A 72,089-nucleotide genomic window follows, 5' to 3' on the forward strand; every position below is an offset into this window, starting at 1 on the left:
GCTCATTCACAAACTCCAGAGAAGCACCATCCTGACTGTGATGAGTCAACAGTGCCTCCTGGTGGTGATTGTGAACTTCCACACAATCGATTCCAGACTCAAATAAATCAGCGTTTTCCTTTGGAGTGTGCCTCATGTACTGCAGAGTTTTGAGTCTCTTTAATATGGAATTTTATTAACAGTTGGTCATAATGTTAAGTTAAAATGTTATCTAAAGTAAAGTATAAATAAAAAGTTGGAAAACTTTGGCAGTTTTATATTTATGTATAATTAAATCTCTAAAACAAAATGTAAACTTTTACTCTTATATATACTATGTAAACATTTGCATCTCTCGCTCACTCTCAGTATATAAATTTATATTACAACTGATTCACTTTTGAAATCAATTCAACTGAAGATGGTTGGCAAAGCTAATTAACACAGAAATAGCTATAACTCAGTGTCTTTAACAGATATTAGCTGAGAGTCATCCTTAATACAAACACTAAGCATGACATCTTGCAATGTTGCATGAGGTTGTGCATAGTGGGTTTATTTTTCTGACACGCAACATTAATGTAGAACTTTGTTTTAGGAGTTTTTGTAAATGCCATTGTCATGCATTGTTTTTTTTTTCTATTTCAAAAAAGTAGCCTAAATCTAAAAATGGCTAATTGCTCTTAAAAAAGCCAATTTTATCACCCATTGCTGAACGAGAAGGCAGCGAGATTTTTATTTATTTTTTTAATTTTTCTATTTTATTTTGGGTTTTTTTGCCTGTTACCAAAATGTGTCATAAGCCAGTGGACAGATTTGAATGAAACTCTCAGAAAGTAATCCTTGGATGAACATTTACAACTGGAATCAATCCAATTCAAGTCAGTTACTTTGGCCAACTGACTTTTGAAACACAAAAAAGCTATAACTCAGCCAGTTTTACAGATATGGATCTAAACTTTGATCTGGTAGTAGCTGAGACTCATCCTCAGCACAGTTAACACGTCTTGAAATAATATTGTTCTGAAAGACAGCAGGCAATGTGGATTCCGTCAAGGAATTCTAGGCCTTTAACTGTTGTTGGTGTTTTAGAGGTTTTCCATAGAAAACAAACCTCAGCAGTATGTTGTTAGTTAGTTTGTTGGTTCACAATGAATGAATGAAGCCAGTGAACTTGATTGACACTGATGGTTCATAGTGATATATTTTCACTTGGCATCAAAGTTTGACAAGTACAACAGACTAGTGTCCATTTGAGTCTGTGTTTACTTATCATTTTTTTCTATTTTTGGACATCAAAAAGCATCAACATTTCATCTTTTTCATCTAAACTTTACTAAACATTTCATTCTAAGTTAGTGCAAAGGAAGTGCTGCGGCCAAAGTGCCACATGACAGAAGTTGTATACTTTGGGAACTATTCAAGTGGTTTTGTGTGGTTTGACAACCCAATTTGCAAAAAAGAATTCAGTATGGTTTTACCTTCCAGCTGGACTGAGGCTGAAGCTTCAGGGAGGTCATGCAGGAGCATTCGCCTACCACAGGATCTTTTCAAATTAAAGGCATAGCATTCTTTGAAGGAATGCATATCGCCCACCACCTTTCATGTCAGAGATTTGAACTAAAATGAACTTATGTTGATAAATGAGTTGAGCTAAAGCCATTTGGGTTAAACTTTGAATATACATTATATGTCTTATTCTGTCAGAACCTGGTGTGTGTGTTGTCAATGACTGTCAGCTACTACCACTCCAGGTTTTAGCTCAGTGTCTGTAAATTTATAGATTATTATAGAGCTATTTTTGGTTACTTTTTTTTATCTTAAATCATAAGATGTTTTGCTAACAAACAAAGATGGTTAACTGCAACAGTTAATATGAAGGTTTTAAGCAAAGGTGTTGCCTAAACTGTTGCACTCAAAGTATGTGGTGAGGATAATATTCTACTTCACTCAGGGATTTTGGAAAACACTCACAAGCCTGCTTCGTATTTTTTACCATCTGTTAACTCTGTCAGATCAGTTTAATAACAAGCCCTGCGCCTCGTTAGTGATGTGGCATCTCAGAACATGGCTGCTGCATCTCAGGCTCTCATTTAAGCTCAGTGACCTGAAACCGTTATCTAAGGGCAGCATGTGGAAGAGCCCAGGCTGTGATGGACTACTCCCATCTGCTGACCAACTAACCAACATGGGTGAGAATTACTGCCAGAGGGACCATCAAAGCTTTGCGGGGACACACAGATTTGCCCACAGAGGCATCCTCATGTTTTGGCGTGCTCATAAAAGTCTAGTTTGGTAAGTTTACAACTTGTCATGAGATAAATAAAAACTCAGAGAACTTTTCCATCTGGAGTATTAAATTTAATCAATACAAGGCCTTTAAATGAGCGCGGAGAAGTAAAGTAGACCGGTTAAAATGGCCAAGGCAAAAATATTATCGTCCCGCTTCATCTTTCAGTAGTGGGTTACAACAACTATTCCACTGCCATAACATCTTTTAAAAGAAACTGCTTAAATAATAAAAAAAAGTTAAATATCTGCTTTTGTACTGCCAACAAAAACTTTTCTCGATGGAAGTCAGCACTTGCTCCTAATTTTAGGAAGCCAAACAGCATAAAAACTCAACCTCAGGTGTCAGCCAATTGTCATACTTTAGATGAAGTCTGTGTGATATATAAATTACATTTTTTACCTTCATCCAGAAAGCACATGATGTCATGGTTTATGAAAGGATGATCTAACAACCCTCATGCAGAGTTTTATACAATAACTGGAGGTGTTTTGGCTTATTTTACAGGCAAACACCCAATGATGATATGTTTTATAGAGAAGTTTTCTGTTTAAAACACTTGAGACCATAAAATTCTAAAGCATCTTTGCAACAATTTCAAGGCAGACGGTTGCTTAATTTCCTCTTCTGCAGCATTTTCCATCTACTGTAACATTCATGATGACTTAAAGGAAATGAGTGGAGACACACTCGCCGTGATTCATAATTCCCAGGATGAAGGCAATAGCTTAATGTAAGTGGTTTTACGCTTAAACAATCTGCCAGAGGGACTAAACAATAAAACAGAATGGGATTCCTGCATTTGACCTGATTTCAGAAAAAACTTCCAGTTGCCTTGAGAAGCTAGTTACAGTACTTTGCAAAAGATTTAGGCACCCCTTTGATTCGGTTGTAACTGAGAGTCATGTTCCAGTCTTTGAACTTCTGTTTTAAAGTAGGGTTTGTGTATGGTACCTAAAGCCCAACCTATTAGTCTATTAGCCATCAAAGCATAAAAATGGACCTAACTCAAGGCATGAGCTAGTGTCTATGCATAGCAGCAAAAGAACAGAGATTTTTTTTTAAATTGGGAGACACTTTGTTTTTAGTAGCAAAACCACTTCATGTAATTTGTCCCTGTGCTTTCAGTTACAAATAGAAAATGTGCCAAACATATCACTATTTGGTATTTATTACAAGGTGATTCTCAAGAAAGTATTTGCCAAAATGTGTTTAAACTATACCATGGTGGACAGTTTGTTTTCAGGAAAACTGGACAACTAAAGATTAAGCAACAGGTCAAAGTCTGGGCTACCAATTTTTTTTGTACTGTGTTAGTATAAAAGTACTACTTTATCCTGCAAAAGTACTACAAGAAATGCAAAGAAAAGCATGCTATCAAACTGTGATTTATTTTGCATTTAGTGTAAAAAGAGCTATAAATTTACAAAATGTCTCTGATGCTTGGTAAAAAGCCTATTAAAGTGCCTAATAACCAGCTTTTTCACCAGTATGTCTACAAACACAGCGCTGGTTCATCCTTTGATTCGTATTAGACACCTTAAGATAGGTGTGCAAAAGAAGATTGTGACGTTAAGCCCATAAATTCTGGGGAAATGATATGACTACAGAAAAAGTTGATTTTACAACATGCATGTCAACAAATTGCTGAAATGTCTTCCTACTTTTTCAAATTAACCTCCTGCACTGTTTTATGTGTACTTGATTTGAGCAGGCTTGCCTAAAACAAGCTCATACAGTGTATAATTACAGTTTGGTCTTGCAGAGTTATGATTAAATTTTCTCCAAAGTTCACATTTTGCAGCATGTTTTTAAAGCCCTGTTATTGACTCTTAGTTTCAGGCCCCTCATCCCGGCCCATCCCAGCACCACAACTAAGAACCAAATCAAAGGATGGTAATGATGTTAACCACAAACTCAAAACCCAGTACTTAGTAAGGAAAAAATTGTCAAGCCCATCAGTCATTTTTAGACTGTGAATAATAATAGTTTTAATAAACCTGCAATCAGTGCTTTTAAATGCCAAAATGAGCACAAACACAGACAGTTTCACTGGTTTCATTTAAATGTCAGAGCAATACAGAGGTGGAGCTTTTTGATTTGATGAGAGATGATTTTTGTATGATTCTAATTTTCTCTGAGAGAAAATTGGAAGGGAAGCGGGGCCTTTTATTTTTCTCAAACACAGTGCAAGCCCTCCTTTAGAATAAAAAGACACAAGGTTAAAATTGCTGCTGCTGATTAAACTGTAGCGACAGGAGGTGTTCCTTAAGAAACAAAGATTAAAGGCCTGGCATTCATTGAAAAGAGGCATATTGCCCACTGTCTTTCATGCCAAAGATTTAAGCTAAAATCATTTTATGTAGAGGCAGTAAGTAGAAGCTGTTTTGGTCCAAACTTATAAATATACAATCTAATGCTATGCTGTGAGATCTTGTGACATGATATGAGTCAGAGAATATGTTTGTGAATGGCTCTCAGCTACTATCACACCAAAATTAGCTCAATTCCTGCAGGATTGACTGAATTATAGCCATTTTTGTCTTGGCTAAGGTTGATTAGCTGTAGTGGCCATCTTGAACAGAGTTGACTTCTAATGTTAATGAGTTGTTGATGTACATTCAGTGATTACTTTCTAAGAGTTTTGCTGAATTCTGTCCTGCAACTCATGAGATATTTTGATAACAGACAGACATGTGTGTTGCCAACAATTAATGCCAAAATTTAAAGCAAAAATATTGCTCAATGTTAGTGCTCAAACTGTGTTTGGGATAATGCTCAGCCAATCTCTTCCACACCAAATTTTAGCTACAGTTATAGCCATTTTTGTTTTGGCTAAGGCTGATTAGCTGGGATGGCAATCATAAAATGGGTTGACTCTAAAGGTTAATCAGTTGTAGATGTACATCTAATGACTACTTTCTGAAATTTTCATTAATAATTGTTCACTGATTCATGAAATAGTTTGCTAACACTGTACACACAGAGACAGACATGGGCAAACACATTTTGCTTTTGGCAGCGGGTGGTAAAAGGTGCTGAATGGGTTTGAATACTTTAAATTCAGTCACAATGTCTAAGTAGGAAAAGTAAATCAACCAAGCATATATATTTTATTTGGCTACCTCCAAAGATATAAAAAAACAAACAAAAAAACACTCCTTTATCCTACTTTAACAACTTGTTGATTTGCAACAGACTGCATACTTGTTGCATACATTACAGCTGATGTTCTAAATGTACCCATCTAAAAACAGCTTCCAGTTTTTTCATAAATGCAGTTAAAATGCTGCAAAACCTTTAACAAGGCTAGTAGCATATGTAGGATATGTACTTGTATGTGTATATGTATTCTGTAATATTTTCAGTGGTGAGAATTTGTTGGTAATTAACTCAGGAAAAAAAAGATACATTGGAGAAATTTTACACAATTTGGCAACTATGAACTTATCTTAAATCTGATTAAAACTACATTTACTACCACAGATCATTCCTACATTACTGACACGTGTAAATTCTACTAAAGGGTTTGAAATCTTATGGCTCATATGTAAGGGTGGTATCCTGTTGTTGGGAGCACACATTTTTGTATGGTATAATACATTAATGAAAGATCACATTGTTCCTCTAACCTGTTAGCCGAGGGATGTCAACCACAAATATCTGAAACACTTCCACTTTTGCAAGAAGCAGTTATTTCCCACAGCACTACCTGGTGGGCTGGTGATGATACTCCAGCTTCTTGGGCTGTGATCAGCTGACATGCAGGGATAGATGGAGCCCTGTAGGTGGTCAGCAAACCGTCTACTAGTGAGAGTCATGTGAAAGCTGTTGTCTCAGTTCGCCAAGCCATCCCCAACTTTCCCTCCCATTAGCAGGTCTGAGATCTCTCTCAAGTTCCTCCAAGAAATGCAGGAGGCAGAGCATGTTGTCGGTCTAATGATGGGCATGAGTGTAATTACAGCGTTCTCAGATATGCAGTGTAAGCGCTTGATTGCTCACATGCTGACATGGCACTTGCTCAGCTCCTTCATTTCTGCCACGTCCCAAGACTTTATCCTAGTTCAGTCCTGCTTCCTAAATATGCAGTTTAGATTGCATTAAAAACAAATCAGTGTTGATACTGGAATTAGAGCTCTACTGCTTAATATAACAAGACTTCTTGATAAAACAAGAACAGAACATGTAAACTAGTTTTACTTATGTGACATAAAAGAACCTTTATCTTTGTTAAAATTACCCTCCATGTGTACGTGAGAACAACTCCACAGAGAAAAGCACCAGCCAGGTAGGCGATCCTGTGACCTTCTCACTGTGAGGCAACAGCTCCAACCACTGCACCACAGTGCTGCCCTGAAATCATCATTTCAAAAAAAAAAAGATTTTCTTTGCTAGAAGTTCATTTTTGTTCCTCAACACTTGTCTTCCTAAGTGAAACTTTTTTTCATTTGTTTTATGCAAGCAGAAAATTTGACTTTTTCTTATCTTGTTCTGTAAGTATTTCAACTTTTCCCAACTGCCTGCTTTACTCTTCTTGATAAATTCATCATCCTCCTTTGATAATGTGCAAATGATTAAGCATTAACATGTACTGACATGTGATTCAAAGTAATACTAAGTTTTGTTCCCATGGCTGTTTTATGTGAAACTGACATTAACAGGTGTGTTAAAAAGAACTGACTTGTCAAAACAAGAGGAAAAAGAGGCACAGCATTAGCAACCTGAATAACAACTAAACCAAACTGCCTTCCCTGGACTGATTTGCACTCAGTCATTAATTTTGAATGGAACTGAAAATTAAATCTGTAATACTTTCAAAGCAGGCAATCTACTAGGTTGCTTTCATACTTCTGAAAAGCTGATGCATCTTATCACCCTGGCCTATAAAAACTTTGCCAGGGTTTTTAAGTTGTTAATTCAAGACAGGCTAATTATTGGTGGCTTATGAATTGTTTTAATATAGATGCAGTGTTATACTTTGTTTTGTGGTATATAGCAATGGTTTTCACAGTTGGGGTCAGAACCCCACTGGGGGGTTATATACTCTTGGAAAGATCTACATTAATCATAATTGATTTAAAAATTATAACCAATACCATATTTATTCATAATGTTACAAAAAGATAAAAACTTCAGTCATAAATAATTAAAAAATATATTATGATGGCTGATGAGACTCTTAATTTATTATTATTATTATTATTATTATTATTATTATTATTATTATTATTATTATTATTATTATTATTATTATTATTATTATTTATTTATCTGTTTTCTTTCTTTGTTTTCACAGGGAAGCTGCTGCCTATCACCAGCATTCATTGTGCGAGAGACGGGGGACACCCTGGACAGGTCGCAAGTCTATCACAGGGTTACATGTACATAGACAAACAACCGTTTGCCCTCTCACTCACACATAGGGACAAATTAGAGTTACCAATGAACCTAACATGCATGTTTTTGACACCCCGAGTACCCAGAGAAAACCCCCACGTGTGCAAAGTTTGCAAATGCCAAAGAGAAAAGCCCCAGGCCAGAGGCAAACCTGCTGCCTTCTTTCTGTGAAGTTCCCAAACTTTTTAGCTTCCTGACCCACAAAATGATTGCAGCTTGTGACCCCGTTGCTTGTTTTAATACACAAAAACTGGTAATAACCCAGATAAACATGAGTTTAATGGCAATGTGAACAGTCTTAACCACCACAATGTTTTTTTTATTATATATTTTTTTAAATCAATGTATGACTGCTGTTTGTGAGGTATTGGGTTTTTTCTTTGTGTCTTTCTTGGGTTTTCTTAGTTATCTTGTTTTCCTTTTTGTACTGCCTGTATCCAGTGTTTTTCCATTCATCCTCAGCCTTCACTCGTTTGCTGCCACGCCCACCTCCACCTGTCAGTAATGAGTTTCACGCACCTGTGCCCACTTACCAATTATCCTCTGTGTTTTATAAGGTCGGTCTTCTCCTCCACTCTCCACTGGTTCATTGCTTTTGGTTCATGCTTGTTGTCCTTTGTCTCTGTTTAATCGCACATGCTTCACCTATTTACCTGTTTTGTACTTAGTTCCAGTTTTTGCTGCCACGTCAGCTTTTTTGTTTTTGTTTGTTTTTATTTAATAAATTAGTTTTCTTTAAAATGAGTCTGCACTCTGGGTTCGCCTCCTTCACCCTGCATCCTGACACTGTTTATATTCGTTGTAACATCATTGTGCCATAATCAATCATCTTCAAATGTAATTTTATATCTGGAAAACATCCAAACACCCAAACTTGGTGTTTCCAGACACCGTCATTGGAAACCACTGGTCTAAGTTGCCTTCAAGTGCTCCTCGTACAGTACAAGGGTAACACGGCAAAACGATGACCGCACTTGAACTTTTCTACTTTTTGGAAGCGTTACCTGTGTTTTTGTTTGAAAACTAACATGTCTTTTTCAATTTAGAACAATTAAAAATTGACATGTACGTAGTGGAAATTGAACGTTTTAGTGCAGTTTCGATGTGTCAGCAGTTTCGAAAACGCATCATTTCCCAGAGAGAGTAAGGGCGCGTGAGAGGGGGTTGAGTGTGACGTCATGTTTGGCGGAGGAGAAGTTTGTGTTTCTTCTTCGACAAACTTCAGACACCATACTGTAGGTGAGGGGGGACAAGGGGGAGCAAAGACCGAGTCGGATCGATGATTCCTCGCTTTTTTGTTGGCTTTGACGCCTCTAGAACCGAACTCGTGTTATTTTACTCTTCGTTTAAAGGTCCTTTACTATTACAGAATCAGTACCGTTGAAAAAAAAAAACGCTGACCGAGATAGTTCGCGGTTCTGGAGTTAAGTTCCGCTCGCGAATATCTGATTGTGGTTTAGCAGGCCGACCGTCGCCACTCCTGGTTGTTTCGTCAGTTTGTGTTTTTTTCCCGAAAAAAATGAATGTATAAGTATCTCATTCGTGGTGTCGTATGAACCGTGGCGAGGCATCGACGAGGGGTCGGGGGCTCCGGTAGCGGAGCGGGACTTCATGATGGGGATGCCCCGAGGAGGACGTCTGTTCCTGGCGACGTGCCTCTGCTCGCTCTTCGTCCTGGTTCTCTACTTCCAGAGCATCACCAAACCAGGCAAGACACCGCTCAAATCTGTCCTCTTCGACAAATGAATCTCACTGACCTTTGCTGTGTAATGTTTTGAAAATCAGTCACTGTTTTAGATAAAGCGAATTCACAAAAAAGAAAGTATAAACGTCCGTAGCGCTGTTTTTCTCTTCTTTTTTTTTCTTTGGCTTTATCATGTCCGTAAATAACACCCTTCACTCATGGGCCTTAATAACTGTAATTTAAACGTTAAATAATGCATTTTATAGAATGACATAGTACAGTATGTTGGTGAACTATTAAGACTTTACATTAGTTTGTTTTGACTTGTTTGGTTTGTAAACATCCATATTGACTCAAACAGCAACACTGAAGCACCTGTATGTGTGGAGGTGTAGAATTGTGCTTCTGTACAGCAGATGGTTTGATGAAATGTGAATGAAACGGTGCATGAATAGGGCCACTGTGTGAAGCCTGGAATGTTTTTAAAGCCCCCCCCCCTCCACTCTGAGACCCCCTGCATTCCTTTGCTGTGTCCCCTCTCCTCTTCTTACCTCTTTCTGTCAGTCCTGGGCTGAGCCCATTTGGCTCAGTGAACGAGAGACCGACCCCGTTGGGCCATGCAGGGTTTTAGGGGGAGCAGACTGAGAAAAGAGGGTGGCTACATGATTGTGGGGGGTCATCCTTTTTTTTGCTTAGGTAAAGGGAGCCGAAGAGCATCTGACCTTAAAAAAACAATGACAAAATGTTGTCAGTGTCAGAGGAAAGAACTGAAATCAGTTCATATGATATGGAAAACAAAAAAAAACATGGTTCTCATTTTAAATAAAACCATGCTGCACACCTGAATTATGGCTCTGACGCACATCATCATGGAAAAGCAATAAACATTTTTTTTTTTTATAGCTGTCAGACTGACAGGCCGACCACATGTTGCTGACCCTACATGCAGCACACTTCCACACTCTGGTTGACCTCCGCCCGCCCGCCCGCTCGCTGCCTGACCTGTTCAGGCCTGTCAGCTTCAGGGCTCCACCAGCTGCAACGAAAGCCACATGTGAAGCTGGTTGGAGCCACATTAGACAGGACTAATTCACAGGATGTCAACAAAGCACAGGTTCTTTGTAATTAGTGCTTATTACTGTTTATGTACTTATATCAGGTTTAAAACCAACAACAAAGTCTTCCTCAGTTCTGTCTTATCCTGGCCTGTTGCATCTTTAATTTCCCCTTTTTGTCTTTTAACTTGATTGTAGGTGATAAAAGTTTGACGAAGGCATCTATTTAACATAATCTGTTGTATATATCACACTGTGATTTATTTTGTGTTTAGTCTGACGGGAGATGTTGTGAGGAATAGAATTTAGGAACGACTTCTCATTTATTTGGAGCTACCTAACTTAGAGTGTGACTTTCAAACCGGACACCAGCGTCTGATCGTCACGATGAACATTCACAAACGTTGTGTTGTCTAAAAATGGAGGATGAGTTTCTCTGAATCAGAAATTTGTTTCAGTTTTGCAATAGCAGCAAAACAAACAAATCAAAACAAAAAAAAACAGAAAAAAAATCAATTCTTTTAGTTTTAACTAACTTTTTTCTTACTGCAAATTTATTTTGAAGTTGTTAATGTCCCGTTAGTGTTTCCTAAGGCACCACTTTAGTCATTGGTTAAATAGTGGCTAGTCAGTTTATTACATTAAAAATCTGTAAAACTATGATTTACTCAGTCCTGAGTCTCAGAGGCTCTATCTTCTGACATTTGTTTTTGAAAAACTGAAGTGTTTCAATTCACTAAATAAGTAAGCAGGTGGATAAATAAAAATGAAGATTAGTAATAAATAGATAAATACATAAACTGATGAAGAAGATTCTATGACATTTGTTGCTCTTGCTGTGACTTTAGATCCTGGACTTTTAATTTTAGCTGCACAGGAAACTGCTGCTTCATCCCATATGATAAAAATGGTGTGGAGACATTTTGAAGCTGCAATATTTACTTTTTTTACCCTATTAAATAAACCATTAAACAGGTTTTTATTATTATTATTAATATTATTATTATTTTGTCTTTTTGGCCCAGCCGCCACTCATCTGTAATGCTTTAGCAATGCCTGACTAATTTAACAAACCAATAATCATTTCATGGCTTTGGTGATTGATAATAGATGGAAACAAGCATTAGTCAGTATAGTCATATGCTGCATAGTCACAATTCCCTAAAACTCTGTAAAACTTTTAAAACCAAACACAGTAACGGAGACTCAGTTCTGCGAACGACCCACATTTATCTGTAACAGATGAGAAATCGTTTCCAGTAATGTTGCCTAATTGCTGAAGGAGATTTGGAAAAAAGTGTGAAAGTCCTGTGGTTGGTGTTACATCACCGTGCTGCAGGGGGATCAATTAATGCAATTTTTTGCCTCTGCATGACTTCCACATTATTCTTGTGTTCTTTGTGCCTGGTTTTGTTCGTGCTTTTAGTCTCTGAATCGTTCTCTTGATTTTACAGAAGTCTCTGTTGAGCTCTGCCTCCTCAGTAGATTAAAACCACTGACTCTATGTTGGTGCAGATGCAAGTAATGGCTTCCAGAACAGGCTTTATAATGAAACCTCAGGAGTTGCAGTTAAAGTTTAACACAAAAATTCAACATATAGACCTTATTTTGAAGCATCGTGGTTTGTAAGAGATTCTTTCTACTAAACAGTGAATAATTCCAAACAACCGTGTGCCAAAAATCACACTTAAGCCTAATACAAACGCACAAAACACACACAGATGCACATAACGATATCAGCCAAATTAGAGAACTTTGTTAGATACTACATACAGGAAGCACAGTGCTTATTATTGTTGTGCTTCCATTGTTTGATATCCTGCTGCAGCGCAGCATGTGATGAGGAACTCACTGCCTAATTTATGCCATATATATTGCTCTATGAACAGCTAGTTTATTTAGGAGTCAAAGTTTGAGTTTAGCTACTTCACCCTGTGCAACATACAGGTTTTGTTTTGCTTTTTGAACTGAAATGGAAATTCAGTAACTTTTTTCACTCTTAGCGCCATTTTTAGTTGCATTTAAATTGTTGTTACTTATAGACACAGAAGCCTTTGGTGTTGGGTTCATATTAAACAAGAAGGCCAGGACTGGTTGTTGCTAACCAGCTGCTGTTTAATGATATGTAGTGGACATGAGAAGATAAGAGCTTGTGACAGCACCAGACTTATAAGAGTCTGTTACAAGTGTTACAACATACACTTGTAATTCCAGGAAGGAAGGATGGTAACTGGACAAACTGAAGCTGTTTTATGTCTCGATTGTAGCGTCTGTTTTTATTTGTGTGATATTTGTCATATTTGGGATGTTATGTTATAGCTGCAAAAGGAAAACATATTTATTTAAGTGACCACAACTGTTAGTATTTGTTAATGTCTCCCCTGGCATGTGTAAATATTTAGCTGTTTTTTATTGTGCAGTTTTGTTGTTTGTTACATTTTAAGCTCATTTGACATTAAGGTATTTCTTACTGATCTGATGTGGACATTTTACATCATCTTATATCACTGTCTTCCGGCTGCAGTAGAAGAATAACTTGTAACATGAATGGATGGTATTAAAATGGGCTACGTTCTTTGCCACATGGATATTGTGCTCACTGATATTGTGATGATGAGAAATCTTTGTGCTGCCCTCCCGTGTCTCAGTTTGCATCGTGAAGCTGCAATGAGAGCATCTGTGTTTAATTGAAGATTTGAGACAATATGCCCATCGAGTCATTTGTAAGCACACATGCCATTTATTTAATTTTGTTCCAGTGGGTTTTGAAAAATTCACACTTTATGATTTTCCCAAGATCTCTTCTATTTAAAGTTAAAAATCCACAATCAAATGATCACAGCTGTTGGGAAAGATGTAGCCAATACTTTCTGCTTTCATTTTCAAAGTTGGGCCTGGAAACATGAGGAAATTATTTTAAATCAACTGAACCAGAAGGTGTATTTTGTTTTATTTGTCATTGATAAACTAATCTCATCAATGACTGACCGGTATGCTTTGGGATTTATTTAAAAAGTAGTCTCACCACTTTGTTATAATTTGATTTCTTCCAAAACATTCTCTTTTTCAGGAAAAGAACAAAAGCAAAACATTTTAAACAAACTCCTGAACTCGTGAATTAGACAAAAATAGAGCTGATCTTCTAGTTTCTTTTTTGACACAGACTTGCTTTTTTATGTGGTTACATTGGCTTCACACTGGTGCAGCATGGCATCCTGTTCATGCACGAGGATGCTACTACGTAGAGCGTCTCAGCTCGGTGTGCAGTAAATGTGCGTAGTGTGGGAATTTGTAAACGGTGAACAGATAAACATTTAAAAGATAAGTGTATTCCATCTGAATCAGCAACATTTCAGCTTGAAACAGAAAACTTGTGTGATGAGTAAGAGTTGTATTATTTTGTCTAATGTGTATACATTTGTTGAAAGGCCATGGCCAAGAAGTCAGTGTGTGTGAGGTTTGCTCTTGGTGAAATCCCAGTTTCTGCACCTTTTCTCTGCTCAGAGCTCTGTTGATGCTGCGTTCAACAGTGCCAGCTTTAGCACTTCATTTACATGACTTCACATACGGAAGGAAAACGCTCCCCTCTCCTTCACAGGTTTTAGGTACAAAAACAAATTTAGCAAACTGGCAACGTAACCAAACAGAAGTTCTTCAGCTTCACTTTTTGAGTCTCTAGTCTTACTTCAAAACTTTTGTAATATTCACAAATCGAATCGGAGCTTATCGAAACGTAAAATGCCGCAAATTGATGACATTTGCTTTTAGGGTTATTTTGCCAGATATTTAGGCTCTAAACTCAAACTCTCAAAATAGGATTCCCTGCTTTGAAACATAATGCTCACACACAACCAGTGAACACTTCACATTATCTCTGTCACCAAAACATCTGTTGGAACAAGTTGTTAAATTAACATATTTATCTCCAAACAGATTCAATAAGTGCCCAATCAAACACCGAGTTAGATGCACATATGTTTTAATTCTCTAAATGCTTGGATCTGCACTGCTACCTCCCTGAAACAGATATCAGATAGCATGTTGTGAAATTCAGAAATGTTATAATGCCATAAGAACCTCCTAAACACCACATGCTACACCTGCTGACTGTCTCACTCTGTTAATAAAGTCTGTTAGTTTTAGAAACACAACCTGTTTATTAAACCATTTAGCTTTCTGTCATTTTGCTTTTGTTTAATCTTTTCTGAATAAACGATAACTGGTTTTCTGTGAAAATCCCACCCGCTTCTAAGGAAACTTTTATTAGTTTGAACCTCTCTGCACAGAAGGAAACAATTCACAGCTTTTTGCAGCCTAAATGTTTCTCATTTATGGTGTATTTATACAGTTGTATATAATAACACTTACTGGTTAGGGCCTCACAAATTGCTGGGAGCCCATCTTCCCGCATGTCTCATCTAAGTGAACTCGTAATCCATCACATTGAAGTCTTTTAATGAGCAGGGAAATTGGAGGGGCTGTTTTAGATGTGTTGCTCTTTCAAGTGAAAAATGAACTGGTTGATGATATGACTTGCTAATGGAATCGGTCCCACAAATGTGGTACATGTTTGACACGCGTTGGGTTTGTGCAATTAAAAGTGTGAGGAAAACATCTGCTTTCAACATGTAAATGGTGTGACACCTTAACAATGAGCCCTTCTCAGAAAACAAAAGGATAAAAAACCAAAAAACAGAACACTCGATAACTTGGTTTCTCTGTTTTCTGTTGTCACAACTGTACCAAACTGCCTCAACTTGTCCTGTTTTCTCTTTCCATCACTGTTTCATTTTGAATCAGGCTGTGAAAGGCCTTAGCTCATGGAGACTTCCATTACGTGGCTCTCGTAAAAGCTGTCCTATTCAAGGGTAATTAAGTTAAATTAAGCTTGTGCTTAGTGTACAGGATATTTACTTTACTGATGGTATGTAATTGTGCTCTGTACTTTTTTGTCAGAGAGAGGAAGAGGGACCTCAAAAAAGAGGAAGTTTATTGAATCAGGGGAGAATAGAGATTAGTTTTTTGCCCCTAGATGGGATTTACAAAGGAGTTACAGGCTGCATTGGCCCTCAAAGTTTGAAAGTATTTACTTTCTAAACTTGGTTATTTTCCTTCTCTGAGCTGATTAATCAAGTGTGATTTGTGTATACTTATCTGGTTTAGTGTAGGGCTTAATGGAACCTTGTTTATTTCTGATGAAAACATCAACTTGATTTAAGATTCTGGACAGGTTGTTAAAGCAGACAACCAGGATTAAAACTGGCCTGTAGGTGTATTTGTAATAAGACTCCTCTTCCACAGTACTAGGCTTCAACTGTCAGTGTTTTGTCACTTCCTCAGTCAGAGAGGAAGTGGTGGTTTTCTGGTGTATGAAATGGAGCACTTGGTGCTGAAAAGGTCTTAGTTATCAGCACTTGTGATGTTGTTTTAGCAATGCGTGGCAGGTTTTGTTACCGTCTGCGTGTATTTTTCCATTAACACAGAAAACACTGATCACATGAGATCCTACACCTACTGACACATGGTCAAAGATAATTCCGAAACATTTCTGAGATAAAGTTTTTAGAAAGTAAACAAAAATTTGCACCACTCATAAAAGTGAATTTCTAGAATGTTGCATTTTGTGAGTGTAAATGCAAAGCATTTTAACTGGATTATTGGACTTATTATAGGATTATTACTGATTTATTTGTAATTACATAACAAATTTAATCATTTGTTAGAGTTTACAAGTTGCCCAGAAAGGGAAGCAAGCCTTCACCAGGCTTTCTTATTCATATCACTGTAGACACTTTTAAATATTGTGTTTAGATGATGACAGTCATCCCCAAACATGACTACAGCCATGTTGGTGCCTAAAGCAATATGGTGACATGATCACTTTAGCAATGGAAACATGGACTTACCGTACTTGTAAATGTTATATAATAGAACAATGATATGTTTATTTTTGCTTTTTAGTTGTTTGATTTGTCATTTGAGTCACGTTTCCTACCTCAAACCTGACTGTAGACAGGGTGGTGTGATGTGGCTGGAGGTGGGCTTCTCTGATGTTTTAGGGCTCAGAACTGCAGCACTCTGAGTTATTTTAGTTGACATCTTTGCCTTTCAGGTCTTTATGATCACAGCATGGGATGTAAAGTGTTTTGTCATGCAGTAGCTCTGAGTAAACTCTTATTATAAGCAGGTGTTTCTTGAGCCATGTTCCTGCTTCTGGAGGAAGGGTAGTATGTTTGCTGTCGGAGGGTTTGGTAAAGATGAGAACTCTGATGCCTGATTCAATGTGTTGTAACTTGAATCTGTCTGCTGTGTGGCCTGCATGTTTCAAACCTCTTGGGTATCAGACAGCTGTTTGTGAAAAACACTTAAAAAATACTTTTGACCCAATATGCGTGTTTTGTTTATACACTAGGGCTTTAAAAATATGTTACCAAGACTTTCATGGTTGTTTATTAGTGTATCCAAATAACGTGATGGGAATTCCTCAAGAAGAATTTGAGGATTTTAAGCTCATGCAAGGAAGAGGCAGATGGAGAGGCTGTATCACCGCAAACTTAGTATCAATCTCACATCATTTGCTGAGTCACTACTACGATATTTGTTCTGCTTTTTGTGAATTCTGCTTCCTCAATGTGATTATGATTTACAGCGTAGCTTAATCTCAAAGTATTAGCTGTAGTGCTGTGTTTTTCATAAGGCTAGAGTTCCAAGTTGACAGAAATTTATTAAATGTGGATGCCATTTCAGAGCAGTGAAGCAGATTTCATTAGATCGCAGTAAACCCAGAGGGGACACTGAGCTCCGACTGGGTTCTGTTTACGCAACACAACAACACTTCAGCTTGCTTTTTATTGCTGGGATTCTTTATGAATGATATTATGGGGTTTTACATCATTTAGCAAGTCTCTTTTTAAGTGCTTCGTGTTACTTTGCAATAAACCTCTCCGCACCTCTTTTTACCATTGACTCATTCCAGCTTTCTTCATTGTTTGGCCACATCTGTAAAACAAATCTCTTCTCCTACTCAGTGTCATTAGGTGCACAGCTTAATATAAACAGCCATAAGGAAGCAGCAGAAATGATGTGAGGGAAGGAAAATGCATAAGTATTTATAAATGATGGAAAGGGTGGAGAGACATGCAGCACAGCTAATTAGCTTCTGTTAATTCATTACTTGCTTGTGTAATGTTGGTAATTTGGAAGTAGGTGTCCCCTTGTTTTTTTTTTGTTTTGCATTATCCTGACTAGTTAATTTGTTGCAGAAGGACAACAGCTTTTCTGAAGGTGAAGCCACATCACAAAAAAATGGTTTGGGAAACCAAAGAATGATGAAAAGATGAATGCAACTAATGCAAGTGTTAAAGAAACTGTTTCTATGGAATCTGTAGGTGGGAGGAGAGGGGTGTTTCCCTTCATTAATCTGAGCTCGGAATGATCTGGCACAACACTGTTTGGACATCTTTACAATGCAATTTAACCCTCTGTAAAAGCATGATACAGTTTTTATTTTTTCTCATTAGTGACTTAGTCTGAGCTCAGTGGGGAGGCTGTCAAAGCCTGCTTGTACACACAAAACACACAATCTGTGTAGCTTTACTCTGGCCTCAAACGCATCCCATAAATCACATGAAATGTTGGTAAATTAATTAGAACACAAACTCACATGATAACACAAATTCAATTGAAGTTTAATTATGTAGAAACTAAGCCAGTGTTACATACAGTATTCAGTTGTTGTGCAGCTAACTTGCAGATTCCGTCGCTGTGTTGCCAGGACATTTAAACCTATTGTATAAAATGAACACAAACACAGAAGTATTACATTGACATGTTTTGTTTTGTTGATTTTTTTCTTTGTTGACTTTTATTCATTTTTTTTCCATCTATCTATAGAACCAGCTGTAAAGACTGACGGCAGACCAGCGAAAAGCAGGAGAAGTCCACTGCAGAGCCTCTACAAAGGAGACCAGGTGACAACAAAAACACACCCTGCACCGCACAAAAACACAAATAATAAGTAGAAACTGCTAATAACCACTCAGACTGGGATAATTATTAAGTAAAATGAACGTGAATGTGTGCACCTCACGTTCTTTTAAACACATTTTAAAATTCTACTTAAGCAACGTGACACAAAAGATGTCTTAAATAAACACAAGACAAATCAAACTCTTTTACTAAGCGTTTAGTATGATTTTAACTTCATTCTAAGTTAAATCTTTAAATTTTGTTTACAACAATTTCTGGCTGAAGTTGAGTAGAAATCAGTTTAGTGTTTGTGAAGTTTCCTATGGAAGGGAACCTCACATAAACAGGTTTTAAATCTTAAATTGTGCACATGTTTCTTTGTGTATAGAAATAATAATATATGTCCCTTGGTTTTCTTCAAGTCATAAGTGTGTTTAATTTGTACAAATAACTAAGGATAATCTCATGCAGTCACAGAAACATTTTTTCTATGATTAAATATGAAATTGAACAACAAATAAACACTGCTTCAATCATTTTGACAAGTTTAATCCTTAAAGGATCATAGCAATGTTCCATTAGATTTCCTGCCAAGCAGTTTAAAAACTTTCTGTTTAGAAGGAGATTATGTGTGTTCCGCTCGGTTCCTTTTTCATTCATCTTGCATCGTCTTTATCAAAAGCAGGTTCAGTTGTCGGCAGCTCAGAAGTCCCTCCAAGGCCGCAGGGAGCTGCTGGAGGAGGCGTGTCTGAGCCACACCAGGAAGCGCCGGGTGCTCTCACCAGAGGATCTGAAACACCTCATTGTAGATGATAAACACAGCCTTATTTACTGCTACGTACCGAAGGTTGGTGAACATGACGGGAATCAGTGGAGCTGAAATTATAGATTAGAAGTTTCAGGTAGGGGTTTGAATGCTGAAGACGCTGCATGAGTTAAAAGACAGACACATACTGATGCTGTAAAAGCAACAGTTCATGTAATGCCATCTGTGGTTTTGTAATCTTCTCAGCCATAACTCATCTAAATCCATACTCACATTTGTGGTGAACATATTGTTGAATACATCAATATGTAGGTATGCTTTCAGAGTATATAACTACTCAGATGCTGATTCACAAATAAACAAATCATCGAAAGAATCTATGAAGAACCAAGTAATGAGAATGTTAATTATTTTGTTTTTCCAGTATCAAAGCAGCAGTGACCCCTGTCAGGACATTTGGGATTGTTTATGTTTCATATTTGTCTTTATTTTGTATCTTCCAGGTAGCCTGCACCAATTGGAAGCGGGTGCTCATGGTCCTGACCAGTGACGGCCGCTACACCGACCCGCTTGCTATCCCGGCGAACGAGGCTCACGTTGCAGGTAACCTCCGCACGCTCTCCGAGTTCTCAGTTACGGAGATCAACCAGCGCCTTCGCAGCTACCTGAAGTTCATCTTTGTGCGGGAGCCCTTTGAACGCCTGGTGTCGGCCTACCGGAATAAGTTCACACGTAGCTACAACACGGCCTTCCATAAACGCTACGGGACGAAGATCATCCACCGGTACCGGACGGACCCTGAGCCTGAAGCCCTGGAGAAAGGAAACGACGTCACTTTCCGTGAGTTTGTTCAGTATCTGGTAGATCCTCGGACACAACGGGAAGAACCTTTCAATGAGCACTGGGAGCGGGTGCACTCCCTGTGCCACCCCTGTCTGATCCACTACGATGTGGTGGGGAAGTACGAAACCCTCGAACCAGATGCTCAGGCTGTCCTCAGATTGACTGGTGTGGAAGGAACAGTTCAATTTCCAACAACTAGCAAAAGCACCAGGACCGATGGCAACATGGCAGCACACTTCTTCAAGCACATTAGTCCTTTTTATCAGAAGAAACTCTTTAACTTGTATCGCATGGACTTCATGCTCTTCAACTACTCCACACCAGAGTATCTCAGGACTCGGTGACCACATGAGACAAGAGGACCAAGCCTTTCTTTCAGACTTTTGAGCAATCATAATTTTGCACTTTTTTTTTTTTTTTTCATTTAAAAATTTTTACAGTTCCAAAGAAAACAGGCAGTTGTGGAGAGAGGCTTTAGTTTTCTGGTTTCAGTGATGAAAATAAAAAGAAAACAATCTGCCTGGGGAATAAAAAGGACCAAGCATGTGATTTTCTCCGTCAAACATCAGTCGCACGGGTCTGTTTTCTATTGTTTCAAATCCAAGTGTCTGCAAATGCAGAGGAACCAACGTTTCATAAACACATTCTTTCAGTTTGTTTTCATTTTTGCCTGAGATAATGCTTTTGTACAACTGAGCAAATTGTGCTGTCTTAGTTCTTTGTGAACAACTGAAAAAGCTGGTGAAAAGTGCCTCTTATTGTATTTCTTGTTCTTAAGAATTAATGAGCCATGAATGAAAGTCGGTCTTCAGAGGAGCAGGTTCTTCTCTTGCGGGCGACTGTGCTGACTGTGTTACTGAACGCAGAGATTGTTTCAGAGCCTTTATTTATGTCTGTCAGCACAAAGTATTTATTGTTACACAAAGTGAGGTTGGTAGCTTGTAAATAAGTGAAAATAATTTATATGAAAGGACAGAAGGTTGTTCCCGTTTTAGGATGCATATTAAATTTTGTGGAAAGTTACTTGCTGTCTTGACTTTTTCCACCTAAACTGATGCCAAATCATCAACGTTGAACTTATCTGCTTCCTCTGTTTGAAACGATACCCAGGACTCATCCTGATTGCTATCAAACTGTATCTGGAAGTCTTTAACTCACAATGTCTTCTTCATTTGAGTGAGCGCTTGCAGCCATCCTTCATCTATCACCGTCTGTATTTAGCCCCGGGCATGAGGGCTGAACAAACAACCACATAGCTGTGGTCATAGCTGGGTCCAGCCCAGCACCACCCGATTCAGAGCCGCCCTTGTTGCTGTGAATGCTGGCACACGAAGAGTTAATCCACCTCCAGTCATCTGCACTGCAGGGCCTTGTTCAGCAAATGTGTTGGAATTTATGGAGGAAAAATTGGAGCTTATTATAGGAAAAGGCTTATTAATGGGCTTTACTATCTTCTGTCTAAAGGAAAAATCCACAGATTTGACACATCTGTGGATTTTTCAGGTCTTGGGGTTTCACTGCATGAGTGAAAAAAGCTCAAAGCTTTTAAGAGTAAAGTAATTACTGTACTGGCTACTGCTGTAACTTAAATGAAACATTCAACCTATCTGTGGTTGAGTTTTATTGTTGATAATTTAGTTGCTGGGCTCTGACAAGGAAAAAGAATGTGCAGCAAAAAGATGCTATTTCTGCTAACTCAGCTTAAATTTCTGCATTTTTCTCTGTTGCACTGCAAAACTCAAAAAGGAAGTGGGCCCTAAGTGAGCTTTTAGTTTAAGTATTAAAATTGATGTATGCACCTAAAAAAAAAGAACAGGGGTTTACTTTAATTAACCTAAAGGTAATTATGCACATAAACATAAAATTATACACTTAAAGGTCTAATTTGTGGGCTGTTGTGACATCTAGCAGTACCTCACCCTCCCCACCCATCCAGCCATGGACAAAACGTAGCTGTAGTCACAAAAAAACCGTTAATGTTTCATTTATTCTGTCTAGGTTAGCCTCATGGTGCTAAAAGGCAGCACAACAAGGAAGGAAACTCATTTCTTGTTCGGCTTTAAAATGTTTAAGTTGTATTTCTGTCAATATATCGTCCCGCCTCAAAGAAACGCCATGTTGGTTTGTAAACATCTGTATGAAAAATTACATTTCTACAAATATATTTTCAGGTCAGTGTACTAATAATTCTCTTATGTGGCACAGAGAACGGGAATAAGTAAATCCGTGAGTGTGACAGAAACAGAAATTAGAGTGAGTCAGCTGCTACCACAGAAATGATGGATGAGTATTAAAATTTACCTTTTACATAAAGAAAAGTAACCAAGCTAATAGTAGTTTACTGCACTTACGGCACATTTTGGCCTACTGCTCCCTGACTGTAAAGAATCTAATGATCTTCATAATATGAAGTCAAGTAAATAAAATGGTTTTATTCTTGAACAGAACCGGTTGTTTGTCTTCAAAGCTGTTGACTTATTTAGTTTTTTGCTGTCATAACTGTGTCTCTGATCTTTTACACAACTACTGCTGTGTTTGTGCGTGTGCGTTTCTTGAATTGTTGTTGTGTGTTCATGTACTTGTTAGCGTTTGACACAACCATGCCATTATAGAATCTTCACTACAAAGAAAATTGGTCGTACAGTCAGTCTGTATCAGGGGGATTAGTCGAAACTTCCTGCAGCTTTCCAAAAGGAAATCAAAAAATATTTACGTGAATGAACGAAAGTAAAAACAGAAGTTTGTGAAGAATAATGCAGTTTGTTCCTCCTGGTTCTCTACACGTTGGAGGCTGTAGAACTTTACATTTAGCTGGTGTTTATGCTGCTGCGGTCCAGCCAGTAAAATGACTGACTTCTAAATCTTTTACCATATGGAGGAAGGAGGAATGAGGATTCAGCTCAACTTGTAGTCTCCCAGTTGGTTTCGGGGAGGTGGAACATCTCATCCAGAGGACTTGTGTTTGGTAAAGTTGTGTTTGCACAGCTGGGATTACTCTCATCTTTGGACACTTAAGGATTTTCCAAGTCTGGCATCAACGGGTTCCACTGTTGGCTGCACACGTTTTCATCCTCGGGTGGCAGCGGCGCTGGAATGCTGCCAGTTTCCGGAGATTTTCAGGCGTTTTGATTCACAGTAGCTCCTCATTTAAATCCTTCATTTCAAATAAATACAATCAAACCATTTTTTTTCATCTGTCACCCAACAGCAATGGAAAGAGCAAAGTTAGTAAAATCCACATAGAAACACGTTTATCATATTTGTCACGTTACATAAATGACAACATGCAAAGTTCTTTGCAAATTTTATCCAAATTTTTGAAACCTAGCATTTGTAATTTCTTTTTGATCTGTACTTAACGGCAGTAAGAATAGTGACACGGCCATGGCTCTAACTTTGGTTTGAGCTGATATAAAGGATGATGCAGAGGTAAAGGTTAGTTTTTATTAAAATAGAACTGTTCACATTTCAGACATTACACATTCCAGGTGTGGAAGCTCAGGTGACAGCAAACACACCACCAACAAAATAACAACAATTTAGGCCCTAAATTCATGACGTGGCAGTGTTAACGTTACAGTACAGTACAAAGTTGGACTACAGAAACAACTTCTTTAACATTTACAGTTTTTACTGTTACACATGTTCATGACTAATATTTTAGTGACGCCAGTTAAAATTCATTTCAATTTCAAGGTAACTTTAAACTACAAATGTTCAAGTCAAATATGTAACAATGACACTCTTTGTTCTTATTAAACAGGGCTGAATGAAAAACCAAAGTCTTAAAGGTGAAAATCTAACATTTTAGGACTTTTTTGGCCAAGTTTGATAAGAAAATGGATGCTACTTTAATAAGTATGTCCGTATCTGTCCAGCAATTAGCTAGTGTTCCTTTCTCCCAGTCTGTTTTAGACAGAACAGATTTCTCTGTCCTGATATTTCCCAGTGGGCTGCAGATCTTAAAGCCTTCAGTTTAGAATTATAATGTTGCCATCTTAACGTTTAGGAAGAGGACAGTACATAAAATAGGTGGATCTAAATAAAGCAGAAAAAGAATGAATGCCCATCATTTTAATTACACCTTCGCAGTTAGCTCAACCATAAAATACATTCTTACTGTAAATATTGATTCTTAGCTTATCTTAGCCTTGTTTTAATTCAACCTTCAAAGAAAACAAGGAGAACAAAACAGGTCATCAGTTCTTATCACTTTAATGAAATGAGACTGAAAAGTAAAAACTGTTTGGTAATGATTCTGAGACTTTGTAGTTACAATTTGCTTGCTATAAAAGTACTAATTAATACTGTTAAGCAAACATGAAGCCAATGCTGAGGTTCTAAAAGTTGCATATTATTGTGTACAGAAGTGAGTCAATCACTGTGGGCCAGCAGGCTGACTAAATATCGAATATCATAAATATAGATTATACTAAATATCAGCAGAGAAACTAAATATCTTGGAACTAAAACAGTTTTTTAATCTGTAACAACATGAATTCTGTACAACATCTGTTTATTTAGTGCTGAAAACAAGCTTCCTGTTTTGTCATTTCTAACAAGGTGACAGTAAACCTTCAGCTTATTGGCCGTGTGGTCAGTCAGGTGTCTCCAGGTTAATGATTGTTGGGGCTGGGATGGAGAAAATCAGAGGTGGTATGAATACACAGGAGCACTCATTTAGGTTTTATCATTCAGCCCTGCTGTCAGACAGTTGTGTGCTGGTACCAAACTTTAAGGTGTGGTCTAATCCTCACAGTGTCACAGGTAAAATACAGACGTCATGTGAGGTTCGGTGAAACAAACTGCAGCACTTCATCTAATTCGTTAGACATCTAACTGTCACAATAAAGGCTTGTAGCAGAACTCAAGTAACACCGACGTACTTCATGTAAATCTTTAGTCTGTCACATTGACTGGGTAACACTTCAGCTGCTACATGTTTTAACATTAAATCCATTTTTTTCTTCATTTTAGATTATCAGAGAATCAGTTCTTTTCTACATCCTGCAGGTTTGTCATCTCACTGAGCTCAGGTGTCTCATACAAACAAAACCTGTTACCTGCTGTGATCTAATGGTTTGCTTTTAATTTGAGCAATTATATGTTATTAAAAGGAAAATTTGTGGCTACAGGTGCAGGCCTAATATAGGAGCAGAAACCCAAAGTGAGACGTATAATTATATAAACATGTTCCAAGAATCTAACACCTTTTATTACTTTTTTTCCATTTTAGTGCTTTGCATTTTTAAAGATGGTTTGTAAAGTCATGTCACTGCTATCTGGTTGAAAATGATCATCTTTATCTTCTTTTGTTTGACTCAAACCAACCGTGGATTCCACAAACCTGATATGGTTTTGTAAGAAACTAAGATGCTGGAAGCAGCTGTGCCCGCAGCAGTTTAATGTATTCTCTGAGCAGCTGGGAGGAGACTGATGTTAATGTTTGAAGTTTGTCTGGGGAGAAAGAAATGCTGCAGTTAGCAACATTATGTCTTAATGAGTATTTATTCAGAACTTAACTCTGTTCAGGTATTTGAACTTCAGATGTCTAACTGGGATGCTGATTTGTTCAAGTTCTCGAGTCCTTTTTTTTCGCCCTGGTTAAACTGTTAGCTCTGTGTGGGAAACGAAAACAAACAGCTACACGCTTTGACAAAATTATTTCTGTTGGCAGTTTTAGTTTTGTGTTTGACATTTTTGGAGAGGGAGACAAAAATTTGTTTAACTGATCTCGAATTGTGAAATTTAAGCACAATAATGTGATTTTAACTCGTAGAGTCGAAGCCTCTTGAGCTTGTTTTCATTGGAGCTAATACGTGGAAGAAAATAGCTTTTCTGTCTTGAGAACAAATGAGACGTATTAGAAATCGCCGGTGACCACGTGGATTTGGAATAAGCCGCTGCAGCCAGCAGAGGAAACAGCTGATGGTTTAGCAGCACTTTTTCAGCTCAATGAAGCTCCTTTCTTTCTCGCACCACTTTCCAGAAACCTCAGCTTCATGTCTGAGTGTGAATCCTGGTGCTTTCCTGTAATAAATTTGAGCCACAAACCAACTGAGTCAACCCTAGAAACTCTTCGTCATCGCTTGATTTCTGCTCCTCGTGGTCAGGCAGGTCAGCGGCTGCTAGCTTCATCCTCCATATTTAGAGTTCAAACAAGACTTCTGCTGAAAATCTCATCCAACTTGGAAAAAAAAAAAGAAATTAATATCCATTTTCAGAAACATAAAAGAATTATTTTACCTGATGTTTTTAGTGTCATTTCCTTTTTAGAACTAATTACAATAAACTATTAATTTTACTAGAAACAGACTGATTAACTGGCCAATATTTGCCACTTTAAAAAAATAAATCAATAAAATTGGTACTACTGGGCCATGCTTGGCTTTTCCTTAAATAGGAAAATGAAGATCCAACAGTAATTGCTGCTACCAGCTTCCTGTAGCCCATAATTTAGTTTTTTTTTTTAACTAAAATGCTCTCTATGTATTATTTTTAAGGGTATAAGTTCTTCTAAGGGTCATTAAATATTCAAATTTTAATTTAATTAAGAAATTATTGTTGTGTTTTGTTAAATGAAACACGCTGACCATTATAAAAAAGTATCGGTGTGGGGTATCCGCCATCAGCTTCTTTGCTTTCTAAAGACTGGCGTCAGCCACAGAATAGCTCATCAGTTTACAGAACGGGACACGTGAGGTGCCAGGGTGCGAACAGACACAAACAACAAAAACATTTCTGACAGTCAGAAAGTTCCTTCCTGTAAAATCACCTCTGATGTGAATATTATTATTATTTTTTTTATGTTTTTCTGAAACATTAGTTAATGTTCCCCAATAAATCAGGCTGCCCGTGTTTTTATCTAGAATAATTTTTAATGTAAAATGTGGAATTCTACTCACTCTCTCAGTGAATAGAGGAAACTCTGAGATGGAAAAAAAATCCCCATGTAGTAATCTGATGTGCATGGAAACTGCTTCATCTTAAATCTTCACTTATTAAGTTCCAGTGAATGTTTGACCTGTATATCCTCCAGCATATTTGCACAGTGCAGTCCACTCAAACATTGTTACTGTAATATTGTTTTTTATCCCCAAGTTCAAACAAATGTCAACAGACAGACTAAGAGTTCATAGCAAAGACCAATAAAACACAGCTGGCTTCCTGTCATGTTGTCCTGCTGCAGGACTAAGTTACTTAACATTCCTCAAACTAATTTAAACACAGACTAAATGCAGAAAAACGACTTGGCAGACGTGAGGGAGGAATGATTGTATTCTAAGTTACGGTATTCTGTAATGAATGCTTCTCCTCTCGAATAAAAGATTGTTTTTTTTTAGGCTGAACGTGGATGAACTGGCCCACTGATACAGATCAGAAAATGCTCTTTTGTCCAATCAAAAACACTGTTTTTTGCATAAAAAGGGAGAAAATGGTGCAATGCAACAAGGTTCAGGGCTAAGTGGGAAAAAATTCATAGACCCAAACTTTGAACCAATGAGACGCAGCGGAAACAGAGGGCGAGGAAGCCGGTGCCGAGCAGGTCCCCCAGAGCAGTCAGGTAAGGGATGGAGAAGTTGTCGGGGTCCAGACTTCTTCTCCACATCAAACGGACGATAAGGTCGGCAACATAAAGGAGGATAGACACCTAACAGGAGAAAAACCGGACAGTTAGTATGAACTCAGACTTCCACCGCTCCTGTTTGGTTAATAACTACGTGTTTAAACAGCTTAGATCGTGTTAAATTTAGAAAGAACAGACATGAAACACATTATTATCTGGAAGGGCAGCTCAAACACCAACCCCGGGCACAGGTTCTTTCACAGTTAGGTAACAAGTGGCCATTTTCATCACTCTGCCCAGAACCTTTCCACTGTTTGTATCAGACTGGCTGAGGAACGTCAGGGTCGACTGAGGGTCGACTGAGGGTCAGCGAGTTCATGAGGAACCCTCAAACAGAACCACCGTGATGGAACGTGTGCAGGCAGCTGAGTGGGTTCACCTGCAGCAGAGCAGCACACAGGTAGCAGACGGAGAAGGCTACGGTGATGGGCGCCTCGTCTCCCTGCAGCAGAGAGATGGCGTACAGGAAGACCAGGTGACCCGGTATGACCAGCATCAGCAGCACCCGAGCCGACTTGGAGTTCACCCCTGGAGGACACAAAGAAGACTGGGTGTTGTCTGCTGAGGTTGGTAAGAAAAACAAACTCTTTTTTTTGTTTCACAGAAGGCAGGTTCTGCCAGACGACAAAAAAGCCTTTTTGTGGTTCTAATTGTGGTAAAGTATGAGGTCCGTTTAACAAAGCTGCGCTTTCTTTGTGTCAGCTTGACAAAACCAGAATCTCCACTTAGATGTAACCGGGAGCATGACGGTGCTCGTTTCATTTGTAAATTCTGGCTTTTCTTTTTCAGGCTTTGGGAACATTTACACACATCATTTACCATTTCTTCTGCGCAGAATTGCCCAGATATTTTGTTTAAAAAAAGCAGTTTCCATTAATAGAGAGGAAATGAGAACATAGAAGTCATTACAGGAAAGAAAAAAAACAAAACAATACATAACTGCTCCAATTAGGCCAAGAGAGAAATGATGGAAAAGTTGCACAGAAAGAGCTTATAATTATTTACTCCCATACAAATTTACTTTCCTCTGACTCTGATCTATAATAATAAATGCAAATTGACATTAACAAAATCAAATAAAACTGTATTACTGAATATTCTCTTATATATCTTGTTAAATCCAGCATCTACAACTGTGAACAGACGTCCCTGCACATGTAGACAAATTCTAAAAACACGTCGTCTACTTTATATTAACTCACACAAACATAGACTGCAAACCTTCTCAGGCAGCACAAAGGAGGCCATGAATCATAATATTAATATTCAATTATAAAATACATTTTGCAGATAATAGTTCACTGAATAAACATTATCTGGTGATTCAACTTGTTGATTTGAAAATAGCTACAACAACCGAGTCTAAATAATGCATAAAGTTGTTTTTGTGTTGGTTAGTTAACATCCATGAGTTATTTGGCATCAGTTAAATGGTTTAAATAAAGATAGTTTCTCTGCCTGACAACATATCAGGGCTGTTTAGGTAATCACCAGGATCATCAAACCTTTTAATCTGAAATTCTGATCATAAACCTGAGTTCAGCATGTTACCACGGTGACCTGTCTGGGCTCAAATAGTCACTTTGACACTAAAAATTCTCACTTTTCACCTGAGCCTGGTGCATAAATCACAATTACTGTTTTGTAGTATATTCCCTGAGGTCATATAACTAAAGTTTAGCTGCTTAGGACACTAAATTAAAAATAACAGCATAAAAAATAAATAAAAGATGTGTGTCAGGGACAAATGTTTTGTGAAGTCGCTGCATGCACTACGAATACACAGCAGTTCAAGGTGAAAAATGTGAATTCAAGCACTTTGGTAAAACCTTTTTCCTTTCATGTTTGAACGTGTCAGGAAGGGTTAGAACACCTGAGGAGAAGAAGGTGATGCAGGGATTGGGCCAGTGCTGGCTCATCTTGTTGGGCAGCACCCCTGGAACACTCCAGAAGTGCAGGTAAGTTGAGATCCTGCTCGCCTGGATGGCCACCAGGTTACCCCCCACCCCTGCACACGGGAGGGAAGGAGGGAGAATAAACGTCACTCACAGGGCTAAATTCTGTCAGATCTGACTTTCAAATTCTAAAAATACTAAACTAAAAAAGTAAAATGAGTAGTGCAACAAAAAGTTCAGCTTTATAATAGAAAACTAATATTTAAACAAAAGAATAATAACCAAACACCAACCACAGAATAAACTTTACATCATTAATTATTTTTTTTACTTATCTATGACTAAATTAAAATAAAAAAAACATGCATTTTCTATAAAAATGATGAGCATTGAATGACTTGGCTTAAATTAGTTTAAAAAGCTATAACTGAGTTGTAAATGTTAAAGCTAATATTAGCAAAATAGCAGCTAAAAGCTGAAATGAGCACAACCATACCTTAAAGCAACAATTAGCAGCTAAAATAGTAAATTCGTAACTTAAAGCTACAATTGGCAAAACAACAGCTAAAACCTAAAAAGAGCAAGAAAACAGAAACAGAGCAAAGATGCAGAATCAGATTTTATTTAAAAAAAGGTTTTGAAGGATTTGAAGAGGCGTTAATGTTTTTCTCAGGGGAAAATTTTTGTAAATAAAGTTAAATAATTCAGAGAGTATAAAAGTTACAAACACCATTCCCAATCAAGCTGAATGTTTTCATAAGTGAATAGTTAAACTAGTGCAAAAAATGTGGAGAAAACCTAAAATATAAAAACAATAGTGTGAATGGTGCAGTTATAGGGTGCTCAAAAAGTCTCAGCAAAGACATTATTTTGTCTGTTTAAACATCATAATCAGCTGACATGTTCTGTACTACACAAAATAAATAAAATCTGTATACTAGTCAGTAACTCTCGATCAGTTTTGGCACAAAAACAACTCGTCTGAGCTGAGCTTGGACCCGAAAACTAATCACAGAACGAGTCGTCTGTCTTAATAAGTCACTCAGGCCACAAACAAACTGCTGGTCTCTGGAGTCAGCAGCAGAAACAAGAACAGTGCCACAAACAGAAAAGTTTGACCTGAAACTTTAGAAAGCATTAAGAGGAACAAGATGTTTACAGAAACAAACTCCAGCTGCCTGCAGCCAGGGTGAGACCATTCTGTCAAACTCCTCCTGCCTAATCACTTGTTTTCTGATTTATTCAGACTTAATCACGCCCGAGACAGTTTAAGCAATCGAAATAACTAAATTTATTATTTCATTATGGTCTGGGTCATCATTGCTATATTTTTAACTGACGTTTTAATTTTGCTGTTGACAAGCCTGTTTGTGCCAAATTTATTCACGTCAAACACCTTTCCAATTCTCCACCCCCCAAAAAATATGACAGTGAAATGGAGAAGGCTCTTAAGTAAAATGTTATATTGGGTTTCCATGCAATCCTGTGAGCAGAGATGGGAAATCCAAACCAGACTGACACTTTAAATTCAGCGGAGCGGTGCAACGAGAGGTGGGATTGAGCAACAGCAGGAAGAAATGAGGAAACAAAACGAGTAACGGTGAAGGAGAGAGTCCGTGTTATTAAAGGCCTGTCAGCTGCAGCAGGTCACCGTCCACTTCTCAGTCACCTCACACCCAAACCACATTTTTACCTCCACTTCTGTCTCCGTGTGATTCCCAACTCCAAACCCCGAGGGAAAGCTTAACTCTCGGATTTTGCAGCTGAATGGGACTTTCTCATGCAGAAATCAAAGAATTGATCTAAATCTAATTTGAGGTGGATCAGTTCAAATCAGTTCAATCTGCAAAACTGGTATTCCCCTTTTTCTGCTTCCATCATTAACGGCTTCATATTCTGAGCTGAGATTTTAAACTTAGTAACTTTGGTCCTTTTTTTTTAACAAAATGCACAACCGGGGATGCGTTTTCTGTAGAAGTAATGACTACATTTTGGGAAGCTTTGTACAACTTGTCCTGCAGAGAAGTAATGGAAGTTGAAAGCGATGCATCAGAGAAGTGTGAAGGCCCGCATCACGGCCTCTGCTCATCAGAAAAAAGCTGATGCTTGTCAAAAGGCTCCAGCAGCTTCCATCACAGGAGATCCTGGCACTTCTGCCAGTTTCAGCCCATTAACTTCAATTCTTGTACACTTTAATATTGGAGCCAAACATTTTCCAAAGTATCTTGTAACATTTTCAACGTATTTTCTGCCTTCCAGACAGCAGCTGGTTTCAGTTCATTTCACAATAGCCATTTAAATCAACTTGGGGAGAAAAGGAAATGCTTGAGTTGGGGCATCATTGCAGGGTAACTGAGTTCAAACCAATGACTCCTCGAAGCGTTTGCCTCATTGGTATGGCTGTTCCATGATAGTTTTTGGAGCTCCAAACTGTGCAACAAAGATCTGTTGTCAAGTCTGAAGAATTTCAAAATAAATGTCTGATCAGAAAAAAAAATCTCTTCCTTTTTGTTTAAGCTGATCTGAGTTTGTTTTATTTTAATAGCAGTCTTCTGCAGCTTGTTTTTTCCTGGTTTACCACAACATGACCAAATTTATGTTTGTTTCCTGGTTTTGTGTTTTTTTTTTTTCTTACAGCTCCTTGATGTTGTGCTTTTTAATTATTTTTTGTTTGTGCATCTTAAAACACAACACAGAAAGACGACAACAGATGTGAGCATTCTGAAAGTTAATTCATTTAGTCTGGCTTTTTGCTGAGGATAATGAGTAAGAAACAGTCAGCTCAGAGAAACAGGCTTTAAATCAGAGACTAATGTGCTGCTCAGAATCAGACAAAACACACAAACTGTTATTTCTGTGACTTTAAGGCAGGATTAGGTTGAGGAGTATCAGTCTTGTTATTTCAGAAGTAACTAAATCATGAGGATTCAAAAAGCTAACCCTCTGAAAGTAAAAGCAGAGATGGTTGTAGAATTACTAAAGGCCTGGCATTCTTTGAAGGAATGCATATCACCCACCAACTTTCAGACCACAGTTTTAGAGTTTCATTAAACTCTGTCCACTGGTTCATGACATATTTTACTAACAGACAGGCAGCGTTGACTTTAATAGTTAATGGCAAAGTTTTAAGAACAGTTCTTGTTGATCAATTAGTGCTCAGAATACATGTCGGGGATCAAACTCAGGTACTACCACACCAAACTTTATCTCAGTATTTTTTTAAAAAGTTGCATCATTTCTGTGTTTGTTCGGGTTGCTTAGCTGTGGTGGCCATCTTAAATTGCACTGACTCCAAAACCTAATCAGCTGTAGATGTACATCTAGTGACTACTTACAGAGAGTTTCATTAAAATCTGTCCACTGGGTCATGAGATATTTTGCTTATTAAACAGACAAAGAAGCACACACACACATGGGTAAAAACAGGATCATTTCTGCTTTCAGCAGCAGGTGATCAAAACGGATCAGCTTACCATTAATGACAGGCGTGAAGACAGCCATCCCTTCGAAGTTGGGATCACTCACTGTCCTGTCCAGTATAAGGCCTCCAAAACTTGAAAACCCCAGAGAGAACCAGAAGAGCAAACATTTACTGCCTAAACATTGTTTAAACATCTCTTTATACACCATATGTTCTGTAAATGTCCTAATCATCAAGAGTTTATAAAAGCGATTTGATTGGTGAAATCAAAAACAAATGGTAAAGTCATGGTAAACAGAGGTGCTTAGCATTTAGGAAACAAAGGCGTGAAAGCAGCACAAACTGCATCACTGTCGTTCCCCATCACCTGCAGGTCAGCCCAGCTGGGTGTGAGTCATTTTTCTGAATGAATTAGGTTATTAGTAATCAGAGAAATTCAGATCATTGATTTCAGTGTGTACCTGCTAATGGACATGGCTACTATAACAGGCTGCCACCCCGAGCGGAGGACCTCTCTGATCTGAGGACTCCGTCGGGCCACCATCACCCAGACCGGGATCAGAGCTAAGAAGAGCAGGCACACAGCGGGGGACAGGTACCAAATGTCTGAGGGAAAGGAAACACACATCAAACTATTTAAAAACATTATAAGAGAAAAGATAGAGACTGATAAAGAAGCAGCACGTCATCAGGACCAAACAAACCAGCTCTAAGAGCCGTGGTCACATAAAACAATGTAAATAGTATTTTACTCAATGCATTCACCATTAAACACTTTACAAATTAATAGTTTTTATTCAATGAGTATACTACAGACAAAGCTCCTATACATTATTTATTTTAAATGAGTTTCTTTTACTTTTCAAGGCGGGTTCACACATATATAATCTTTGTAACCTCTCCAGGTTACGACTCATTCACACACACACACACACACACACTCATAAAGTGCTTTTTGTTATACATTTTCTGTAGTTGGGGTCAAAGCTGCTCCCAGCTGTGGCTGTATAGGACTCGTGTACAGCCTAAGCTATGAATGTTTAGGCCAGTTTAAAACAATGTGACAAGTTTCTGCTACACGTGAATCTCGTGTGTAAGTATTATAAACGTTTAGACATGAAAGATGAGACCTCTGACATACTGTGTCATTATGTGGTACACTGAAAAAGACATGCTCAGAAACAGATGAACTGTGCAACTCCAGAAACGCTAAAGGGCATTTCAATTAAATAAAAAGTTAATTTCCAGTGACATTCTGAATAACAAGCACAAAATGATCAAGAGGAGCTGCTTTAATAAATAAACCTGATTTTTGCTGCCATCTTGTGGGCTGATCTGACATAAACCACTTCTTACAGACAGAATATTTCTTTTTTCCAAACTAGTGGTTCTTCTTTGTTGTGTTTCTTACCTATATATTCATAAAGTGTGCTGCTGACCCCGGCCAGAAGAGACAGGGTGATTAAATCCCCCAGACTGGCAGCGATGGGGGTGGCCACATTGTCAGGGTTGATCCCCACCTTCCTGGAGCCGATGATCACTCCAATCATCACCAGGCCTACAGGGGCAGCATGGAGCAATGACACAGGAGAATGAGGAAAGGCTGAAACGATTAGCTTGAGATAATGAAAACAAAGAAATAAGTTGCCAATTTCAATCAGGGTTAAAAGAAAGCAGAGAGAAGATTTACTGCCTTCTGTGAGAGCTTTCATCGTGCTTTACAAGAAGGAAGCTCCCAGTGACAATGTGTTTTCAATAAGAAGAGATTTTAACAACCAGCCAAAGAGTGAAAGGCCGCAAGAAAAAAAAATAACAAGGTGTAATAAATCATCTATGACTTTAAAAGGAAAATGGCAAAGTAACGACAGACTGTCTGTTCCAAGAAAACTGTTCAGAACAATAAAAAATCTAACTGTATGACCACACAATAATCTCACCTTAACATTAAAACATTATTTTAAAACTATTTGTGGATACTGCAGTAATTATATGGGAGCACTGAGTGCTTTTGGGGGAAAAGCCTAAATTCTGCATGATTTCATGTAGAGAAATGAAAATGAAAAGTCAGAATTATTTTACTTTTATTAAATTTCTTTACACATAAACTGAACTAACTGGATCAGAACAATAACAGAATGTTTGTTTCATATACTTAAAGGCTGAATTTAGTAATATTTGTTCAGCATTCCATCTTTGGTTAAGTTAAGTTTTACGGTTTAAACCACGTCTGATCCTCAGAGTATAAATCCAATCCGACTTTAGGTGCTTTTAGTTTTACGACAGAACTTTTTGGATACTTTTTATGTATAAAACTGTCACTGTTTATTATTCCTGGTCAGCAACATTAAAGTATATTGAACTGCTAGTACTTTTTACAGTTTTAATGTCTTTTAAAATCAATGTTGTCCCCACCCAGGTAATTAAAACCACTCGAGGCAGAGACAAATGCTGACTAATATAATGGACAACAGATAGTTAATGTCTCAATGTTCTTCTCTGGGTTAGAGTCTAACATTAAGAACTTGTATTTAGGAGTTTAGGCTAATTTTAATTGATAAAAACATTGTTTTTGTGTTGGCTTTTCTCAGTGATGCATTTACAGGGAAAAATAAAAAACTGGGATATAAAACACTGAACAAATTACTGATAGAGCAAGTTCAATATTTACCTACTGAAGATAATTTGCTGTTAATTAGAGCCTTTCTGAGTGAAATTTTAAAGTCAAAACAACATGGTGGTGTTTTTTTCTAAGTTTAAAAAAAAAAAGTCTAATTTGTTCTTTTTAAGTGAGACATTTTTGTGAAGTTTAAGACAAGCTGACTAAAATCAGCCGGTCATACCTAAGGACAGAGCCGCTACGAAGGCAGTGGTGATGCTGCTGGCACACAGAACAGCTGCCTGATCCAGCTCGACACCTCCTCGAGAAATTGCACCTAAACAAATGGCTGCCACAGCTGCGAGGAAGCCCACCACCGTGGCCTGAACCTGCGGGATGAGACAGAGCTGCGTAAAAATACACGGCATCAGTGGATGTTACGACTGAACAGGGATGCTGATGCAAGGAGGAATCATTTATTTTATAAACTGTAAACAAACAAACAAAAAAATGAATAACTTGAAAGTCATTTAGTACTCATTAATCATAAGACAAGAGATCTGTCTTATGATCAAATGGAAAGTTTATTTTTCTTTTAGATGGAGTTGTATTGTTGGGCTGCTTTGTCTAAAAATGACCTCAAGAAATAATTTGTAATCCCAGTATTTAGCAAATATATTTGCTATTCTTTACAAACAACAGGTGCGCGAAGGGATAAACCCACTAGTGATAGCCTTAAAGGGCGAAGCCTATACGAAATAGAACTATTGAGCAAGTAAGTAATTTTATTTGTAACAGAAATACTGCCTCAGCTATGAAGTACATCTTGAACTTAATTCATTCAAGTCTGCTACAAGTTATCTTTAGATTTGTTTTTTTTTATATAAAATCTTATAACAACACTTAATATATGTAGCAAACATGCATTACTATACGTAGTACACACCTAAATGCACTGTGAATTTCCACTTTAGTTGTAAATAATTCAAAGACTGGATGTATTTATAGCTCAGTTTAAATCCTGAGCAGCCCGTGAAGCTCCACAGCTGCACACATCTGTCTCCATCGTTACCTGAATCAGGGCCAGATTGCTGCACACCATCGTCCACTGTTTGTCAGGGTCATCCATCTGACCTGTGTTGGCCTAAAAGCACAGAGATCCCACAGATAGAAGATGAGGAAGGTGAGTAAAATAAAACTAGTCTCGACCCACAATTGTAATCCTAACACAGCAACTAGAAAGCAACATAAGTAAGTGAATGAAAAAGCAGAAAAAAAAGAACTACTGATGTTTTTAAGAGACCATAGACTCATCTGATCAGAAGATAGATGAAGTGAAAAAAACAACAACAAGGATATTTAATATGACACTCACTCAAACCGTTTTAGATGGTAGAAATTGTTTCAAACTGTCCTGCTTTGATTTAATGGTTACCTTGCTTCCCTGTGAGAAATCCTCCCTGATTCTACACACTACCACATAACCCTACTTTAAAACAATCAAACTATCCCTTTAATGTCATTTAATATGGTGATTTTCTTCAGCACTGGCAAAAGTTCTGCAAAATTACCAACCAGCTTATATTGCTTCAGGATAATCATGTCAGCTCAGCTTTGCATGTTTTAGTAGTAGAGAGTAATTACTAAATATAAAAGCATGAGAACTTTAAAAGTCTAGATTTGATTTAACAAGTTTATTCTTAACTTTGTTTGAGACAATCAGTCTTTAAAGAAGACCCTTTTTGAGCCAACACAGTGCAGTTTGTATGTGTGAGCATATGCAAAAATAATAGGTCATAATAGGAGGAAATTGCACCGATACTTTTTTGGCTGCCATCAAAATGTTTTCTTACAGCAGTAGAGAGCCGAGCAGCTAACGTCATCTCCAGGTTTCCTTTGAGTCCGACCAGAGCAGGAACCAGAATAAAAACCTCTGTTATCACCTTGAACACCTCCCAGTGCTGGAAAACACACGAGACATTAAAGATTAAACAGCTGCAGAACGGAACAGAAAAGCATAAAGAAAGTTAAATCAACACATTTACGCTCTGAAGAAGCCTGTAAGTGTCATCACATCCCTCTGAACCCCTCTCCCCTCTCTCCTTAATGCACTTAAATAAAATAATTACTTATTCTAGACTAACCCAGTAGCCTACTTTCTACTTTTCAGCACTCTGTCGTATTGCTAAGGGTCAGAGGGTTTAGGAGTATTATAATTCAGTCAGCCTCCTGCTTTCTGGCTGAAGCGCCTGCTGACAGGTCCAAGATAGTTTAAATCTTTAAATAATGTTCATATAAAAAAAGGACTGTGAGGTGAAGAAGGCAAAGAAAGACAAGTGAGAAAATACTGATATATGGCAGCAAAAATAAGAGACTATGATGAACAGAAACACTTGAATTTAAAATATAATATAAGACCTATACAGTGTGTTGGCCCTGCAAGAACATGAACTAATTTATCCAGAAAACCTGCACATACAGCTGAATCTGTTGTTCTTTCAGAGAATGTACCCTTGCATGAACTTCAAATGATTAATTTCTGCAACAACTGTGGCTGCCATAACATAAAAAACAGCACATTCAGCTGCTTTAATCTGTGTCTTAGTTGGTTAAAGACAAGCAGAAAGTTTATCATGTGAAACTACAACATCTGCTCGGGGTTTTAACACTGACAATATCATTATCAAATTATATGTACCACTCTTTTGTATGACCCGAGTCATATTACCATGATGTTATATTTTTATTAGCACTGTTCAAAAATCTCTGAGGTTGGATAGATTATAGAACAAAATAGTGCAATTTCCTCTGTGTTTTTCTGGGCAATAACAGACAGTAAAACTAAGGCCATAAAGAGCTTCTAAATTACCCACTTCCTGTTCAAACATAAACAGGCAAGATGATAGTTTGTCGGCTATCACAAATGTTGAAACAGAGAGGGATACTGGGTAATCCTCAGAACAGAATTTGAACAAAACAAGAGAAAAAAAAGAGGGATTCCATGGAAATGACACATTTTTGACTCAAAAAAAGCCAAAAGGTTCCATGTGAAGAGAGGGTTTTTTTTTCCAGCTTGAAATCAAATCAGAAATAAAGATTTTATGTTTAATTGAAAAAACTGATTTTTTTTTTAACAAGGAGGAAAATTAGAATCAAATTATTCCATACATGGCATCATAAACAAATTTATACAGCTGCAGATGGATATACTGATTGATAATAGGGAAGGAAATGTATCAAATGCATTAGAGACCAATGAAAAATCAATTAAAAAAAGAGTAAAAGTGGCCATAAATGTTTGAGAATTCTAACCTTTACCAAGCAATTCTTGTTCCAAGTTAAAGCATGAAGTAAACGCTAAATGTCCGACCAATATCAAAGGCTAAACATTAACACCAAGATAAATGATTAATTAGCAAATAGATTCAAGTTTAGATGCAAAATATAGATTAAAAAAGATGACAGAGATGCCATAAAAATGAGTAAGATGTACAACTCTTAATTATTGATACACATGAAGGCAGAGTTAATGATTTACTATAATAGTAGAAGGGTTAAGCCATTAAAAGCTTTATATTTCATGTTACTACTTCCTTTAGAGCCTGTGGGGGGAGGGTGTGTGTGTGTGTGTGTGGTGGGGGTTCAATGTTGGGTCTTTCAGACTTAACCAATAATGGGTTAATGTACATGGTGGTCACTGTCTTGGTATTTAAAGAAAATACATCACTAAAATATTATAATTATATGAGTAGTAATGAGGCTGTGCATAGTTTGACTAAACTGTGCAAACCATTTGATCTAAAATATGGAATAAAATAACAGGAAATATTACTTTGCAGTGGCCGAGCTACATACTTGCTTGAACAACTAAGATAGTATCCTCAGCTTTTCATTTATGTCCACTAATTTTCTATATTTGCACAACAGAAGTAAATTTAGTGACCCAATCTTTTGTTTGAAGATTTTCACCAACCCTTCTGACCCTTAAACTGTTTAGGTAACAATAAACACCAACAGTAAAACAAATGTGTGTGTATTAATACACACACATTTGTGTGTATTAATACCCATTCTGCTCAGGTTCTGAACTGGAGGGTCTGACGGCTGTCATACAGTGAGTCTATCTTGGGACATGGCCCACTTCTGCTAAAACCAGAGTGCCAGAAGCCAACATGGTTTTAATTTAGAATCTTTAAAAGGTTTACAATATTTTTCCTAATGTCAGCACAAATGTTAATATAATTAGATATATTTTCGTCATCTTTTAGGGTTTTTTACATTAGGCTTTATTGATTTTGTCTCATTCTGCTGTTTTTGTTTTTACTTGAATATACGCTCAGATCATCTCAACTCGCTCTGTGATGGACGCACAGGAAACTGTAGCGGTGTGTGGTTTGAGAAGCAAGGGCGAAACAGCGGCCTCAAGTCAAACTTCCATGCGAAGAATCAAAGTTAAGTTAAATGTATCTTTTGCTCATATTCTTGTTTGCCACAAGAAAACAGTTTTCTAATCTTACTTTAGGGTGAGTTTAGTCCTGTAACCCTAAGTGTACCAATGGTTATTATTATTTTAGGCAGCTGTGATTTCCATCTAAGTTGGACTAACCTCAGGTAAATTTGGGATGCTCTTGTCAGATAATAAAAATTATTATATATATTTTACCTAAAACAAAGAGAGATAATTTGTGCACCTCAACAAACCTCATGACAGGTAGAGTAACATAAACCTTTAACTTGAGCATTGTATGTTGAAATAGATTTTCAAAAATCAAGGATAGAAAAATTCAAAGTGCTTGAATAAGAGAGGACTGGACTTGTTTCTTGAAGACATTTTATTTGATGTACGGCCTCTTCAGTCTAAAAATTACAAATATCAAAACAGTTCGAAGCTAAGGAAGCCTTTCATATCATTATACAGGTTTAGGATTCAAGAAAGAAAGTCTAACTGCCCTCTCTCTATTCAAGCACATAGACTAGGTTTGGCTTCTGCACTGAAGATCAAAAAACTACCTCCACTCATGTATCAATCATTACCAAAAAACCCCAAAAAACAAACAATCAAATAAACAAAAAACATTTTTTCTTAAATTTGCATACTTGCATAAGATCCATTACAATCCCAGCGGAGACCAATCCAAGTCCTGATATCAGGTATGGCACTATGACCTGCGCCGCAATGAGCCAAGAACTCTCTGGTAGGAACCCATGTTCTGACCGGGTCAGCTTCCATGTCACACCACGCAGCTTCCTGCCCTGGTACCGGAGCTCCAGCTCCAGGCGGGTCACTACCATGCTGAAAGGTCACTGTAAGAACTTCAACAGGTGCCCCATGGTAAACTAAAATCCAGCCAAAACATGAGAAGAGTATCAGCTTCCTGTATGTCCAAATGAACTTGTCTTCTTTCACTAATCCAAAAATGTACGCAGGGTGAACGGTGAAGAGGATCCAGTCAGTGTCTTCGATCTAAAGCAGGCCAAGGGCATCGGTTTCAAGCAGCCACTAAGGTCACTCCTGATTAACTTGATTGCAAAATAGTTGTTCTAGTCTAAACGGTTTTCACGAAATTAATAAACAAAACTGAAATTAACTGCTGCTGTGATTTCAGAAGTCAAAACATTTGTCCCATTTCCATTCCTCCCAGATTAGTGATCCTTTTGTCCAGGCAGAATCAAAGTTAGAAACTTCAAATCTAAATTTAGAGCAGGGAACTGAGGCATTCTTGGCTGCGTAGTGAGTCAGCAGTGATGAGGTATGTATTTGTCAGCTCTGCTGGGAAACACATTCATTAACACGATTTCTCATTTATAGGTCATGATGTTGAACATGCGCAGGTACTAAAAATCTGCAGTCAGTATCCCCATCTTTCCTCAAAAAGGCACATGTACTAAATAACTTAAGAAACAGATTACTAAGAAGATCCACATATGTGCCGGCCAGGTCTGAGGGAGCTCTTGTTGCTCCTGAATCTCTTTAGGTTCAGTCCTTTCAGCTGAGAGAAGAACTTATTGGATGCCATCCTAAATCCATCTTATCCAGCCTGAAAGTCACTCCAGCTTATCCTGTATCCTGCAACAGCAATGTGTTGATGTGACAACTCAAGTCCAAACAGTCCAAAAGGTTCTGAAAGTTACAAACAGCAGGAAGCTCTCTTGTCTTTGCGATTCCAGTCCAGTGTCTTGTTTGGCAAGCTGACAATCAAGGTGGAAAAAGAAAAACAAAATGAGCCACAGAGTCACTGAGGAGATGCAGCAGCCGGCTTCAGGGAGCCTGTCAGCATCAGGGTAGTCCTGCTCCCTCAGCTCAGCTCTGCTGTGACGTAGCAGGAAAAGAGTCAGGACTGTCTGCACCGTACAAACTCCAGGGAAATGACTGGCTTCTTGTCCACAATCTCCTTCATGCTATATTTTGCGGCGCCTCTCTCTCTCTCCTCTCTCTCTCTCCCACCATGTGACATCCCCCTCTCCTACGTCAGAAGGTCCCTCTCTCATCCATCTTTTTTCTAATCTCCCTCTCTGTATCGTGACTCATTCTTCCTCTTCATCTATTCCTTCCATCGCTCCCCCTTGCCCACCTGCTTACACATTCTTGTAATTTATCTCATTCCATGGGACACCAACAAAGCAAACAAGCAGACTCACTGCCCGATAAAATACTGACCTGATTTCAACAACTCAGCAGAACTAAAACTGATTCCAAAGGACATTTCAGGTCATAGCAATGTTGAAATAAACCGAAAACTAAATATTTGAATCAGTAATAATCATCTATTCATAAAGTATCTTTGAGAAAAAGAAGTTTGTTTGACAAATCAAAGCATTAATTAAGATCTAACTTAATGGATTAAAATAAAAAAGAGCTTTTTCTTTTTGTTTCTTTTTCTACTTTTAAAGAATATTCAAGATAACTTCGGAGGTATGCTAAAAAATCTTACCCTGATATGATTAGGACCAAAAACAGAGACCTGAATACTCTGGTCAGAACTGTCAGACATTTTGGGTACATTCAAATCAAACTTTCAGATGTAAAAGACCAAACAAAGTATGGGCAAAGTAGCCTAACTTTGTTCTGATGAAAAGATGTGGTTTTACTCCAAAACTCACCAGGGTTATTAGGTGGTTTAGATTTTTAAACAAATCACAAGAAGCTTAAGACAGAAACCTGTACCAAATGAAAAAAAGAAAGAAAAAAAAAGCTGCACCAGGATACAAGGATAATAGGAGAATCAAACAGAGAGAAAAAACCCACAACATGATCATTTGGAAACTGTAAGAGGTGGAGCACAAAGCCTGTATGTGAGAATTTGTTAAACAGTCATAGAATCTATATTTTTGCTGATTCTGGTGAAGTTTTGTACACCTTTCTGTTTCTTAATGTTGAAACAGTTTATGCTTATCTGTTTATGAAGAACTGACTGTTCAGACATTTGTCTCTGTTTGCTCACATTGTATAAATGTCAGGACACTGAAGTCCAACAACAAACCTTTCCTCAATGCAGCTTGTAGCTAAAAGTAACAATGTTGGCAGCGAATTACAGTAAAACCAGTCAACAGTTCAGATTATCAGCCAACCTTTGAGTGGATACAATTCATGAGCAGGTCTTGTTCACTGAGTTGACATAATTGAAACAGATTTTTCCACTGGTAATGATTCTCTTTGACTGATATGGTTCAAATGAAACATAGAGTATCTGGTAATCCTAACTTCTTAGCTCACAAAAAGAAAATCGCTCCAAATCATATTAAAAACAGAATGTTATCATCGTAACCAGGTTACCAAAATAACTTAATAATTTTTCTTCTTCTCTTCCAGAGGCACTCCCTTGACTCACTCATATGAAAGATTACAGCAGTAAAAGACTCTTTGGTCTTCCAATACTCCACGTCTCCTGTTACACTTTAATACCACCTTTTTTTTTGTTTCAACCCTTCACAGCATTTATCACCTAAAGTTTCTAGGTGTCTTTCCAACAAAGGACATCTTTAAACCACATTTTATGACCTCCATTATAGTTTATAGAACACATTACATTTATATTAATGTGATGATCTAGTCTAGTGTTTAGTAGTCTATTAAAATCCAATACATGTTTTTATGGCTACAGAGCAAGATTCTAAAACTGCAATGAGATAAAAAAAAATGAAACCACTGAGCTCTAAAACTAAAAAAGCCAGCTGACATAGGTGGGATGTTACAGATATGAAAACAGGAGGTGGCTCTTTAGACAAGAAAAGCAACTATCGGTGCTGGCAGTGACAATCCTAATGGTGACGGAGTAGCTTTTTGTCTTTATCTCGTTTCCATTTAGACTGGCGCGTGTCCTTTTGTGTCCCCTACGCTTTGGGAGACCAATCTCGGCCAGACTCATTACTAATCATCATCAATCCGCACAGGAGCGTAAGAAATGCTCTACTCTGGAGACTGGGAGAAAAACTGATGAGTAACGTATGATTGGCGTAGGACAGAGAAGGAAAAACAGAGGATACAGCGTATTATAAACCAGACAGCAGTGTGTCGGATTTTCCTTCAGCTCAGCTGGCTGCAGGCCAAATGATAAGGACGCCTGGCACTGGATGAAGACACGACAAGCCCCCCCACCACCCCCCCACCCACACAGTCCACATCAAACTAAAAAAAACACACAGACTATTACCTCTACACAAAAACCCACACAGATGTTATTATTCTCCTGCAAACATTCTTACCACAGGCTGTGGCCGATAAGTTATTAACCATCAATATTTGAAATCACTCAAACACAATGAATTATTCACCTTGACAGTCCTAAAGTCTTAGCTGTGATATTTCCTGTTTGTGTAAAGAATGAGAGGCTGACACAACGTGCAGATTACAACATCTAGTTCTGTCCTGCATTTACTGCCACAAAATGACAATCTTTCCTTCACAGCAGTCAGACAAAGACCGGCATTATGGTTCTAAAATATGCATCCCATTTGAATTTTAAATGTAACGACACTAAAGCTGGCATTATTTGAACTGTTTTCTTCCCCAATCTGATTTCTTTTGCTACACACTGCAGTAAACAGTAAACAAACAAGTCTGTACCACTTGGACCAGTTTTCACATCAGTTGAGACAAAATAAATCAGTGGCTGAACTATAAATAGATGGAGCCCTTTTTTCTACTATGACAAAATGCAACAATACTGTAGAATGGTCCCACAAATCCAGTAACAGCTGTTACTGGAAACTCAGCTGTCCAGTCAGCTGTATGGGTTTGTATTTTATTGTGAAGCATTTTGTGATTTTATCTTTGAAAAGTTTCGCTGTACATAAATGAACTTTACTTTCTTATGTACTTATTGTCCATAGGTTTTCATTTCTTTGCATTGTGAGATTGTTGGGTTTAAAAAAACAAGCTTTTTTTTGTTATGACAAGGGCTTTTTATGATGTTTTCTTACAATTTATAAGAGAAGAGTTAACAGGTTTAAGCTTATGTTTGTGTTCTAACCACTTTGTGTTTTTCACTGATTTACTAATGAAGCTCGGTACAGGATTGGAATGACAACCAAACATTTCTCAAATGAGTGATTACTCCTCAGCTCATCATGACAGGCGATGTAACTGATGTAGCCGTAGTTGAATCGTTGTAATTTGCTTCTTCAGCAGCTCAGCTTCTTTAGCAATGTTCTCGCTCTTTGTTGCCACTCTGAGTTGAAGGCTCAGAGACACAGTGGAGAGAAACTGTAGATGCAGAAGTCGTAACAAAGTTACAGTGATGCCTGGAAAAGAACAGCTCATGTATCAGAAACCACTGCGCTGGACTTCACTCCCTCACTGCCTCCTCAGTGCTGCAGGCTGTCTGGGAGCACACACTGAACCCGCTGCGTGTCGGCTTCGTTTGGTTCAGTCCGAAGGGTTTAACAGTCAAAGAGTAAAGTTCATTTTACAACAGACTAATAATAAACAAATAAGAAATAAAATCAAGAGAAACCTGTTTAAGCTGGTTTTTAAATTCAGTCTCTTTTGTCCAGTGTTAAAACTTCAGGGTGAGAAAATATGGAAGAAAAGACAAGTTTCTGCAAAGGATACAGTCAGTTTTGGCTACATTGGAGCTCAAGACAGAGTCATTTGTTGTATTAAACTAAAGCACTTTCCCACTGAAATTAAAGCTTTTTTTTTCTCTTTACAGTCTAAAACAGGATACGTAGAAGTTTTAAAACCCAGACAAGCATTTCATCCATCTGCATGGCAAGTTGTAGTTTAGCATCTCAGCGTGGGTTTTATTTGCAATCAATTAAAAAATATTTTAAAATCTTTCTGAGAAAGCCATACTAATTAAAAAGTCTACTTTCCAGAGAAAATACTGTAGTTCCTTGTGTGAGTGAGTGATAACACTTTTAAAAAAGCCAGTGTGCTTATTTTTTTAATCAATTCAGTGTTAAACTGATCATTTTTATCATTCAGAAATTAAAGCCTGAGCTGGAGACAGAAGTTGACTTGTGGAGATGGACACAGAATGAAAAGGCAAAGCACCAGGCAGTGAGAATATTGATGAACTCACCTGTACGTCGTCTAGCACCATGCCGGCCATCACCATGCCCATCCCAGCCAGCAGGTAGGGGAAAAGCACCTGAAGACAGATCGCTACGGACGACTCCTCCTCCACCTTGGCAACAGACACTTTAGGTCTCTTCTCTGCCACCTTTTTAGGAGAAGGCTGAAGGGTTGGGGGTAATAAGAGGTCATCTTGTGCATCTGAGGAGTCCCCAAGGTGGGCAATGGGACTCCCACCAGGACTCTTTCCTTTGGAGCGGGACTTCTTGCTCTTCTTCCTGTGGCGGGTCTGTGGTGGTGGTTTATCCTCACCGGGCATGGTGGCTGTTTGTGCTTCCAACAAGTCAACCTGTGTTACCTAAACCTGAGGATACAGGACACAACAAGATCCATGAGAGGTCAAGTTTAATAAACTGTTAAATTTGAGTGGGAAAAAAACACTTTTGTGGTTTCACATATTTTCTGTTGAGCTGATGTTGACTTTTTTTGACTTGATAACGTAGAATGAACACGTCTGTTTTGAAAGCTTCTGTAAATCTTTCATTTAAAATGCTACTCTTGTCTCTAATATCTTTCTACTGTAAAATAACCAAACCTTTTGTTTATTCAGTTTTCATACAATAGTTTGCTTTTGGAAAGTAGCTACTCTTAGCTAATCTTTTTTTTTTTTGCTTAACACATTCTAGAAGTTGCCTGTTCCTAAGAATTAAATGTATGCCTTGAAAATGTTGTGCAATCTGATGCAACAATGTGAGAAATAACACTCAGAGTATGTGTTGTGAGTGACTTTCAGCTACTACCACATGAAATTTTAGCTCAATACCTGCAAAAATAATTAAGCTGTAGACACTTTTGTGTTGGGTAATGTGGAAGCCATCTTAAATTGGACTAAATCCAAAAGTTACTTACTTGCAGATGTATATCTTATCATTTATTTCTGAAAGTTTAATTAAAATCCACCCAGATGTACATGACATATTTTGCTTATAGACACACTAAAGCTTCGAGGAAAGATTTGCACAATGGATTACACGTTATGAATGACTCTCAGCTACTACTATGCTAAATTTTAGCTCAATAACTGAAAAAAATGACTAAGTTATAGCCATTTTTGTATTTTCTAACATCAGCTGGTTGTGGCAGATGTCATAAATGGGGTTGGTCCAAAAGAATAATCATTTGCAGATCTATAAACTGAGTTTTTTTTTGTTTTTTTCTTGAAAGTTTTATTAGGAACTTCACTTATTTAATGACAAGATTTTACACAATATGTTAGCACTCAGTCTCAGCTACTACCACACCAACAACTCTAAAACTGACTGATTTAGTGCCATTTTTAAGGCTGTTAGACACAAAGAAACGTCCAATGATTCTAAATTCTTGTATAAATAAATACCATCCAGTACAGAGCAGATGAAACATTTTCTTAGTTAACCATTAGCATATTAGTTTCATTAGCAAATATCAGACCTTAATCTCTCACATAAATAACTGTCCGAGTGTCCGTTTTCGCTGATTTATTTAACGTTTGGTTAATAAACAAGCTCGATAAGAAGCACCGACGGGTTAGTTTTGGTTAAAAAGTGAAACTCAAAGATTAGTAACACACACACGGTCCGCGCGGAGTCCTCGCTGTCTCTCACGGAATTTAAGTTCATCTGCAAATCTTAAAATCTCAACATTTGCGGGCGTGAAAACCCTCTGTTTGTGTGAATTCCATCACAGGAGGCTGCCATGTGTACATCCCATAATGCAGCTGTTGCGGTAACCACGGTAACAACTAGGCTCGTTCTGATTGGATTAGCTCTAACGTAAGAAAACTGTGTTTTCGCATCATTTATAGACCGACGCATTTAACGGCGCACGAAGTAGGCGGAGTCTGTACGTCAACTCCGCAGACTACGAGCCGATCTGCATGCCGCCTACCAAAAAAGGAGCAGACCCTATTTTTCTTCCTGAAGAGCATGAGAAAACATTTATTGTTTGATAAACAATGTTTGCAAACACTAAAATGTGTCGCACAACAAATTTTATGGTGAAAATGTCCACACTCTTACTATATAAGGGTTTTAAAATGTAAACCTGTTTTCTGTGAAAAATCAGAGGAACATTTAGACTTATTGTGGCTAATGAAATAAACTTAAACATGTATTCAGGTCAAAACTTAAACACTGCAAAGGATCTGTGTCAGATCTTATATAAAACCACTAAACGTATAACTCAGAGCAGGGACTGAAAGTAGAGAAAACAAATCTGCTCATATACAACTCACAAAGTTTAGCACACTGTAGCATCATAGTCTACATACAGTAATCAGACCATGCTTCCTGCTGTGGTACTGCTCCTACTGGATCACAAAACTTGCATTTCTAAATTTAAAGCTTATCTAAAGATCATAAAGCCTCTGCTTAAAGCTATGAAGAGCCCAAATGAACCACTAAAATACACATTTCAGGCAGTTTCTGTCTTAGTAGCTGAGATTTTACTCATCATTCTTACCTTTGACTTCAGCCTTAGCTTGTGAAACTGAATCGGTGCAAAGCTGAAATGAATGCAAGTTCCCAAAAATAACTTTGTACAGTATGCTGGCTATGCTGTCTATACGTTTGTGTATCTAAATTAAGGCTATATATATATATATATATATATATGATCTGATATCCTTTTCGGTATTCGTGTTTGTGCATTGAGCTTCTTTTTTTTTTGAGAGAGAGCATGTGCCATGAATGAGCTAGTGCGCATGCATCGTGGGGCACCGTCTTGAATTACATGGCATTAGCAGATAAGGTTATCCCCCTCCTGTCTCCTTCCATCTCCTCCATGCTGGCTGACAGCAGCAGGCAGACTGAACATTTCACCTTTTCATTCACAAAATGAATGAATCTTTAATACAGCAGGGTTAGCGCATATAAAGAACTTGTGCCATCGTGTTATTTTGTATACTTTGCTTTTGTTAACTGGTGTGTGCCACATCACAAGAGAGTGGAGATTAAAGGTACTCATTGTAAAGAATTAAAGGTTATCCTGAACTTTACCAAATGGTGGAGTTTGAAAGAAAATACTCCAGTAGTTTTTCAGATACACTGCTATACAAATCTAAAATGTTGCTCCACACTCAATGTAAACAAAGCACTTTTATCTGCATACCTTATTCAATGAATCTGTACATCAAAATTGTTGGACTTAAAATGCAGATTTTGTTTATTTCTTTATAAAGTCTTTTTTTAAATGAGCTTTTGTCTCCTCACTCTCAGATTGCTGTATTCTGGAGCAGGCTTTATCATCAAAGTTTTATCTGTTTTGGGGTGTATTCAAACTTCACTCAGTCCTTAAACTTAAAAGCTTATGCTGACCACACCAAATTTTAGGTCAATATATGTAAAATTGACCAATGTATATAAATATATATAAATAGAGAGAGTCAGTTGGCTTGGCAGCTATCTTGAATCAAGTTGACAAAAGTTAATTAGTTGTAGATGTACATCTAATGATTACCTCTTGCAAGTTTCATTACACTTTGTCCAGTGGTTCACAAGATATTTTACTAACAGACAAACACATACCCTGGTAGAAAATAAAAGGTCAACCATCTTCACCTTTCGATGGGGCACTTAAGAAAAAAAAAAAAAAAGAAACAATGCTTCTGTTTTGTTGCTTGAGGTGTAGCACTGCTGCTGAACCACCAGCTGTCCTTTCACTCTTCCTTTCACTTTGTGGCAATACCCAACGCAACCACTAGATGGTAGCATAAACCAAAGACAGAAAACTCCTAAAAGGTCACCAGCTGAAGCTGGAAATGTTCCCATAGGAAAAACTTTGCTTTCATACGCTTGGTGATAACTTCTGCAATCAAAACAATGAAACTTGTTGAAACTCACATGATCTTATTGGAGCCGACATGTGTTTCAAACAGTTTCCCAAGGTTTTAAGAGGGGAAAAAAAACCTTCAGGTGCAGTGAGACTTGGCAACATTAACTGCATGTTGGTCCCCGTGGATGATCTGTCTCTTACAGGCTTTAAATCTGGACCTTATTTAGTGTAGGTTTATAGTAACATAAGCCACGCTGTAGTTATGGAATCCTTCGGAGCAGGAGAGCTCCTGGAACTTATAGAGTTCTGATTTAAAGTTTCTTACAGTTTATTTTTAAGTCATATTATCAACTATGAACACAAGGAACGACTGATTTTCTATATTTTTCAACAGATTATGCTTTTTGTGTATGTTTTAAATTGTGTGTAGTATAAAATGTGTGAGTTTTAGGGGTATTCAGATTACCTTGTCTGTGTGAAACTTAAAAGTCACAGTGGGAAAGTTTTTTGGCTTAACTTCAAGATTACAGGCTTTAGGAAGCAGGTGGTACAAAACAAAAACAGAAAGCATGTCAGAGACCAGTATTATTGTGAAACTGCAAGCACATAGAGAGGTAAACTGCTACTGAAGCAGGAAAAACATCACAGGAAATAATACAGACAGGTCCAGTAAGTTGAAGAGTGTGGGGGAAAAAAAGGTCTTTTTGTTGTTGGGAAATTGTTTTAACTACAAGTCTGACTCTGACCAAGTTGGGATGTTGAGCAGAATTTGTATGAAAACTAAAATGCAATGATTTGCAAATCTCAGAAACCGATATACTTTCTTCACAACAGAATAAAGCATAAAATATCAAATATTTGAACTAAAAAGATTGCATACGTTTTTAAAGAAGCTAAACTTCAATTTTATAGAAGCAACACATCTTAATTTTTTTTTTAACAGGACCATGTTTCCCACTGTGAAGCATCCCCTCTTCTTTTAACAACAATCTGTGAACGTTTAGGAAGTGAGGAGAGCAGCTGCTGGAGATTTTGGAGGGACTGTTGTCCCATTTCTGTCTGATGTGGGATTGTAGCTGCTCATCAGTCCTGGGTCTTCTTTGCTGGATTTTTTTGTCTCATGAAGCACCAAATGTTTTAAACTGTTTTAAGAGGTCCGAACTGCAAGCAGGCCTGTTCAGCACCCAGATTCTTCTCCTATGAAGCCATGCTGTTGTAACAGATACAGTTTTACTGAAATATGCAAGGCATTGTCCAAACAAAATGTTGTCTAAATAGGAGTATATGTTTTTTTTCTAAAACCTGGATATACTTGGTGCATTGATGGTGCCTTTACAGATGTACAAGCTGCCCACACCAGAGGCACTAATACAGCCCCATACCATCAGAGAGGCAGGCTTTTGTACCATCTGTGGTTTTAAAAAAAAAAAAGGTTAACATTTTGATTTATCTGCTGAGTTGTGTAGAACATGGATTCCTCCTTCTGGAGGTTTTTAAGCCACATCCTGCTGGACGTCCTGCTGCCTAAACTCAATAAGTTGAAATTCACATTATTTTAAGTCTTACAATTGAATGTCTTGCTCAGATGCTGCATACCAACAGCTTATATGGCATGCTGAGTGTAACTGTAAGCCTTATCAAACTATCACAGGACGCTGCATGAGTGATAGCGCACCTCAATTTGGAATTTACTGTGCTGAGGAATTAGAAGCATAAAGAGCAGCTGATTTTATATTGAAAAGCTTAAGATCTCCAAGATGCTTGTTTATATTCTTATCAGAATAGACGGTGAGCATCTCACTCTGTATGCATATGAGTACGTCACACCACACTGTAGATTCTGTCCACTGGGATAAATAAATGACTGTCTTGTGTTTTGGACCATATGATTCTCTGCCCCTGTGGAGTTTTAAAATCTCCTGCTGACAGACTTCGGTACTTGTGTGATGAGTGCAGTGGTTGATAGATAACTATGTCTCTGGCCTGTGTGGTGGAAACCATCATGGAAACTTGTAATGTTGCTATAAATAAATATCCCTGTGCTCTGTTGCCAGCCATACTGTCAGTCCTTCAGTTAGTCATTCAGTGGTGTGTTTATATTCTGCCCGGTCCCTCTGGTTATTATTTAGGCCATTCACTTGTTTGTCTGAAAACTTGCATGTTGAGGTAAAATGAAAAAAACACAAAATAATGTTAATGTTTCTGTTTATTATTGATTAACAACCATATACTGCCATTAGAACTGATGAAGTTAAAAAGATGTGGCAGATATTTTATAGATGAATTAATCACCAAATACATATTAGCCAACATGTTTGAAGGTTTACTTTAGGGCACCTGTTGCAGCTCACACTGGTGGCCTTGTGATACACACACTTCACCCATTTTATCACTCTCCCTCTGTCCTACACAAACACACACACACACACACACAGACAAAAGTCAGGTAGTAAGAGGGGGCAATTCTCGTATTAGCTTGTAATAACACAAGAAAGGTACTATAACAGTGAAATACAAAAACCTTTTAGTGTGGTAATACTTAAGCATTACCTAACCCATCACTTAAGAAAATGCCTTGAAACTTAATCTTTTTTATGGATTAAAGTGATTCAGTTTACCAAATAGGAGAGTGGCAACACATGAAACCCTTTCGGATTAAAATTCAATTTAGAGTGAAAATCACTGTCAAATGTCTCCAATTTGTGGGTTGACTACCAGCTGAGAGTTGATCTATTGAACCAGTTTAAACCATTGACATATTTTATAACTAGACACAAAAATTAAAGTCACAAAGGAAGACACCACTAGGTGGCAGTAGCCCAAATAAATAAGACATTTTTCTGAGTAAAAAATAAAAATACAGTATTCTCAGTTTTTCTTGATTCACATAGTTTTTACCTTGCTGCTGTAAGTTTAAATATGCATTTAGTTCCATTTTTTTAATGAGGTTTTAAAAAAAGTGCAATGTTCCTCTGTGACTGACATTGTGACAGCCTGTTAGCAAGCTGGGGAAGTGCGGGACTTTTGTATCCCTCTAAAATTTGATATTTTGGCTTCAATGTTGGATAACATAAGTTAATAGAGTCAGTTTGTACAACTTCATTTGCAGTAGATGTGGATGACTCTGATCTACAGCATTGGATATTCACAACAAAAGCTTTTGAAAAAGTAATGTGAAAGAAACAAAAAAGATTTGAGATGACCCTGAAAACTGAGATGTTGAAACTCATGCCAGAAAATATTACAGAAGTATCTGTGAACTTTAATCATCTTAGTCCAAACTAACCAACACAAATTGTTGTTTATGTCCTAAATATGGTCTGTTTTAACAGTGCTTTTTAGTTCTAAACAAAACCTTTTTTTCCCTCACAAAAGTTTGGAATTAGATGAATTCACAGTTTTGAGTTCATGTTCTAAAACAGGGTTGGCCAACCCGTGGTCCCCGAGGGCCACTATCCTGCATGTTTTCCTTGTTTCCCTGCTCCAACACACGTGAGTCAATGGCTAAATTAACTCTTCATGTTCTGCAGAAGCCTGTTAGTCACCCACCGATTCAAATTAGTTGTGTTGGAGCAGAGAAACAAGTAAAACATGCAGGATAGTGGCCCTCGAGGACCAGGGTTGGTCTCCCCTGTTCTAAAGTGTTAATGGTCTTCTACATTCTCAAGCTCTGTCATAGATACAGCTGTCACATGGAGATCAGTGGCAGGATGTAGTCCCAGCCTGCATGCCTGCAGGAGCCTCCAGTATGAGCTGTATGTGCATGTGTAAGCACACTCAGGCATGTGTGTCGGCTTTCACTAAATGGGTTCAGATGGGACATCTGTTGGCGTGCTGCTGTCGAGTTTCAACACTGTTAAAGTAACTTGTTGCATAATCCTGCTGAAAGTTACAGTGTGACTGCAGCTACTTACAGTTGTGTGTGTGCTAACACTTCTTTTCCACACACACCTCCTTACCTTCTACACCAAACAAGTAAGAAAGTTTACTTTAAAAAGTGTCTCAAAACATGAATAAGAAATAGTTAAGTTTTAGAATGTCAGTGTGTTATTTTCGGTCTCTCTCAAGGATTTTTTCATTCCATAATTAAATCAACTGTTCCCCAGGAATTGAGTTGTTTTATAATAGTTATTTTTGTTTTGTTTTGTTTGCTTGTTTCTCCAATGATGGTGAGCCAAACTCATAAAAACTCTTTTTATGTGTTTTTTTTTCCCCCTTTACTTTTGTGTGTGTGTGTGTGTGTGTGTGTAGGGTTGGGCACATAAAAACATCAGTTTTAATTATCTGAAGCAGACTTATTATGTGTGAAACTTTAATTAGGAGTTATTTGAGTAAAGTATGTTTATTGTTAGTGACAATGGCACCTCTCAAATTAAGCATTCAAATTGAAAAGCATTAACACAGTTCAGACATTTTATAGTGTTCATTTTTTTAGGAGGGGTTCTGTGGAACTGCTAATGATTCAGTTTATTTATATAATGCCAGTTCACAATAAAAAAGAAGTCTAAAGGGATCAAACAAAAAGCAACAAGTCAAATTAAATCAATTTATATGCAATCCAATTCAGCCATTGGATTACACACACTTCATTTAATCTAAATACAAGACTGTTAGATTCAGTATATCACAAAATCACAATTAGTAATAAAAATAGTCTAAAACCATCAGTATATTACGTCAAAACTTTGCTTCAACTCAGCCCCTCATCCTGAGCAAGCACTGGGCGATTGTGGAAATAAACTACTTCCTTTAAACAGGAAAAACTCTGAGTAAAACCAGGCTCAGGCTGGCTACTTGTAGTTACTATTTTATATACAGTAAACAGCTGCCAGAGTCCTCTTGGTCCGAGAAAAAAAACGTTTTTCCTGGACTGATGAACTTCTGGCTAGTCAGAGCAGCAACAAAGATTTGCCATTTTAAAACAACTCCAATCACAAACAGTTTAACAGTAGTTTGTGTGAAGCCTTTTTATATACTGCATCACTTTTGCATCAAACATTATTTGCATAGAAGCTTACAGTTACTCAAAATTATCCATATGAAACACCAACTGCAAAACTAAACGTGTAAAGGAATACTTTATCAGCATTGGCCAAGATATAAACATAATGTTAAATCTATTGTAACTGTGGCTAAGTCCAAACAATATTGCAAATGCACAGAGGTTGTAGACATTTGTTAAAATTTGTTAAAAAGCTCAGCATTGCGCATCCCTTGTGTAGATGTCTATCTGTTCTTCGTCAAAAAAACTTTTTGATTATAACATAACCATATTCCAAACACGAGTGCCAAGAATGCTGTCAGGCTTTGCTGTCACATGATTATTAAAAAAAGGCTGATTACTAGCAGCAGTAAACTTATATAATGAAGTGAGCAGAGTCTTTGATTCCACCCACAGACCCAGCTGCACGCTGTGAGCAAAGGGAAGCAGGCCAGAGAGCAGGGAAGGTTGTAAAACAGCGCAGAAGAACAAAACAACAACCCACCCTCCCTGAATCTGCTGTCACTGAGGTCTAGCAAAAACAACGGAGTGCAACAGCTGCACATCATGTGGCGTTTGCATTTTTATCTTAGAATGGCCTAATCACTTTGAGATCCCCATACTCATCTTAATGTAAAACTCTAAATGTATATTCTTACAATTTTTGAATTTCTCTCAGGGTTTGTCTGTCTACAAGTTGCCAACAATGACCACTGATACTCACCAGTCTTGTTTTATTGCTACAATCTGTAATCTGAAAAGGGTAACCCAAGCAGATTGTTTATGTTGTCCTCGTTCCTCAGGTCTGGTGATCTGCTTTCATGGTTTCCTCTAACGCTCTTTGCAGATTACACAAAGGTGTATCTCTAATCCTTTTCAGACAATAGTTACAGCACAAATCTCAACCTGTGTCTTTGATATACACCATCGGCCACTTCATTAAATACACCTTGCTAATATTGGGTTCAACACTCGTTTGCCTTCAGAACGGCCTTAATTCTGTGTGGCATAGATTCAACAACCTGTTGGAAACATTTCTCAGAGATTTTGGTCCATATTGACATGATAGCCTCACACAGTTGCTGCAGATTTGTCAACTGCACATCCAGAAGGTGAATTTCCCAATAAATCACTTCCCAAAAATGCTTGATTGGATTGCGAACAGGTGACTGTGGAAGCCATTGGAATCCAGTAGATTGAGATTCATCAGAACTGACAATGATTTTCCAATCTCTTACTGTCCAGTGTTGGTTCGCCTGTGAGCAAATTGTAGCCTCAGTTTCCCGTTTTTACCTGATAGAGTGGCACCTGTGTGGTTTTCTGCTTCAAGGTTGGATGTGTTGTGTGTTCAGAGTTGGTGTTCTGCGTACGTTGGTTCTCATTTTTGGATCATTCTCTGTAAACCCTGAATATGGTTTTGTGTGAAAATCCTAGTAGATCAGCAGTTTATGAAATATTCAGACAAGCCCATCTATCACCCACAACTATGCCATGTTCTAAATCCCCTTTCTTCCCTTTTCTAATGCTCGGTTTTGACTTTAGCAACTTATGAAAGTGGCTGGTGAATGTATATAAATACACATAAGCAAAGAAAACCCATATTCAAGTAAACAGTAAAAGGTGTTCAGAAGTCCATCATCAGAAGAACATTAAAAACATGCTCTCCTGAAAGAACATTCCTTCCTATGCACTATTTACCAGAGACCATAAGGATAAGCCAAAATGCTGAAGAACAAAATCATTTAAAGATGAATGAGATCTAATTACAACATTCAGATTTAATGATACATGTTTTAGGTTATATTTCTGAAAAGAAAAATCCTAAAAGTTTCAAAAGCATTGAGTACAACATGCACGTGTGTGTGTGTGTGTGTGTGTTTTTTTGGTTTGGTTATGAAAGTCCAACCTTGAACGAGCCTTGCAGGTAATCTGCTTGTTTGACTCCAAGTCTGAGTACACAGAATGACGTAAAAGAATGTCAGTGAACTGCTTTTCATTTTCTGCTGTGACTCATATCTTGGAAAACATTCAAAGTAAAACCGTCCAATGAGAAGAAGGAGAAGGAGAGAGAGAGGGAGAGAGAGAGAAAATGATTAGCATCATAATGTGTGTAAAAGCAGAGGCAGAACTTCCATTATAGGTTGAATAAAAATTGAAATGATTGCTAGTTTTGTCATGGCTCAGCGTGCTTCTCTTCTTTGTGCTGCCATTTGAAGTGTGCCTGACCCCTCCCTCCCCTTCATTCAGTCTGTATTCCCAGTCTCTCCTGAGGTTTTTGCCTTTGTAGGAAAGAAAAAGCTCTTCTTTTTGCCAAGTTGTATTCTCTACTCCAGCCAGCAGATCCTCAGGCTATTAACTGGGGTAATAAATCAAAAATCAATTCTGTACTGAAATAAGAGACTTTATTTTGATCACAAAAACACTTGTGATTTCAGTAATAGAAGTAATTTAGACCTGAGACACATTATCAAGGAAATATCAACCATTTAATATTGGCTTTATATTTAACAGGTTTTGAGGGGTAAAATATTGGTTGTGATTGTAAATATTTAAACAAATATACAATCATCTTCATGATTTATGCTTTATTTATATTTAGAAAGTTCTAGCATCACATTAAATTTACACTGTCAGAAAATAAAAAAAATCATAAACTTATCAAAAGTGCACATAATGTCCAGAAAAATATTGTTCAAATTTGTGTATAAAGACATATATACAATGCCACCAGACCTTTCTATCTGCAGTAATGTTTCTGCTCCTTTTTTTTTGGACACTTTACTTCAGTTTTGCAAAGAAAGTGTCTTTGCAACAAATGATTAATTTGGCGCTCTGTTTTTCATTGTTAATATATTTTACAGCCAGAATGTCTCCATGAACTGGGCAGTTTTAATCAAAAACACATCGTTATTGTTTTACTTTCAACAACCATTTTACTTCTGCAGTTCCACAAAACATGCTCACATTAAATCCAATTTAAATCTTTATGAGCTGAGCAGGATTGCTTTCCCTGATTCCTCCTCACATAGATGTTTAACAGTTCGGTAAACATTTTGACTTTGTCCATGTACAAATCTTAACTTTGACCTCTTTGACCTCTTTGCAGTGAATCCCAGGTTGAGAAATATTGCTCTGTGAAATGAGTGTGTTATACAGTGCAATACAATTTTCTTTTAAAAACAACACCGTTCACCAAAATGATGTACACCAACAAAGAGTTAAAACACATAAAATTCCAAAACAAGAATGAAAACTATAAAATCAAATAAAACACAATCAAAACAATAAAACAGGTAAAACCATAAAACAATGAACATAAAAGCCAACATCTCAGTCTGAGTTAAAAGCCAAAGAGAAAAAAAAAGTGTTTTAAGAGATTTTTTAAAAGCAGGAAGTTGGTCAGTCTGATCCGCAAAGGCAGATTTTTCCACACTTTGAAACACTTGGTCACCTCCTAACCTCCTCTTTGACTTCAGGTCCACCAGCAGGAACTGATCTGCCGACCTGAGAGCGTGAGGAAACGTACGGCTGGAGCAGGTTGGACAGATACAACAGGGTGAGACCATGCAGGCATTTAAAAACAAACAAATCAATCTGGAAATGAACTGGAAGCCAATATAGGGAAACCCACATTATCAAAAAAGCCAATGCATTCCAGCTAACTCTGCGTATCCAAAGTATCTGCAGGGAATCATTTAGAAAGGTAACTAAAGGTATTTCATTAAGGTCAGCTGCACTAACAACCAAACCAGACTCTTTAGGTCCATAAGGACTGTTAATAAGTCAGGACTATTATGTAATTAAGTGGATTTGAAAACACATCTCTTGCTTTGCACATGATTTCCTTTAATGTGGGGCACATTCTAAAGTTTGCTATGATGGACAAAGATACCCTGCATGATGCTCTGATGTGATTTTCCCATTTCATCGCGGTTTCCTAGCGTGATCTGGAATTGTTTTATTGAATGAATGGTTTCTCTTGGAAATGCACTGGGCTGGTCTGACATTCATAACAGTTGAGAAAATTAATTGGAGAACACACAGACACACACACACACACACATAGAGACCACAGAAGAGACCTAATGCTAACCAGGAAATGTTGGGCGATGACAGTTTCTGGAAAACACATTTTAAGACAGGCCAGGCATTTTCTTACATAATTCTCCCACACAACTATTGTTCATTGTAATAAAAAAAAACATAATCTTGAGTGTGTGTGAGTGACTGAGCAGAGCAAAACTTTAACTCTCTGGCTTCATTCCTTTATTGACTTTTAGCAGGCGAGCAGGTTTCCTGCCAAATGCAGCCCAATCACTTTTATAATTGGTCTGAACTATCAGGAATGCATAATAAAACAGTCAACTCTCAGTCCAAACTCACTTTTTTTTATTCGCAGACACACTCGGATAAGTATGCATAAATACACATGCTCTGCCATGCCATACAACTGTCATGGATGTGGTTTTACAAGCACACACAAGGAAACACGTGAGGGTCTCTCGCTGCTGGATTCACAGCATGTGGTAGTGTTTAAAGCTCTGTCTTTAAGACAAACTCAGACACACTCTTTGCTTGCTGTGCACGCATGTATGTATGTGCATGTTTGTGTGTGAGTTTCTGCCTTTCACCTCTGTTTTAGATCCTTTACCAGGAAGTCTTTGGACGATCTCAGTTTCTGTACATTCCTGAGTAAAGGAGAAAGCAGATATCCCAGGAGGGGCACTGTTTTATAACAAACATTATCCTAGGACTCAATATTGAAAGCACCCGCTCCCAGTAAAAATGCTACATAAACCCAGATGCAAGAAACCTCTGCACTCCTGTGGATTTGGAGAAAAAATGTTAAAACACACTCATTTTGACAAGAGTTTTTACTGCACTAGTCTTCTAATTATTGCCTGCTGCCGCTGGCAAAAGGGAGATTATGATTTTGTCCATGTCTGCCTGTGTGTGTTTGTCTGTATGGTTCATAAAATATCTTATAGACCACTGGATGGATTTTAATGAAACTCTCTGACAGTAACCATTGGATGTTCGTTTACAATTGACTAACTTTTGGAGCAACCCGATTCAAATGATCACCATAATGCAAACACTCAATCAGTTTTAGAAATTGATCCATAGATTGGTGTGGTAGTAGCTGTGAGTCAGTAACAACACATGCTCTAAGCACTAACACATCTTGCAAAATCTCATAATATAGCATGAGATTTTGCATAACATCATTTACATAGTTTGACTCAAACAGCTGCAACTCTGTCCCTTCTCATTATTATAAGATTACTTTCATTTATAATAAATGTTTTTTTGGCACGAAAGCTAGCGGGTGATATGCAATCATTCAAGAAAAGCTAGGCTTTTAATTTATATGAACTTACCATTATGTTTGTAGGACATTTTGACATTGTAGAACTGACCGAAGTTTGCCTCTGAGATGATTTTGAAACGAAGTCTCATTATGCAATGAAGCATTTTGTAAAATGATTGATCTTTTTTTTGGCAGAACTCATAAACTACTGCATCGTTGTGCAACCAAAATGAGATAATACTGATAGAGAGTTGAGAGCAGAAATAATGTATGTCTAAAAAGTAAAACGAATTGGATTTGAAGAAAACTTTGAATGGAGATCAGATTACTTGGATCAGTTTAAGAATCATGGCCTGATGTGAGGGAGATTACTAAGCAGCAGAGAGGAAAATGTTTCCCCAACTTGCAGTAATTTTATTACTGATGCAACCACAACCAGCAGCAGTCTGAAAATGAACACCGCTTTCTTCTGCCACGGTAAAAGGTCTGTTTGCGTGCCATCCTCTCTGTTTCTGCTGCAAACTGTAAGCTCATTAATTATCTCTAAACATGATCAAGACAGAAAATACCTTTGACACCACAAAGTAATCTGGAGGCATGCATATTCAGAGTCTATTCTGGGCGTTTAGTGTGTGATAGCTTGAAAGCTCTCTAATTATACTGAAGACAATAGTTTCAATCATCTCGTAATGCAAAACTACAAAACATAGCTACCATTAAATACAGGTAAGTCTTGTTTTGTTGCTCTAGGGCTAAACATAAAAGTGTGGCCGACTCAGAAAGTGGAAACTTGATGCGTTGTTTTTTTAGTGGTTTATCACTACAGCAAAGTTCTGCAGGTGATGACATGCCAATAACTCGATACCTGTCAAGCATGCTGGCACTTGTTAGTTCACACAAGCTTCTTACTATCAACTTTTATTCTTACTACTGACTATTGGCATAAATAGTCAACAGTCCCATGTAGTCTTAGTAAAACCAGTGAGCAGATTTGAATGAAACATTCAGAAATTAATCATTGGATGTACATCTACAACTGATTCATTTTTGGAGTCAGTTCAACTCAAGATGACTCAAGTTTATGTCAAAAACCCATATTTGATCAAATCTCATAAACTTTATGAGATTTGCTGTTTTTATTTACATTTTACATAGTGTCCCAACTTTGTCAAAATTGAGGTTGTACATCCTTGTTGGTTCTGCCCAGAATAAATGATGGACTGGAGAACAGTCATTGGTGAGGGCCCAGTGATGTTTCATCAGAACATTAATAAGATTTTGGAACCCTAATTCTGCACCCTTTTTTAAAGAATGGTAACACTGTTAAGTGAAATAAGAGTCAATCTGTGATTAGAGCAGCTAATGACACCAGACTGATGGTGGAGACGCAAACTGTCAAAACTCTGCTTAAAAACAGGCTGGGAGGAGGAGGAGGAGGAGGAGCAGTGTGGCAGCTCCTTGTTCCCTTTAATCAGGCTGATTTCCCCATAAACCACAATCCCAGCACAAAACTGCTCATTTTACTCTGATCTAACAAGCCCAAAAGCTCCCACAAACACTCCATTATAATCTTTGTATCTTCTTAATGTGATTTCAGATATTAAATCAGTAAGTAGCAGAAAATTGACTCAGAGATGAAATACTAATTAATTTTCTAAAGCCACTGGATCAGCTAAAGTATTTTCTTCATGAAGTTCATGATGGGTTGGGCCTTTTTGGCACAGAGGAAAGCTGGAAGATGTAGACGTGATGAGATTGCCTATCTATTACAGCCCCTCCAATGCAAACAAGTAGCAATTACATCAAAAAGACTCAAATTAACCTGCTGAGTGCGTCAATGTGTGGTCGGTCCAAAGGGTTGAATCAGCTCAGGAGATACACAGAAAGATAACAACCTCCTGCTCAAAGTAAAAGGGAGAGTTAAAGAGATGGAGGATTTAGTTTAGTTTGCGTCAACAGAATCAACACCTTTACTTTTATTTCCTTTCTTTTTGTATATGGGTAAATGTAACATTTAAATCAACAGAAACTCCAAATGGGCTGAATTTGCAGGAGGCTTACCACCAACACAAAGTGCCACTTTGTGCCTGCCAACTTTCTGACTGTGTGTAATGTTCAACTGACTGTATCTGATATGGGCAACGTGCAGAAAGTTCAACCCAATTACAGGTTTTGGATTGGAACCATTTTAAATCTGAAGCAACCCTACCATACTATTTGTGTGAATGCTGACTCAGCAAGCATATTATTGTTTTCCTGTTTAGTTTTTTTCATACCTTTTTTTGGACTAACTACTTAAGCAAACTTTCAGCTATTTTAACAATGTATATGTTTAGCTTGTTCAGGAAGTTACAGCTATAACGTTAGGCTTTTGTAACTTTTATACTTTTTGAAATATTATATATATATATATATATATATATATATATATATATATAAAACTCTTTAATTGAAATGAATGGACACCTCTTCAAATCTTTGAACAATTTTGTGCTCTTTAAAATCATTTAGCTATATTTTTAGGTTTTTGCTGCTGTTTTGCTTTTTTTAGCTTTTCTTTTGATCATTTTAACTTTAGCAATTCAGTTTTAACTTTTCAAACACATTTTAGCAAATTCATCCAGCACTCAGCACCCACACAGTATTTTCACAGAAAACGTAGTTTCTCTAGTTTTATATCAAACCCATATGATTATCAGTGTTTTGCACAATTGTTTTGGATTTATCGAATATCACATTTAGCAAAAGTATTCAGAGCACAGCTCTGCTCTGACAAAGACCATTTTACACCAAAAAATAAATAAATTACCTGCTACAGAACATGAGATTTGAAACAGAGTGGAAGAGCAACAGTAAAAGCTCCACCGGTGGCTTATAAATGCAGCTGTGCACGTAAGCTGCTTCAGGTTCAGATGTTTAGTTTCCAGGTCCAGCGTGGAACACAGACGCTGCCAACAGCCGTAATAATGAATTGATTTGTGTTTTTTAGAGAGCTGGGTACTGAGCTGAGAGACCTGGCACAGCTGGCTGGAAATGTGATGAAACAGGTCACTGGTTCAAATCCCAGGTTAATGGGGAAGGCACATGGATACATAGATGTTCAGTTTGGAAAATGTTCTTTGCAAGGGATTCTTTGTTTGATAAAAATGATACAATAGCAGTATTTCTGTCTTTTATCAGCCATTCTTATTGTTTGCTTGTTTTTCAAAAAGTTATCATTAAGTTCCCTGGTGGTGTAAAGTCATTTTTTTAAGGTTAAAAGTTATAAAAATCAACAGCTACAACACTTATCTCCTAAATGAGCTGAACGTTTGGATAGATAAATTACAAAAATGGCACAAAGTATGCAAAAAAAGTACAGAAAAATCATCATCATAATAATAAAAACAAAACAAAACAGGAAAACAACAAGCACAGCTGACTGAGTTCAACTTCTTGGTTCAGTTCAAAGATTCTGCAGACATGGAGCACAGCCAGGAGGCTTGCATGTGATTCTGTACTCATTAAAAACTTCTGATAATGTTTTCCAAATTCTCCATGTATTCTAGGAATGAGCAAACTCAGTAAAATTATTCTTTTACTTGGGTCAGTTTGACAACACTATGAGAACATAAAACCAACAAGTGACAGGCTAATCATCACCTCAGAGATGCCGTTTCATTCTTGTCCAAATCATGACTTCAAAAAAAAAACTTTTCTCCATAAGAACAGAATTAAACGGTGTGATGAACAACAGCATAACATACAAGCTTCACTGTAAAAAATCTGTTTAGTGTGATTGAAGAATCAATACGCTCACATTTTGTGTTGTTAATGATGATTTAGCTGATGTGTTTGCAGAACATGTTATGCACAGTCTGTTACAGATGAATGTTTCACGATTGACTATTCACTTAGTCATTTGGAAATGAGAAGTGATAACATCTGTCTAAAGCGCATGCAGCTTATATCAGATAACTGCAGAATCTCTCATGTTGTATGAAAAACTTCCTGTTAAGATGGAAATTTTCCCCTTAAATCTGAAAATGCCTTTTATCTAGTTTTCTGTTGGGTTTACAGGAGAGCTGCTATTTTCTGAGCTCAAATGAGCTTTTGGAAATTATGGGCCCCAGGTCGGTAACTTTCCAAGCTTGGCCCAGTGCTTAGACTGCAGTGCAAGGAATGCAGTGGTTGTTTTAACATTACAATGGCTTGGCAGGACTCAGCTGTGGTCAACCACTCAGTCACAGACACCGTCAGGCATGCCTGCAGGGTGCCTCAACAGTGCACTTCTTAGACTGCAAGCAATTCAGAAAGTAAAATAAGATATGTTTGAAAACGTTCCTGAGAACAGGTTCTGTTGAAATAAAATCTCAAATGCACAGCAGGGCGCCTGGGATTGTGTCACTTTGAGGCAACACATCACAGTAATACAATGAGGAAATTTATGCAATTGCTCTTGTGCTTCACATAAATCGAAGAAAACACAAAGACACCCAGGACATTTGATGAATGTTGTATTTTATAGTACGGGTAGTAAGTGAAAGCAATTATCACTGTCTATGAAGTAAACAAACAAATAAACAAAAAAAAACTAAAATTACAAAAAAAACCCATGGGTATTCTTTCCTCTAATATGCTCTAGAGATATTAGCTCATGAGGAGGTAAATGTTTAGAATAGATTGAAATTAAAATGCTTGTGATTTCACCTTGACCTAAATTTTGCCAAAAAAACAAAAACATATTTTACCATTAAGTATATGTTCACAGAACTAAAAATGAAATGAAAGGAACCCTGTACCTTCATTGAAACATGTCTTCCAGGCAACTTTGAAGGAACACTGTTTTTGCATCAGAATTTAAAGCATTATTTACACTTAATTATAGAAGAAGTCTCAAAGATCAGTCTTTTGTGAGAAAGTAGACATACAAGTTTGATCACATTCTTCTGATTCTTTGTAATGTGTATATTTTTTTGGTTTCTTTTTGTCTTAAGCCACGTGGAATTCCTGTCGCTCACAGCCTGCAGGACATTCTGCAGATGCCATTGTTGCCTGATGCATTTCCAGCCCAGCAGTAGGAGAAAGATGCAGCCAAACAGAGCAGCAGCAGCAACTCCACTCAAAGCGTTTGCTTAGCATGTTTATGAACGCTCCTCTTTATGAGCACCCACTCTGAAGATGATGGGTGTTTTATGCGCTGCTTCTTTTGTTTGTTTAGCCTCCTTCATACCCCCATCCCTCTCCCTCCTCTTTTTTTAGGCATTCCCCGCCTGCCACAACACAAGCCTGTTTTCCCTCAAGTAAAAGATGTTCAAGGGTCCAATTTTCAGATTCCAGTGCAGATGATATAGTGGCTGTGAAGGGGGAAAAAAGTAGTTTGAACTAAAAGAAATAACTGACTGTCTCCTCTCATTTTTTTGTCCACCATGTTTTTGAATTTATTGTGTCTGTTACAAAATACCAAACTGATGAGTGGTTGATGAAACCCTTAGTAGTAAAACATAAAATCTCATTCTTGCAGGCAAACAAAGACCAAACCAAAGGAAATAACCAATGGTCTGCATTTCACAACATCTCTTACAGCAATTAATGCCAGAGAGCATTGTGGGTAGACATTGTCTAGACAAAGAGTGTTGACATGACTTATTGGCTTCATCTTTGGAGCTTCAGCTATATCAGCAGAAGAAAGAAATAATCTTTAGTTGATCCACCGTCTGCTAAGTTTTTTAGCTAACAACTCGTCAGGAATTACCATGATGGTGCAAAAATATTGATTTCTGACTGTCACCCTGTTTTATTATTGGTATTAATGGAAATATTGGTTTTGGAAAGGGAACAAACTGTGTAACAAAGAGCCTAAAGATCCAGATTGGAATTCATTCTTTGACAAATTATGTTTTAACACAACCCTGATTCATTTCTTCAGTTTAAAAGCTTTTTTTTATCCCTGAAAGAGTCATCATAATAAAAACATTACTCTAAAAATGGTTGGGTACTGAAAATTAATGAAAAAGTTTAAAGTTTTATTTCCGTTGGCTGATATAAAAAAAAGCCAGTTTATTTTTTTAACAACCGTTTAAAAAGTGACGCTTTAAAAAATAAGGACGTGTTCACACTCGTGCAAAAAGCAAACTTTTGTTTAGTGTGTTTGTCATTCTCTTGTCTTCTGACTTGCTGAAAAGGTCAGAGTAATTTACTTTGACAGGTGGCATTTTTCTGACTTCTGAGTTTTTTATGTGTGACAGTTGTGATTTTAAGCTGTTCAAAAGGTTTTCTCTTTCCCCATCTGTGCAGTATAGACGTTCAACAAAAACTCTCTGTGTGCACAAAAGTCAAAGCATGCATACAAGTTATTTTAGCAACATTTATAAAGCTAGGTATTTATATAGTTTTATAAAACTCAGTCCTAGCAGCTCTTTAGTGTTGAAGTACTGTTTTCTTCTTTGCAGCTTAATGTTCCACAGGAGTCAGTATCCCCTCAGCTGTTCATCATCATTGCACAGAGATACACAGCTTTCTGCTGTGTGTGCACTAATTGCATTATATTTGTTTATTAGGCACTTAAATCTAATTTATAATGAGGCATGAAGTTCTTGAAAATGATTGTAGTATAGAATATCTACTCACATTTGAGAGGGATCAAACAGACTGGTGCTGAATTCCATTTGTACTCAGCTGGAATTTGATTTCCAAGTTATAAAAAAAATAAAGAATTCAACTAGAACTCACTCTGAAGCTGGAAATGCAACTTAAAAAGTCGAAGGTTTTGCACATATGGCCACCTCACCCAGAAAATGTGGTGATAACTGCAGAAATGAACCTTTTTTTGCACTTTCATCAGTCAAACACATAATACTAAACCACCAAAACAGAAAAAAACAAAGTAATCTGTTTGTATTGTTAATATTCGCTACCCTTGTCACTTACCACAGTGTTTAGCAAATCCCATAGATTTGTGCAACTGGAGCACTGTTAGGTTGAGTGTTTTGTCACATTCAGGTCTCAATTCTGACTTCTGAGGTAAACATAACAGCTTGAGCTCAGCTCACTGGGATTTTTTCTGTGTCCCTAAATGAAATGTCAGTGATTTTTTTTGTATACCGTGCGCAGGACTCCTAATGACAAAGATGTGCGTTCATGTGTGCTGCTGTGGTGCTGTTGCTCATGTACGCATGTGATGAATCTGTCCGATCATTTAGGCTTTTGCAGTGTTTTCATTTAAATTATGGCAACAACTTGGCCTGTATGAAATGTCAGCTGAGGTATTAAAAAGTAAATAAAAGAGCCAGTGTCAGTTAAGTGGGTTATTCCAACGGGAGAAAAAATATATATAAATAAACATCTAAAGTAGCTTAAGATTCTAAAACATACTTTTGCATAAAGGCCCACACAGACTTTCACATCTTTGAGTTCTAGTGTGTGCACGTGATGCATGGATGCTTTATAGTAACCATATGCCTGATCTGTTAAACTCTAACAGATTCTGCTGGTTGTTGAAATCAGCTGCCCACATAATTGAGAGTTTGCCAGAGGGGATGTTCTGTTGGACTGTGATCTTCTTCCTGCTTCCTCTGAAGCTCGGTTGATGGCAAAATTACCCTGCCCAGGTAGTTAAAGAGGCTGAGATACTCCACATAAAATGACTAACTTTCATTTCCCAGGACTTAAAAAACATGCTTGCATATATGACTGCATGTTTGTGTATGTTTATATGTCAGAAGCAGTGAAGCATACAGTAAGTCAACAGATGGAGGCTGAGAAATCTAATAATGAAAGTGTTTTTTGTTCTCTACTTAGTGTTTTCCTCATCTCTGTGTTTGATGCCAACAGAGGATAGAGGCATTACTGTGCTGTGATTATTCTGGTTTCTCTCTTTCTAAAACACTCACAACCGTTTTATCCTGCTGCACAAGATTGAGCAGAAACCATAGAAATAGAGAAACAAAAGGCAGAAAAAAGCCTCGCTGACAAGAACCATAATCACCATCTTCTACACACGACCTAAATGGGAACCAGATGCTGATCATATGTATAATAATGGCAGGATCTTTGTGCAAAAAGTACAAAAAACCCTTTTCCACCATGGCAGCAATTCAGGAAGCAATTTAACAATGCTCTCTTTAAAGGTTGAACTTGTATGCTGCTGCTTCTGAGTCCAAATTGAGCTTAGAAACTGGAAAGTTGAGGAATCAGCTCCAGTGAACACACAGAATTGATTTGGATCGTTGTGTCTGATGACAGAATATTTCTAATGAAGTAAAAGTCAATGTTCTGCAAGGTTTATAAAATCATACGAGATGGAACAAGACCTTTACTCATAATTTCCAACTCCAAGTATAACTTTTGCTGTGATTGAATACTGTTGATAGAGGCGGTGACGTTTAACAGGATGCCCAGTAGATGTTTGGGAATCTTACAAAACAAGATTGTAGGATGGCACAAGAGGAGATAAAGTTGCAAGATGATAATCTAATGGAAATGTGATTGTGCTTGATGAGTTTCATTCTGCTGATCCAAATTTTGATATTCACTCATGACCCACTGCAAGGTATAAATAACCAGTAGGGAGGATAGCAAAATACTCAGGAAATCAAAAACAAACTTTTATTGGTTTATTGGTTTAGGCTAGGGTTCGGGAGAAACAAAACATCCCAGTGAGAAAATCGATAAAATTAACCTTCTAAAGACCATAAACATGAAAATATGATTAACTTGTCAGTGCACTGTGTAATATTATTAGTGGAAAGCAACATTATTTTTTTTATTTTTAACTTTAAACAAAACACAATGTAGAAATTCAAGAATAAAAAAAATGTTTTTTAAAACCACTTTAGATTTTTTTTTAACCCCAAAAAAGGTGGAATGCTCCCTAAAGGAAGGATGACTTTTTAGACATTTTCCCATAACACAACAAGCCGGGACTGAGACGCTTTCTTGGCATCTTGGTGTGATTTCTCAATAGACAGAGGTGGCAGGAGAGTCGCTGCTGAGCTCTTGTGTTGCGAGGAAGTAACTGAGCTTTAACAGTCAACACATGAAAAGTCAGAGTTAAACGCTCTTATTTTTAAAGTTTGAAAAACTTCCACTGGATGCATGTAATTTCTGCTGATTTTCTACTGAAAGTCCAATATTTCGTTTATCCCATCACATAAAAAAGGCAGTTGTGTCAAACCATGATCTTTTTTCAGGTCTAAATAATCTGATGCACAAACCTAAATAAATAGAAAGAACTAAATGGCCGCATGGCTAGTAGTACTTTAATCTTCAGGCTGCATGACAACTTAAAAAAAAATACCATTTGGCTTCAATTTTTATAATGAAAAAAGAATTCCTGATCACTGTGAAAGCACTGATATGCCTTTAATTTTCTCTCTTTCATAACGTGAAAAACATGAGAATATGAACGCATGAAATGCTGGTTTATCATTGGAAACACACCAACATCTGGACGAATGCGAAGAAGGTTCTGCTGTTTCTGGGATTAAAAACTTCTGATCTCTGTAAAAGCTCTGATCTGATGTGTGCAAATATGTCTGCTTACAATATCATACTGATCACACATGGTGAGCAGAGATTTCACATTAAGATCCTCAAGTTTAATCCTGTGTTTCTCATTACTGGGCTGACATTTCTGTAGGTGATCTCAGGACGTGCACAAGTAATCCTTCCTGCAACTGATGACTGAAAGATGTTTTTTTTTTCTTAAATTAGGCTGACTCCAAATGGCAATAAGTTTTGGATGTACATTTAGTGATTATGTACGGAGAGTTTCATAAAAAATTTTAACAAAATTAAAATTTTAACATTTTTAAAAATGTATAATTCAAACTAAAAGTGTAAAACAAAGGAAGCTTTCATGCTTCCAACTCATCTGATTTGGAAATTCACCATTTTTAGGAAATTTGCAATTAGTAATTAGAAATCTTTTTTAAATTAAAAAAAAAAATCTTCTTCTGGCTGTTTCCTTTTCAGGGGCCACCACAGCAAGTCATCCTCTTAAATAAATATAATAATTGGTAATTACAGTTGCAGCAAAAGAAAATTGCTCAAACACATTTTGTTTCTGCTCTGAGTCACTAACATAAAGCGCCTTTTAGGATATAAAACAGTTTGATGTTAGCATCGTTTTTACTATGCGAAAACAATGTTTCATATACTGATAAAGTATTTATACCGTAATTAACCATATTATTCCAAAAAGTCTATTTGACTCAGATCATAATGTGTGCTGAGACACCAGCACCTTTAACTGCAGCGTGATAAAAATGTGGAAAAAAAAAAGTCAACCTAGAAGCAGAAACTACTCTGACTCCTGGTTTGGAGATCTTTTGGATGCATTCGGACGTTGGTGACACTCAGAGAGCTCGACCTGAACATGAGGTCAAATGACACGGCCATTATCCCAGCAGACAAACAAACAAAATGTCACAAGACTCCACAAACCCAACAAGGACTGCCTTGCCTCACACTATGGGCCTGTGTGTTTCAGGCCTTTGGGTCTCTTGGTAAACGCTGTGTACAGTATGTAGCTCTGTGTGTGCTCAGGGCTTCAGCCAAATTGCTGCACCGCAGTGGAGTAGATTGTGGCGCCAACGACTCGACCGCTGGCCCTGCTCCACTGTTTTCTACCCCCTCTTTTTTTCTTTTTGGAGGCGTGCTTAAGCATAAATTGACACTGAACCCTGTACTGTAAACTGAATAAGCTGTGTGTAAAAAAAAATAAAATAAAATAATTTTTTGTTGACTGTGCCTTTGTTTCTTACACTAGTCCCGAGAGTCCTCTCATGTTGTAATAAAACATTTGATAATAGACCTAAAGTCAGAGAGTTTGTGTGTAAAATGTTCCTCAGTGCTGCTGCCTGTTTGCTGTCTCGTTTATCTTAATCTAATCTGCACCATTTACGTAGTTACTGTCCACAAGGGCCCTTACACTGCAGCTATAATAAAATCAGGAACACGCTTTGTACACAAGTACAAGTCACAATCTGTGTCAGCCAGGAAGAGTTGGCAAGTTATTTAGAAACTGCACACCTAGAAAAAAAAATATTTACCTACTAAATATATGTTTGGCTTCAAAACACAACTGTACACAAATCTGAGATAGTTTTATGTAAATAATCCTAATTTAAGAACGCAGAAATGTTCAAAAACACAAAAGACCAAGTGCTCACATGACGCGTAAATCTATTCCCACACAGAAATCTGGTTTTCAAGAATGAGGAACATGCAATAAAAAATTGCATATCTGAATCATTCATTACTGTTTCTTTCAGTGACATCTTTATTTTTGTATGCAAACAATCTTTTATATGCAAATGCAAAAATGGTGGAGTGTTTGCATTTTTATGATAAAAAATGGGACTGAAGATCAGGATTATGCAATTACAGAATTTTAAAAACCTAGGTTTGTTAAAGTGAAGTGTTTGTGCACACTTTGTGTAAATAATGCATTTGTTAAAATAATGCATTTCGGATTTGTGCATATACACAGTTATTGTCAAACTGCCTTGTTTTATGAATCTGGCTCAACTAATCATGTGTAAATCCTGAAAATTTGGCTTTATTTCTTAATCTGTATTCAAAAATATTAGCGTTCATAGATCTTTGCTACTGCTTTTTTATTTTCATTGTTCACCAAGTTTCAGTGCATAAGCATTAAAAGCACACATTATTTTTGAACAGTTATTCTTTTCTTTATGTTACAATTTTTAATTCACAACCATTTATCCTGCAATATTAGAAAAATGAAAATACAATAAAATTTATGAGATTGCATGGCGTAGACAGAGTTTCTGAAATAAAAAACAGACAGATCAGTTACAGCTTTTCTACCCACAACCCACCGCAAGTCTTTCTTTAAAATAATCTGTTTTCAGTTTCTTGATGTTTTTAAGAAACATGTTTTGGGGACTTTTGAAATTTGTTATGTAATTCACTGATCATAAACAACAACAACAAGGGTCCTCAG

The 72,089-nt window shown here is 37.4% G+C and overlaps 2 protein-coding genes and 1 long non-coding RNA gene across 8 annotated transcripts; 2 read left to right on the plus strand and 1 right to left on the minus strand.

The window, feature by feature from the left end:
• Nucleotides 1-8,867: 8,867 nt before the first annotated feature.
• Nucleotides 8,868-21,935, plus strand: si:ch211-236h17.3 (carbohydrate sulfotransferase 11). Of its 2 annotated transcripts, none has more exons than XM_025004849.2 (4): nucleotides 8,868-9,374; nucleotides 18,299-18,375; nucleotides 19,059-19,220; nucleotides 19,643-21,935. In XM_025004849.2, the coding sequence occupies exons 1-4, from the start codon at nucleotides 9,278-9,280 to the stop codon at nucleotides 20,324-20,326; spliced, it is 1,020 nt and encodes a 339-aa protein (XP_024860617.1). In that variant the 5' UTR covers nucleotides 8,868-9,277; the 3' UTR covers nucleotides 20,327-21,935. The 2 variants fall into 2 exon arrangements, with proteins under 2 accessions (XP_024860617.1, XP_017266685.1); XM_017411196.3 differs by having other exon boundaries at nucleotides 8,873-9,374; nucleotides 19,056-19,220.
• A 1,477-nt stretch (nucleotides 21,936-23,412) lies between these two features.
• LOC108233090 (solute carrier family 41 member 3-like) lies at nucleotides 23,413-49,045 on the minus strand. Of its 5 annotated transcripts, none has more exons than XM_017411289.3 (11): nucleotides 48,537-49,045; nucleotides 46,045-46,401; nucleotides 37,375-37,482; nucleotides 36,594-36,665; nucleotides 35,766-35,910; nucleotides 34,337-34,483; nucleotides 33,387-33,531; nucleotides 32,978-33,057; nucleotides 29,483-29,617; nucleotides 27,989-28,137; nucleotides 23,413-27,633 (listed from the first exon to the last, which is right to left on the minus strand). In XM_017411289.3, the coding sequence occupies exons 2-11, from the start codon at nucleotides 46,354-46,356 to the stop codon at nucleotides 27,460-27,462; spliced, it is 1,467 nt and encodes a 488-aa protein (XP_017266778.1). In that variant the 5' UTR covers nucleotides 46,357-46,401; nucleotides 48,537-49,045; the 3' UTR covers nucleotides 23,413-27,459. The 5 variants fall into 5 exon arrangements, with proteins under 5 accessions (XP_017266778.1, XP_037832945.1, XP_037832943.1 ...); XM_037977017.1 differs by having other exon boundaries at nucleotides 47,681-49,045; XM_037977015.1 differs by having other exon boundaries at nucleotides 47,649-49,045.
• Nucleotides 40,939-46,276, plus strand: LOC119617281. The gene is made up of 3 exons (XR_005233506.1): nucleotides 40,939-41,026; nucleotides 45,948-46,098; nucleotides 46,194-46,276. It is a non-coding gene; the product is annotated as an uncharacterized LOC119617281 (long non-coding RNA).
• Nucleotides 49,046-72,089: the final 23,044 nt, after the last annotated feature.

The sequence above is a fragment of the Kryptolebias marmoratus genome, linkage group LG8 (genome assembly GCF_001649575.2).
Source record: "Kryptolebias marmoratus isolate JLee-2015 linkage group LG8, ASM164957v2, whole genome shotgun sequence".
Classification (NCBI taxonomy): Eukaryota; Metazoa; Chordata; class Actinopteri; order Cyprinodontiformes; family Rivulidae; genus Kryptolebias; species Kryptolebias marmoratus.

Excerpts from the sequence above, each read along its gene's own strand:
- si:ch211-236h17.3 (XM_017411196.3), top strand. The coding sequence starts at position 9,278 with ATGATGGGGATGCCCCGAGGAGGACGTCTGTTCCTGGCGACGTGCCTC. Across the intron at positions 9,375-18,298 it reads CCAGAGCATCACCAAACCAG|AACCAGCTGTAAAGACTGAC; the intron begins GCAAGACACCGC and ends ATCTATCTATAG. Across the intron at positions 19,221-19,642 it reads TTTACTGCTACGTACCGAAG|GTAGCCTGCACCAATTGGAA; the intron begins GTTGGTGAACAT and ends TGTATCTTCCAG.
- LOC108233090 (XM_017411289.3), bottom strand. The coding sequence starts at position 46,356 with ATGCCCGGTGAGGATAAACCACCACCACAGACCCGCCACAGGAAGAAG. Across the intron at positions 36,666-37,374 it reads CTGCTCGGCTCTCTACTGCT|GCCAACACAGGTCAGATGGA; the intron begins GTAAGAAAACAT and ends CTGTGCTTTTAG. Across the intron at positions 28,138-29,482 it reads CATCACCTTCTTCTCCTCAG|GGGTGAACTCCAAGTCGGCT; the intron begins GTGTTCTAACCC and ends TGTGTCCTCCAG.